General features: G+C 42.5%; 1 protein-coding gene across 1 annotated transcript; it reads right to left on the bottom strand.

Annotated features, from left to right (window-relative positions):
* Nucleotides 1-35,564: 35,564 nt before the first annotated feature.
* LOC147021205 (uncharacterized) lies at nt 35,565-69,609 on the bottom strand. The gene is given in 4 exon segments (XM_085893637.1): nt 35,565-36,969; nt 36,971-38,916; nt 62,507-65,407; nt 68,208-69,609. Coding segments are annotated over 3 exon segments (2,418 nt in total). The 5' UTR covers nt 62,928-65,407; nt 68,208-69,609; the 3' UTR covers nt 35,565-36,918.
* Nucleotides 69,610-72,089: the final 2,480 nt, after the last annotated feature.

Here is a 72,089-nt window from a genome sequence, read left to right as displayed (position 1 = left end):
AACATATATCTTTTTGTATAACCCTGTTATTTTTACTTTTAATATATGAAATATTTTTAGTGTTAGTTTTCTTTTTACATTTGAGACAATAACTCATTTATTTATGTGAAAACTTCCTGCAGAGTGCAAAAACCTTTTTAGTTTCCAACATGCACATTTGAATCTTAATTTTTAAAACATAAAGAATCCTTAGAAATGCCTTCACTCTCTCCTCCATTTATTTTAGAAAAAAAATAAAAATGAAAAACTTGAATTAAAATGAATATCTTGTCGATGTCAATATTCTTGTCGAAAATATTGCAAATAGACTTGTCAATTCTTTGTTTTCCTCCTCGGTGGGTTGAGTTATTTTCTGTAATACCCCCAATCTTTTTTTAATCTCACTGGTTTCCATATTTTGATATTTATTTTGTCTCGCTCTTTCCTCCCTCTCCTTCTCCCTCTCCTTCTCTCTCTCCTCCCTCTCCTTCTCTCTCTCCTCCTTCTCTTTCTTCTCCCTCTCCTCCTTCTCTCTCTTCTCCTTCTCCTCCTTCTCTCACTTCTCCTTTTCCTCCTCTTCCCTCTCTTCTTCAACTCCTTCCTCATCCCTTATTATCCTTGAATCGCTTACATCCCATAGAATATCATAGATATATTCATCAGGATTTCTTGTTATTCCTGTATCCAAAATAATTTTTTTTACAACAGGAAACCAATAAAATTTCTTTTGAATTTCTAAAAGAGCCTTACCTTTTCTTAACTTTATAATTTTTTCATTATTTAACATTCTAATTAAATCTAAAGTTGTCGGTTTATCAACATCAGCATAATGCCAATCTTTTATTGAAAATACCTCATTCTTATGTTGTAGAACATATTTATTAAAATACCGAATACCCTTTTCTTGAAGGTATGCTTGGACACAGAAATGATAATTTTCTTGAAGCCTTCTTGCTGTCATTTATGTATTATAAATATATGTTAGAATAATATTATGGCATGAAACACCTCCCCATCTTCCCATAGTTAAATCATTTTGTATTTCCTTACTTATTATATATAATCCTGTTTTTTCTGTTTTCATGAGATAAACAAGGGCAAAACCATTATTATATTTACCCTTATTAAATTCTTTTATTTGTTGTTTACTAATCGTGGCCCCACAAAACTCATTCTCGATACCAAGTGGATAATATTCTTCCTTACGAGACTGATTTAATTGTTCCAGGTCTTCGAGGTTAATTTTAAATGACCAATTATACCCTAAATCATTCATATCATACCCCCATTATTCTATTCTCATACAAACGATACGCCCTTCTTTATAAAAATTTATTTTAATTCGAACTGTGAATTCTGTATGACCTGGAGATAATATCAACACTTCTGTATCTTTGGAATACACGGCAGTTTTATTTAAGGATATATATTGTGATAAATCGCTTAATCTCACCAAGTCATTCGCGTCAGTCGGGCTTGGATAATTTTTTAATTTATAAGCATTTTTCATGTTAATATTTTTGGTTATATTATATTTATGTCGTTCAGCCTGTGCCTTTGTATAATAATTTGATAAATCAATATCCAGTTCTTGAGATACACCAAAGATAGAACCATCTTTACCAACATAAGTCATTTATATTAGATTAAAAATAACATCATAAAATTTTTTATTTTTGTTGAGTTGAAATAACACATATAGACATAATTGACCACAACACTTGGAATTTAATTCTTGGACTTGAAATGTTTGATAAACACCATTCTGTAAGAATTTTATGACTTCAACAGGTGGTGGAAGACCAAAACTATCAAAATAATATTTGTCTTGACTATTAAAAATACAAACCCAATGAGAACCGTTCCCATTATTATCTTCTAAGTTCATAATAATATTCTTTGTATGTTTCGGCACATTTGTTAATTCATCTCTCATATAAATAACCACATTATGAATTTTTAATTTCTTACAATATTTGACAAATTGTAAATTTGATGTTGTATTATTTCCAAATTCTTGAAACCACTCATCAATGCTCATTTATTTATTAGAAAGATATAATCCATTACCTCTTTTCGTTAATTTTACACCTGCTTGTGCTATAGAAGAAAGCATATCTCCAACTAACAATCTCACTTTATCAGGCAGACCTTCAAGTTTTTCAGCAAAATCTACAATTGCACCACTTCCACGAATTTATTTCTCCAACTCTTTGTTATGTCTTTCCAATTCTTTTTGAGCCTGGAGTTGAGCCTTCCTTTCGTTGGCAGTTTTCACCGCTGTAGAAATACCACCCGTCAATGCTCCAACCGCACTTAAACCAGCAAATAAAGGAATTAGAAATGGGAGAAATCCTCCACTCGTCTCTCTTATTGAATATTTTTTCAACATTGGTTTTGTCATTTTAATTTTAAGTGAGCCAGTGTCATTCAAGATTTTAACCTGTTCTCTTGTGAGCAAAACATAAATTCTTACTGCTCCTTTTCTCTGAATTGTATTAACGTTAATCGTACAAGGCTTTTGATTTTGAACACAAGATGATAGTTTATGAAGATTGATTTGATTAACATATACCCCAGTTGGTACTTTGCCACTCATTTATTTAACAAAAAATTATGTGAGACTAATCATCACACCATTATCTGTATTCATCTGCAATTCTGTTTCTTCCAAAAGCAAACAATATGTATCAACTTCTTCACTCTCTCCTCTTTTAATGTATAGGGAAGTATCCACTCGATTAGACTTTATAGTTTCCTTTTGAGCGCTCAGGTCAAACGCATAGATTGTATACAAACTTTTAAATGCTGTCATATCCAAAATAGGTTCTTTATTTCCATTACTTTCACACACCTTTTGGTAAGACTTGTATGCTTCAGCAAAATCATTTTTTTCCCAATTAATTTCCAATCTATCTCGTGGATAAAATGTTCCATCTAGAGAAACGCGAAGTTGTTTCACCTTAGCATTATCACTCAATGCATTATTCTTATCAGTCGCAGTAAAACCATCTGGCTTTTTAAAAATGATCCACAGATATCGTGGCTTTCCTTCCAGAACACCCAAATTCCACGTGTAAGTAGTTTGGTTGAGTTTGACGTGTTGACATCTTCTTTTGAGGTATGATACACTGAGTGGTTTCTTTGAGTTTGAAATCTTCGATTCAACATCTCTTCTGTTTTAAGATTAGGAGTATATTCACTGATATACCAACTCATCTCCTCAATTACAAATTTATTCTGTTCACCAAAAGCACTACCAACACCAAAAAGCAATCTATTTTCATTATCATTCCTTTGTAGTTGAAATCTAATTTTAAGACCATACAGAACTTTATCATGATCACAAAATCCAAATATACCTTTAAGAGGAACTGCCACAGTAAAACTATTGTCTGCTTTTGTATCATCATTATACATTCCTTTCCTTTGAGTATATCCAGGGTCTGTGTTTGTTCCCGTTGACATATCAGGAATAAAACCTTTGACAGACCCCTTTCCCATTCTATCACTGAATTTATATAAATAAATATCACTGAATGTATAGAGTGTAAATTTCATCATTTCAGATACAGCAGGGACATAATCAACCGCTTCAACTTCTTGTGTTCCAATATACAAACGCACACTATCAAACATTTTCCAGAAGAAATCATTTACAAGTGTAGCGTTTGTGTTATTCCCAGCTTTAGTGAATTTAAATTTACACAACAAGAAACTTCCGGAGAGATTCAAATAGGTTTGTTGATTATTTATTTCAAAACTTTTTGTACCATTCGTGTTCCAGTCTGTTCCAGTTATTGCATTTACCTTGAAGTAATCTTCTTTTTTAGTGGAGTTTGAGATAATAGTATCATCCAAATCATAGATACTATCAATTGCTTCCATACTTGTATTTATTTAGGAAAAAAAGATGTTAAAACTTTTGAAACCCTGATCCAAGTATTTGAATTATTTTCTGTCGTTCTTGGGGGGACAACTGAGTTTTGCCTTTCTTAATTTCTTTTATTGCTTGTAATTTATGAGATTCCTTCTGAGCATCTTTTATGCTCTTTACAGCACCTGCTACATTTCCCACAGCAGAAGCAGTTGAACCAATTCGATCTTTATGTTTTAGAATAGTTGAACCAATACCCATGAGAGTATCAATTATTCCATCTCCTCTAAATTGATGTCCAACACCCCTTTGTCTCTTAGGTTTATAGTATCCTCTACCAAGATACATACCTTCACCCTTGTAGTATGGGGAAAGGAACATCCCATCCCCTGTAATTATTTTATATTTTCCCAACTCGTGTTTCCTAACAATAACCATCGTATTTATTTATTGGAAAACTTCACGTTGGTGAATTCTGATGGATATAACTTCTCCATTAAAAGAAATCATACGATTATCTTGGTCGGTTATCCTAAAATTTACTCTGTGTATGGTTTTTCCTGACACAGGGAGATAAACCAAATTTTTGGGTTCCATATTGAATTTATAACCAATTGGGGTTGAGTATGCGCTGAATGAAAATATTGCATTTGTTTTTTTTCCATCATTATAAGCACCATCAATCAAATCACAGTGAATTAACACCGAATTTATTCCTGAGGATATTTGAATGACATTATAACTGTAAAACGTCCCATTCGTTTCAATCTTTTTTGAGGAGAAACCCAATAACTCTCTAAATGAATTATCAATTGTGAAATCAACCTTGTAGTTATTTTTAACTTTAATCGTTGATTTTGAAGTATGTTTTTGAATGTCTATAACAATATTTTTTGGTTCATCACCCTGTTCTTTCATTAAACGAGCAATTTCGGAAGATATTTGAGAAATCTCATATGCTCCGGGTGAGACTGTTATCGTTTTGTATCCACTTCCAGGATTATAACTAAACTTGTCATTTTTATCAGTTATATTAAATAAGGTATTATAAGTTTCCATGGACAATAAAGATGCCTCATATTCTTTTGTTGGGTCAAGTTGTAGTGGGTGTGGGAATGAAGATGTGTGGTCGCTTGTTGTGAAATTAAAACTCAGGATTGTGCTTCTCATCTTATTTAATATGAGATAAAATATCTTTATATTGAGATTTATTAATTATTTTCATGTTCATCAACTGGTCTAAAATGGCTGATGCTTCATTAAAACAATTGTTATTTCCAGCCTTCTTACTACCGAACAACAATAACAGTCTATTAACTAATTGCGATGGGTCATTTGGAAGAAAACTAATACCTGAACCAAGGATACTTAAAGCCTGAATAATGTGTTTCTCCTTCTCATTTTTCCTACTTTTACTAGAAATACTAACCCTATAATTTAGAGTGTTCAGCAGATCAATATATACTCTATCATCATTATTTTTCATATCCAATGGTTTCTCAATATACTTTGATTCATCCCTCACAGTTGAACCTTGTCTTCCATCTTTTGTGAGAAGAAACATTAATCTCGGAGTTAGTTTAACAGGGGGTTGAGCAGAACCCAAGAACCTTAATTCATCATTAAATATCAATACCTTTTCTTGAACAAGATGAAATATTGCTGATTGTTCTGTTGGAATGAGTCCTGCTTTGGTTTTTGAATCCGCTGAATATTCATTGTTTTGAAGAGCATTCACAATATAATCAGGGGGTCGATTAATCTCTTCCAGTTGTTGAAATAAACCTTCATCATCATATACCTTTAATTCTCCTAAATGCTCTAATTCTTCCTCTGTCATTTGATCGAAATCTTTTAACACTTGAAGTTTTTTAGGAGTATATTCTACTGTGGGAACTGTGGAAACATCTTTCATTTTTTTCTTGGGAAGTTTTTAAAAGTGGTTTAAAAAATTTCTCTTGTTTTCTTTCAAATGCTTCTTCGCCCGTTAGTTTCTGTCTGCGTTTCTTCTTTATGTCTTCCTGCTGTTTTACAACTTTTGAAACCAACTCTTCATGTTCCTTAAATCTTCTTGCTCTTTCTTTTGCATCCATTTATTTATTGCAAAATATCATTTAATGAATTGTAAAGATCAACAGGGAAATTTTCCTTTTCTTCATCATTCAAGTAGATGTGTTCAAATAAATCCTTTTCTTTAAATATTTCATCAAATTCTTTATTAACATTAATGCGAGTTGTAATTTCTTCTTCACTAATACTTGCATCTCTGCTTTTCATACGTTTGCGTTGAGTTTCTTCATCAACACCAAAACCGAATGATAAAATCTTCACTCCGCTCAGATGTTTAATAATTTGTCTCGTTCCTTCTGGATTAATTTCTAATATCCGAAGACCACCAGATTTTAGTTTCCTTAACTCACTCTTGCAATGTGAATATTTTGTTGTACCAAGAGAAACCTCCTCAAATATTTGACCTTCATTCCTCAATCGCATATGTTCCTCCACTGAAATATAGTGATAATCTTCACCTTTTACTTCTCCAGGTCTTATTGCTCTAGTTGTTGTTGATACAATGCGTATCACGGGGTGTTTTTTAAGTAAATTTACAATATTCTCATTTGTACTACACAAGAACCTTGATTTATGAAAGTTTTTTCCAGAAGCAGATTTACCCACAAGATTTACAATAACAGTTGTCATTTATATATGTAATTGTTTATAAAACAAAAAATATATCCCTTAATATCTCATCTTGTTTCACAACAATATATTTATATTTTTCAGTCGTGTGCTTCATGTAATCCTCAAATTTCTTTTTACTACATAATGTAGAACAATTATCTCTCCAAAAATTATTGATATCTATTGAATTTAACTTGAATAAAATAAAAGTATTAGCATTGTATCTGATGGAACGACGAGGAAGTTGAAAGTACGATTGACTAAGATAAATACAATTACAAGAAGAATGTCTCCCTCTTGTGTAGTAGCTGTCCATTACCATTTGGTTTCTCTCATCAACACAATCATCAAAGATAACGAGGTTCTTTTTTGATTTATCCAAATCTTGGGGAGACGGTATATCATCCGTAATATCACTAAGAATACAAGTTATAGGATTTGATTTCTTTTTACATCTCTGTGTATCACAAAATAGTTGAATTATATCTTCAATGTTATAATCATTTAGGTTTTTTTGACGTTTAAATAAACCGATTATATCTTCTTTTTGAAGACCAGCATTAAAACCTTGTGAGAGTAGTTGATACTCTGGTTGAAAACTCGACTTTATGAAAATTATCATAATCTAAAAAGTTGGGAGTGAGGAGCATCTTTAAAAGTAAGCAGGTTTTTCCACATCCACTTGAACCAACTAAGAGACATCTTAATGAATTTGGGAGATTTTTATGGTTGTTAAATTTTATCTTATTTTCCCAAATGGGTAAAAAATCATTCATTTATATATTTAGAAAACAGGTTATTTAATTTATTATTGGCTTTTTTAGAAACTCTATATTTTATCCTAAGTTCAGGTTTAATTTCAAGATAATCCATTATTTTATTTATACAATATCTTGTGTTGATATTTCCCTGAAAATTACATCCATGAATAATATATAACAACAATCCTTTGAACATTTCTCTTATACGTTCAGTTTCTTCCCTTGTAAGGAAAGGTGTGTTATCACCCTCATACTTTACATTCATTTCTCTAATCAATCTTGTAAAGTAATTCATTTTTGGTGGAAATCTAAAAGAATTATTTTCCTTTTTATATTTTTTATTATCATTAATTAGAAGATAATCACAGAATATACATTGTTTATAGGCTTTTGACTCTGTGTTTAATCCCCTTCTTTCAGACGCCGGACAATTCTCAAATTTGTCATATGGAGAATCAGGAAAGTCTAGCATATTTATAAAGTAAAACTTTACTTAAACTGAAATTCATCTATACTTTCAGTTGTATATTGACTCATATTTAATAATATTACCATCGATATCAATATACTTTTTTTCATTACCAGATTCAACGACAACATTTTTTACATTAAAGGTAATTTTAAAATGATCGTTAACTACTATTGAACGAAATGTCATTTCACCTGATATATTAACATCCTTTATTTCATCAGGATTTACATCTTAAGGGTTGTTGAAAAAAATACAAATTTCTCCTTGCATATTACAGATGGTCTTATCTTTTCTTTCGAAAGCTTCATCCATAAGGTTTTTGTTTTTTGATACTTTTTCTTGTTTCATTGCTTTTTCTAGTTTTGAATATATTACCAGAAGGAGAGGAGAAACTTTTTTTCGAGATACTTTAATTGATGTTCTACCAGGTATACTAAAAGCCCTTCCACTGAAGGAAATTGAAGAACTCATATTATTTACCATAATTGTTTTTATCCAATAGTTGTTATATTTATCTTTGTTCAATTTTACATCCTTGACATATTTCTCAGTATCTTTAACAAATGAAGAGATTGATTGAAACTTGTCTTTTTTGTCTTGAAACATTGTATTTATTAAGTGAAAAAGTTGGAGGATAAAATGGTTTTAAACACAGATTCACCTGTAAAATAAACGAAATTTTCATCAAGAAAATTTTAGTTTAAGCAAAGATTTATTATATAAATATGGTGAATACAACATACTGCGATGTTTGTAATCACAAATATAAACATTATAGAAAACACCTCCGAACCAACAAACACATTTAATCTATTTCATAAAATATCTCCTCTTGAGTTGGAAAGAAAACATTGTGATATCTGTTCAAAGGATGTTTTGAAGAGTAGTTATAATAGACATCTTCAATCACAAAAACACAAGAAAAATGAGTTTAAAGTAAAGGGAGACTATTATGTTGAAAACACTGATGGGGCATTTAAAGGGCATATAAAAATAAGGATTTTTCAATTTGGAGAACCCGGTCCATCATCAATAGCTGAATCAATTGAAATAGTGAAACCTGATGTTGAAAAAGTTATTAAAAAGACATTAAAAGAAATGAAAACTTTAAAGTTTTATATGGGAGTGAAAATGAATATGAAAAGACAAGATGAAGAACAAACTCCTTATATGAGAACAGATCTTCATTTTATAACATCATTTCAAGATTTTTTGAATAGTGGGGTTATGAAGAACTATCAAAACAAGAGGAGGATGTTGATAATACAGTGGTAGGAAGTGGATTCAATATTAAAAAAAATCATCTTTTTAGATATACACATTCTAAAATCAAACCCTCTTAAAGCTTCTTCTTGTATTGAATTACCAAAAGAAATAAAACTAAAGAAGGCAGTTGTTAATATTAAGAACAATGATAATAAATGTTTTCTCTGGTCTGTTCTTGCTCACTTTCATCCACCAAAATGTAATTCAGAAAGAGTAAAACAATATATGAAATATGAGAATACCTTGGACATTAAAGATTTTAAATTCCCAATGCCACTAACAGATATTCCTAAATTTGAGAAAAAGAATAATCTTTCTATTAATGTATATGTATTAACGGATACAAACAAAGTTCAAATATTAAAAATTTCAAACAACTATAAAAATGAAGAAACACACATTGATCTTTTATATTTTAGTGTTGGAAATAATTCACATTACACATACATCAATAATTTATCAAGATTAATCTCTTCTCAGGTATTCAGAACAGCAAACAAAATATATCCTTGTAAGCGATGTCTTAATTCATTTCATACAAAAGAACGATTAGAACAACATTCAAAATATTGTAGTAATCATAAATCAGCTGTAATTACAATGCCTAAACCTGGTGAAAAGATTTCTTTTGAAGATTATAATAAATCTATCATGCACCCATTTGTGATATACGCTGATTTTGAGTGTATCCTTAAAAAGATAAATACTGCTTCTCCAAATCCAAAAGAATCATATACAAATAAATATCAAAAACATATTAATTGTGGTTTCTGTTATTATATCAAATCATCTGTTGGAGAAAAGTATAACAAACTTGAACATTATAGTGGAAAAAAAGCTTCACAAGAGTTTGTAAAACGATTAGAAAAGGATTGTATAAGACTCACTAAATTAATAAAAGAAACAAATGAACCGATGAAATTAACTAAAGAAGAAAAATTAGAATTTAGAAAGAACAATATCTGTCATATTTGTGAGGGGGAAATGAAGGAGTCTAAAGTTAGGGATCATTGTCATCTTACTGGTAAATATAGAGGTCCCGCTCATTCCTGTTGTAATCTTAATTATAAATTACCTTCTTTTATTCCAGTCTTTCTTCACAACAGTGCCAACTATGATACACATCTATTTATAAATGAACTTTCAAAAACACCAGGGAATATTTCTGCCATAACAAACACAAGTCAAAAGTATATTTCATTTACAAAAAATGATATTCACAAAACCTTTAACTTGTATTAGGTTTCTAGATTCTTACAAGTTTATGGGAACACCACTAGCCTACCTCGCATCAAATCTAAGCTCCACGGACTCTTTTCCAAATCTTAATTCATTCTTTCCAAAAGAGGAAATTCTCACTAAAGAGGAAATTCAGATTAAAGAGAGAATTCAAAGTAAAGAGGAAACTCTAATTAATGAGGAAATTAATGAAGAAATTCTAACTGAAGATGAAATTCTAGTTATAAAGAAAATTCGAACAATGAATGAAATTCTAACTAAAGAGGAAATTCTGATTAAAGATGAAATTCTGAAATAAAGAAGGAATTCTCACGTGAGAGGAAATTCAAACAAGGAATGAAATTCAAAGTAAAGAGAAAATTCTTACAAGTAAGGGAATTTATCCTTATGATTACGTGGATTCATTTATGAGATTTAAAGAAACACAACTTCCTTCAAAAGAAAGTTTCTATAATAACCTTTATGAAGAAGAGATAAGTGATAAGGAATATAAACACGCACAAGAAATATGGAAAATATTTAAGATAAAGAACCTTGGAGAATATCATGATTTATATCTAAAAACAGATGTTTTATTGTTAGCTGATGTGTTTGAAGCTTTTAGATCACTCTGTCATAATAAAAATTGTTATGGATTAGATCCTGCCCACTATTTCACAGCTCCTGGTTTAGCTTGGAGTGCAATGTTGAAAATGACAAAACAAGATATAGATTTCATCAGTGATGTTGATATGCTTTTGATGATTGAGAAGTCCAAGAGAGGTGGAATATCACAAGTATGTTCAAAAAGATATGCTAAAGCAAATAATAAATATCTTCCAAATTATGATAGTGAAAAAGATAGTAATTATTTGATGTATTTTGATGCTATTAATTTGTATGGATGGGCAATGTCTCAATCTCTGCCTTATGGTAAATTAGAGAGGGTGGAAGAAAAGGATTATGAAAAGGCTTTGATGAATATTGTTATTTCTTCTCAAGAGGAATTGAATGACGAAGAAGAAGGTTATTATTTTGAAGTTGATTTGAGGTACCCGAGTGATCTTCATAATAAGCATAAAGACCTTCCTTTTGCATGTGAGAAAGAAACCCCAAAGAAAGAATGGTTCAGTGATTATCATAAAAGTTTTAATATTAAAAGCAAATCAACAGAAAAGTTATTAACAACATTCTATGATAAAGAGGGATATGTTTTGCATCAGAGAAGCTTAAAACAGTTTTTGAGAGAAGGATTGAGAGTAGCAAAAATTCATAGAGTTTTAAAATTTAAACAAAGTCCTTGGGTGAAAAAGTATATTCAATTCAATACAGATATGAGAGCAAATACAAAAGTAAAATTTGAAGGGGACTTTTATAAATTAATGAATAATGCTCTATTTGGAAAGACTATGGAAAATGTTAGAAACAGGCAAAACATTCGATTCGCAACATCTTGGAAAGAAGCTTCGAGATTGATAAATAAACCAAGTTTTGAGAGAGAGAAGAGGTTTTTTCAGAGAACTTTTCTGCAATTCATATGAAAAAGGAAAGTATTGTAATGGATAAACCAATTTATATTGGAACAGCAGTTCTTGATTTATCAAAGATATTGATGTGTGATTATTTGTATAATGACTTAAAGAAAGAGTATGGTGAAAATGTTTCATTGTTGTATATGGACACTGATAGTTTTATCCTAGATATAAAAACTGATGATGTTTATAAAGATATGAAGAAAAATATTGGAGTATATAATACAAGTAATTTCAGCAAGAAGAGCGAGTTATTTTCCAAAAAGAATGAAAAGGTTATTGGTAAGTTTAAGGATGAGTTGGGTGGAAAAGTAATGAGTGAGTTTATTGGATTGAGAGCAAAGGCATATGCTTATAAGTATGGTGATCAGATTGATAAGAGGTTAAAGGGAATAAAGAAATATGTAATAAAGAAATCAAGAACTTTTAGAAATTATTATAATTGTTTGATGAATAAGAAAGAAGAATATAGGAAAATGAATACAATAAGAAGTTATAAACATAACATATATAGTGAAGAAGTAAATAAAAAGGCATTAGGAGCCTTTGATGATAAGAGATTTATTTTAGATAATGGAATAGATTGTGTTCCATATGGATATTGTATGATAGAGTGAATAGAATAGATTGTGTTTTAACGATGGGAAGATGAGTTAGGGTTTTTTAAGGGCGACCGCGCGTTTTTTTTGCAATATATAAATGGTCAAACCAAGTATTAATCAAACTAAAGAGTGGAGAAAATCTCAGTCTTGGTATATAAATGGAAAACATAATGAATGTGAAAAATATCAAATAAGTCTGATTGAAAAAATAACTAAAACAAAGGTAAATAAAACAAATAAGCGAATCAATTTAAAAAGTATAAAGTTAGAGCAAGTAAGGAAAAAAATGAATATCCTTGAATGGACTGAAAACTTTGATGGTTATCAATTGAACAATGAAAAAACAATTTACTATAATCTCAAAATGATATGTGGCTCAGGAGCTGGTCAAAGAAGAGCATTAAGAGAAGTTTATCATTTCGTAATGGCACAAAAGGGGTATCTTAAAAAATATGAAGATTCAAATGTTTTGTTTTTCAATATTTTAGATGGGGATTATTGTGCAAAGAAAATTAAATTATTGAAGGAATTTGAGAATGAACAAATCTTTATTGGTTCAATGAGTGAGCTAAACAATATGCATTGGTTATTTGAAAAAAAAGTGTTCCCAGGTTAAAAGGGGAGACAAATAAATATACCTTGGGATAAAAAGGGGGTTTATTTTTAGGGAAAAAAAATATGAATCGCTGAAAATCCCCCAATCATTTACATTGGGAAAAGTGAGCCAGAACCAGTATATTCACCCTACTGAGGTGGGAGTGAGGGCAGGGAGTGTTGAGGGGGTAGTGATGGCAGGCTGTGGTGAGGAGGTAGTGATGGCAATTGTGTTGGCGATAGAGTCTTGTCAAGGGACAGTGTGTGGTTGATGTTGTATATTCTTCATCCAAAAAACAACCTCATTCCAGGTACGAATTTTTTTTTAATTTCTTTTATTCGAACACCCTCGGGATATCCCAGTCTGATGTGGGGGTGGGGGGGGCAGCGGGTGCAGTGCGACACGGAAATGGGGGGGGGGGACAGCATTTTCTCTCCGAGTTCTCCATTTCCGGAATAATTTCCCTGTGGATCTAATTGACCTGAGATGTAATGTCCGTGGAAGGTTATCGAGGATGTTACATTTTCGACTCACACGATGTTTATGAGTTTTTGGATTACGAGTACGGGCCCGTAGGTGCGTGCCCATAGGTGCGTGCCCGTAGGTGAGTGCCTGTATGTGCAGCCTCTCTCTCTCTCTCTCTCTCTCTCTCTCTCAAACCTCGAAAAGGCACATCCACGGGTCCCCGGCAATATTCCTGGCAAGTTTCAATCAGATCGGACCGTCGATCGTGCAAAAAAAAAAACATAAATAAACATTAATTGTGACGTCATTCTTGACGACATTGCACCGTGTCTCGTCATTGGTCGACAGATAAATGGCCTTAACTTGGGAACCGCTCGTCCGATCGATATCAAACCACGAAAAGGCACATCCGCAGATCCCCGGCAATATTCCTGGCAAGTTTCAATGAGATCGGACCGTCGATCGTCGAGAAACGGCGGTCGCAGACAGACAGACAGAGATTGCTGGAATTATAGATCGATGAATCAGGTTTTTCATCTCCATTCGGGTTCTGAACGTTAAATATCCCACGGAACAGGTAAAGTAGGTAATCGTACCTCGTCCCCTTGTTACACCTCCTCATGTGGATATCAAATTGGATTTACAAGTTAATTATAAAAGGTTTCCGGTAGTTTTGTAGTTAAAAGGAAGAATGAGGTTTAATCCTCGTTGTAGGAAGTTTAGTGACGATGTGATCTTTTACAATGTGGTTAATAAAACAAAACGAGTTAAAATCACCTTATGAAATCAACAATCAAACACCTCAACAAACATTCAATAAAAACTCCTTTAACTTTCCTTCATTTCCGTCATCAAGGAACAGAAAATTATTTTATATTTCAATTAACGGTTCACGGATCTTTCTCAATGTTCAATAAGAATTCCGAAAATACCTCTTCGATCAGTTCCTCCCCGACCACGTGGACCTGAGTTCGAGTTCCGGTTTAAGTTTTGCCGAAAATCGATGGTTTGGTTCCTTCCAAAGACGAGATTATAATTAGAAATTTATCATTTGTCTCCTCTTGAGCCTGAACTCCTTTACACACCTCCGACTCATCGCTGCTTTCTTCGTGCCCCACCTCCACGGAAGCTCAAACCACTTGCGGAGGACATGCCCAGTCGGAGGAAACGCCCAGTCGGAGGACACGTCCAGTCTGAGGACACGTCCAGTCTGAGGACACGTCCAGTCTGAGGACACGTCCAGTCTGAGGACACGTCCAGTCTGAGGACACGTCCAGTCTGAGGACACGTCCAGTCTGAGGACACGCCCAGTCTGAGGACACGCCCAGTCGAGGCCTCCCGCTCCACCCTCCATTTCGTCATTGTTGTGGAATCGAAACAAGCCGATTTCACAATCGAGGCTTAAATTCAGAGCCAGATTAACCATTATAGTGGGGAAACTTAGCATAACAATTGGGCATTTTGTGATGAAAGCACCAAATTTGGCACACTAGTAGCCTATCATATTATGAACAGATTTGGATATTGGGAAATCTCAAATTGGCCCAAGATTGGCTCAAATTGGCCCAAAAAGCTTCTGAAATAATATCCAAATTGGGACATTTGGATATTGGGCCATTGGGCCCAGGGACTGCAACCAGAAGATGAGCTGTGGCTCGCATTTTGGCACTGGGAAGAGTTTTCGGGACCTGGCAGCCCACGAAATAGCAGCTGGCCAAGGACCAGAGAAGGCACAGGCACTTAACTCCCAATGTTTCACGTTCTGACTGGGTGTGACACTGTATCTTGCTTTGCTGGACATGGTAAGAAGACTGCTTGGACAATCTGGACCGTTCTGCCAGAACTTACAGAAGCACTGCTGAAGCCATCCTCTACACCAAGTGGAATACCAGACGATGTCATGCACACCATTGAGAGGTTCGTCATATTGCTCTATGACAGAACCAGCACGTGCAACGACATTGACAAGGCCCGGAAGAAACTCTTCGCGAAGAAGAACAACGTGCAGTTGATCCGACCAACCAAGGCAGCTCTGGAGGAGCATGTGAAGAGGGCGGCCTACCAAGGAGGCCATGTGTGGGGTCAAACAATGCTACCAACGCCAGAGCTGCCTCCTCCATCCAGCTGGGGGCTGGGTCAAGAATGATGAGGAGGTGTACGAGCCACACTGGATGAAGCTACCCAAAGCAGCCCACACCTGCGATGAGCTAGTATCGCGCAAGTGCAAGAAGAGCTGTCTGAAGCGTTGCAAGTGCAAAAAGCCGCACTTGAATGCACAGCTTTGTGTGTGTGTGTGTGTGTGTGTGTGTGTGTGTGTGTGTGTGTGTGTGTGTGTGTGTGTGTGTGTGTGTGTGTGTGTGTGTGTGTGTGTGTGTGTGTGTGTGTGTGTGTGACGGAGAGTGCTCACAAAATTGAGAGAATATTAACAGAGCAGATTGTGTCACTGATTCAGAACATTTAAATCAGACATCTCTCAATCAATTTCTATGAGTGAGATGATGGTATTCATATGAATGAGACGCAGCCCATGATTCGTTTGCAACCATTCTCAACAACCACTGACTTTACATAAGCGATGTTGGTATTCATATCAATCAGACACAGCCCGCGATTCGTTTGCCACCATTCTCAACAACCAATTTCTATGAGTGAGATAGTCGTCCGGTACAACAAATAATTAGCAGCCATCATGCAAAATGGCGGCTATAGGTTATGTTTTTATTAATGCAGCTTTTAATAAATGTTCAAACCAATGTTAGAGTGAAATTATAGCAACGGCTTGCGGCAATTTTGGAAAATGGCTGCCACAGCCATCAGCGGCTGAATTTGAGATGGCCCAATATCCAAATCTGTTCATAATATGTTAGGCTACGATTGTGCCAAATTTGGTGCTTTCCTCACAAAATGCACAATTGTTATGCTAAGTTGCCCCACTCTTCGGCAGACATGGCATGTGCCTCAGGGCCAGCCAAAAATTCAGGCCACAAAATTTTAGGCAACTTTTTTTTTTACATTCAATTCTTATTGGTCTCGTAATATTGTTACGAATTTGGAAATCTATCGCATACAACATACAGGTTCCTTTAGCTCAGTTATCTCGGTAAGTACATGTTTTATAGATAGCTTCCTCCCCCTGGTCTAATCGGTGAATAAGTGTAAATGCTCTGCGATTTGTTCTTGGAATACCCCATCTCCCGCAACAACAACAACAACAACAATGCCATCTTCACGTCCATCCTGACGCCATGACGCTCGCGACATTCTACGTGGGCACGTCAGCCCGCAGGCGCGCGCATGGGCGGAGTCTCGCGGAGGCATGGCGTCCCTCCTTAGCCAATCGGCAGGGAGCGGGCATCCTCCCCGCCCCGCCTCAAACTCGGCACGGTCGCCACTAGACACGTGGTCGGAGGTGAGTGAAACACTGTATAGTGTTTAATGTGGTTTGTATTTTATAATAAAAGGTTTTAAAACTTGTACATCTGATGCTCTATTTGCAGATTCAATCCATCGTTCTGTCAGGACGTAAAGTTAGCTGGGAGCGAGCTCAGGAGTCGCAGAAAAAGAAGCATAAGGAGGATCAACGACTCAAGAAGACTCATAAATTGACATCGTTTTTCCATGTGGTGGAGAAAGATGCTGGTGTTGGTGGTGATGATGATATAGATTCAACGAAGGACTCCCCTTCAACATCCCCTGCAATTGATCCTGTTGAAGACAGGCCGGCCGACTATGGTGACACTCGGGGCGAAGGTGCTTCAGTATCGACTCCACCGATTCCCAACGATGTCGGGTTGTTTGGTAACATCACAGACAAACTGCGCCATGTGTGCATCAGCTTGGGTACTGACCATTTTCGGAACTTGGATGACAGTTATCCAGAAACGAAGCGCGAATACTCTGGGGTGAATCGCTTTCTTAATGCCAGTACCTTCAAACGGGTTTTGCCAAATAGGGAGGTAGCTGATCGTGATTGGTTGGTTTATTCTCCTGCCAAAGCTTGCGTTTTCTGTTTTCCATGCACTCTGTTTTCCTCTGACAGAGGTGCACAGCTTTCTGGCTCGGGATTTACTGATTGGAAGGATACGGTTCAGTACTTGAAGGCCCATGAAATCAGCCCAAGGCCCAACCATGAAATTCTATGAAGGCACATAGAATCAGTTCTAACATTTTGTCAGCGGAGTGCTGATGCCGGTCGAGTTGATAAGCAATTGCATCAAAACATGCTGGAGCAGCGCAGCTATTGGAAAAATGCGTTGACACGTTGTGACATTACTTTTCTTTGCGAGGGGGGTCAGTCGTTTCAAGGTAGGAACGAAATTGTTGGCTCCAGCAGCAATGGTAATTACTTGGGCATTTTGGAGTTGATTGGCCAGTTTGATCCGTTTTGTCCCAGCACATCCATTACCATGCGAATCAGGGTCGCGGTCGCACGTCTTATTTGTCAAAAGCAATCTGCGAAGAATTAATTGCTATGATGGGCAAGCAAGTACTTGGTCGCATCAAGGATGACATTTCGAAGTCACGGTATTTCTCCATTTGAGTGGACTCCACACCAGACATTGCCCATACGGACCAGCTCACTATCATCCTCCGCTACATCAACATGACAGATCACAAGCCTATCGAGCGTTTCCTCACGTTAATTAGTATCTCGAGTCATGCAGGTCAGAATCTTGCTGATACTCTTCTCCAATACTTGAAGGAACATGACATCGACTTTGATAATTGCCGCGGTCAGATGTATGACAATGCTCGGAATACGTTGGGCAAGTACAATGGTATGCAGCAAATGTTGAAGAACAAGAACAGTTTGGTTGATTACATTCCCTGTGTAGGTCACTCTTTGAACCTTGTTGGTCAGTCCGTGGTGGATTGTTGCATTGAAGTGGTTTCATTTTTGGGGTTTTTGCAGCACCTGTATGCGTTATTGTGGCATCCACGCACCGTTGGGGTGTCTTGCAGACCCATGTGGATCAGCAACCTGGGTGCCTTGTTCTGAAACACCCATCGGATACCCAGTGGTCTGCCCGAGCTGATGCCACTGAAGCTCTGTTCCGCAGTTACCGCCAGTTCCAGAGTGCCCTCGAAGAGATCTCGGCAGATGAAAATCAGAACAGGGAGACACGAAATGAGGCGGATTATTTGGCAGAAAAGATGGGCACCATTGAAGTTGCCCTGATGTGTGAACTTTGGAATGATATTTTGCATCGCTTCAATTGCTGCAGCAAGTTGTTCCAAAGTGCCACCATAGAATTAACACCGGCTGTTTGTCTGCTGAAGAGTTTGAAGAGTTTTAACATGCACGCAGAGAAAATTTTGATTTCTATGAGCAACAAGCATGTGATCGCTGCGGCAACAGCACTTACAAATCCGAAAGTCGGTGAATGCCCAAGCGTAAGAAGCGTGACAATGATGGAAATGCTACTGATGCCACAGAAGGGATGACGGGCCAACAAAAATTCAAAGTTAATACATTTTATGTCATCATTGACCAACTGCGAAGTGCATTGCAGAAACGCATAGAGGCGTATTCTGTTGTGCTGCAGCGGTTTGGCGTTCTGACAGAGTTTGACTCTATGACCGACGAGGATATCAACACTGCTATTACAGGGCTTGTCAGTGTGTATCACAAGGATCTGAATACTGATTTTGTGTTAGAGTTCCGTCAGTTCATTTGCTGGTATAAAAACAAACTGCCCTCAAGTTCCCCCTCAACAGGGTGTGCACAGCATATTGTTACGGGTTTCCACCGTGTTCGGCGTACCGACGACCGTTCTAGCCAAATCGCGGTCGCATGCCCACCGAAGGCTGCAATCCAGTCGTGACTTTCCGGACCAACCGCGAAATCCATTCCCGGATGCCTTAACGCATCATAAACTCGCCAATTATTCTATCCACGCGCTACAGGGTCGATCGCTGAATTATCAATGTCCCTAATTATTCGCGCGGACAGAAATACCGGGAGTTTATACCTCGACGAGACCTGTAGGAAAACGAGCCGCTTCAGCGGTATCGTAATAATCGTAATAAGACAGTAAATGGTAAAGGCGATACATTACTTTAACGATGTCAACTAACATCTCACCAAATCACATGATGAAGACAGGGGAAATGCCCGGATCTCCTCAAAGCTTCACACTCGATACGTAACGCGTAACGTTGCGTGACTCGTGACCTCACAGCTTACAACAACAACAAAGGCAACAGCAACAACAACAACACTTTAAAGATTCATCACATTCACCCCACCTTTAAAGTTCAAGCAAATACTTCCCAAGATATTCAGGATGGCGTCTGATCCGTTCAGTTCGCCACGATGGGGACCGTTTAACTGATGACAAGGGTTCAGCTGCACTCGTTTCCTCGGTTCAAGTCTGTTCCTCTGCCGAAGGAGAATTGCTCGGTCCATTTTCGAAACCAGCCTGCTGTTGCTCCACAGGTAGGGCATCACCCATCACGTTCCCAGGTGGATCATCACCAGGAGGTGCCAAATGTCGCAGTGATACAGTGGTCTCCAGGCCATCAGAAAGTCTGACGTCGTCATTCTCCGGATTTGCGTCAATGAGTTCGACTTCATCCACCAAGGGATCATACTTGCTCTGGCGTTCTTGTCCCCTCATCAGCACAGTACCAGGAGAAGTCAACCAGGTGGGTAGAGAATGTCCACTGGTGGATCGGCGATGGGAGCTAAACAGTCGTTCGTGTGGAGTGGCATTATTGGATGTGGAGAGTTGCGACAGAACAGAATGCAGAGCATCAGCGAGAACAGCCTCGCACTGCGCAGTCTTCAGTTGTCGCGACTTAAGCGCTGAGGTCCCAGCTTTCCAGATGATACCATTGTATCTTTCCACCAGTCCGTTTCCTTGTGGGTTCAAGCCAGTCGTTCGATTTGTGGCAATGCCGTGTCCATGCAGAAACCGTTTAAGTTCTTCGGACATAAAGGAAGATCCTCGGTCAGAGTGTATATAAGAAGGCATACCAAAGATTGCAAACAGTTGGCAGAGGCATTTTATGTTTATCTCTCATCAAAATCTCATCATTTATTTTCATGATTTTCTTCTTCTTTAGGTTTTTTGTTTCCTCTATGCTGTAATTTTGACAAATAACAAGTTCTCAGAAATACTTTCAGGAAATACTTTCTTGTAATACTTTTAGGAAAAAGAATTTGTTATATTTCATGAATGACTAAAACACTGCCATGCAATTTGTGTACATTTTATCGTCACAATACAGAGCTGGTGTACAAAAGCATTCGTTCGAATATTTATCAAGTCAGGCACTGAATGTTTTTTTTTCTTTGTATCATCCCTCCTTTCGTTAAAATATACAAACATAATCTGTCGTTTGTCTTGTAATTTTTCTTGCCCAGATGATATCTCATGAGTTCAGTTATTTTCTCGTCATAAACAATCTCATGAGTTCAGTCTCGGATTGGCGTTGCATCATCACACGTCATATTTTGCCTGAATCGATAAACAACATCAGTTCCTTAAAATTTACAGATATGACTGATCATCATTATCAGGTCTTATAATATCATTACATAAGTTATCTATCTTGATTTCACATAGCTTCCAAAACACATCGTCAAAATAATTGTTCTGGCCTATCACTGAGAGATGCATGAAACTCGTGTGACCATAGTTTTGGTAACAATCTTTTTCATGCAAACAGTTGGCAAATTGATGACACATTTTACAACAACCATATTAATACAGACAGTAAAGGTACGACAAGATCTTCACATTTTACAATCTTCTCTGCTTGACTGGCATTCATTTCCTTATGCAGAGTCCAGGTATTACAGTCTATTTCAAGGAACCCTCAACAAGGACTTGTGAACTGAACTGAACATTTAAAGATTTTATTTTATTTTTGGAACCTTTAAAGGTCATAAAACAATGTTGTGGACATTAAAATAAGGAAAAAGGATACGTGCTATCGCTTATTGGAGTTAGTTCGTTGATGAAGGTCGAGAACCCGGTTCGATTCCCACAACTTTGAAAATTTGACCTTCGTGGCCTTTAAAGGTCAAAGGTCAAGGATTATGACCTTTGGTGCAAAACTTCCTCTGGAACATTCCAGGAACAATATAACGTCATATGGGCTATATGGCAGTGTCACTCCTCGGATTATTATCCATACTTTGATGAAATCAGAGTAAAAACAAACTTGAAGGGGGCGCCACGAGCAAGGTGTTCGAGATGGAGCAAAATGGTTTCAAGACTTTAGGTGGGGAATGACCTCAAGATTATGCATAAAAAATATTGACATCTGAGCTCTCAAAGTTTGGGCGGTCGTTCGATTTTTATGTCAAAATTCACAATTTTCTAAGTTTTTGACCTTGGGACAAAAATGAAAAATTGGACAACGACAAGTTTTAGATAATTCATTTTGCTATTCAAATACCAAAGAACCCATTCCATTTAGTCAATTCCCAAGGAGAAGATAGATTTTTAATCCGACTACCCCCTAAAAATGGATATCTTTTGGGCGTGGCTCCGCCCACAGTGGGCGTAGCACAACCTCATCCAGGAAAACACAACTCGACATCGATATCGAACACAACCAAGTTTCATCAAGATCGCATCAAAGTCCACGGAGTTATGCTCTGGACAGACAGACACACAGACAGACAGACAGACACACAGACATAACGAATATGGTGGTCACTCTGGCTTGCACTCGTGAACCAATTTTCTGTATTACCTCCGATAACTCACCCACTCAGAAAAACTCGCTCAAGGGCGTTGAACACTGACAAACTCACGGTTCCACTTGTTTGTATGAAAAATAAATGCGACAAGTCTGAAGACGACAATGGTTCACGAGCGGTATTTGACGATGTACATTGCTTCAGAAGTCAAGGATAAGACAATGTGATAATTTTTGACCAAGTTATAAAAATGATCAACATGATGTGGTACGGGTGACAGGTTATTCGCCGCAAAATGTCGAAAACCCGGTTTCGTTCAACAACTTTCAAAATTTGATCTTTGCAAAACCTTTAAAGGTCACAAAACAATGTTGTGGACATTAAAATAAGGAAAAATGGTTTCGTGCTATAGCTTATTGGAGTTAGTTCGACGAAGAAGGTCGAAAACCCGGTTTGATTCCCACAACTTTGAAAATTTGACCTTTGTGTTAGGTCAAAGGCCTTTAAAGGTTAAAGGTCAAGGATTGTGACCTTTGGTGCAAAACTTCCTCTGGAACATTCCAGGAACAATATAACGTCATATAGGCTATGTGGCATTTCGCACTCCTCAGATTATACATACCTTGATGAAATCAGCGTAAAAACAAACTTGAAGGGGGCGCCATGGGCAAGGTGTTCTAGACAGAGCAAAATGGTCTCAACACTTTAGGTGGGGAATGACCTCAAGATTTTGCATTAAAAATATTGTCATCCTTGCTCTCAACGTTTGGGTGGTCGTATGATTTTTATGTCAAAATTCGCAATTTTCTAAGTTTTTGACCTTGTGACCTTGACGTTGGGATGAAAATGAAAAATCGGACAACGACAAGTTTTGGATAATTCATTTTGCTATTCACCCACCAAAGAATCCATTCCATGCAGTCAATTCCCAAGGAGAAGATAGATTTTTAAACTGACTACCCCCTAAAAATGGTTATTTTTGGGGCGTGGCTCCGTCCACAATGAGCGCAGCATGCCCTCATCCAGAAAAACACAACTAGACATTAATATCGAACAAAAACCAAGTTTCATTAAGATCAGATCAAATTCCATGGAGTTATGCTCTGGACAGACAGACAAGCCGGGAGGCGACATGGATGGTCGCTATATAATTGCATACTTGTCATAGTTTTTGACAGATCGGGCAGAAATTTTTTGACAAAGAGGTTCATTATAGTGCGCATCAAAGCGCGGAAGCCGATTTTTGATTTTCGAAAAAAAAATCGAAAATGTTTTTTCGGATTTTTTTCAAAAACTTCAAAGTCCCGTTGCTAGGCAACGGTGGCGTGCAAAGCAACGGTGCTCAAAAGCATACAACTGGATCCTGGTATGAACATACCAGTCAAGTTTCATCAAAATCAGTTGACTCCTCTGGCCTCCAGAGCTGTCCATTACATACAAACAAACAGACATACAGACAAGCCGGTAGGCGGACATGGGGAGTCGAATACCCAATAGAACCTGACGCGATGGGCCCCTTCGATGGAGAATGACCTGAGGATTAAGCACAAGAAAATTTATGATTCCAGCTTCAAGGGTTAATGCTGCAGATTGTTTTTTCGTTAAAATACCCCCACATTTAGAGGTTTTCGGCCATTGCTAAGCAACGGAGGGGTCCATGGCAACGGTTGTTTCTCACACATAACTCGGCCATACCATGAACCTACCATACCAGTTTCATGTATATCTAACTCGGTCTCTGAGATATAACGAACTTCATTTTTTTATTGTTTTCGACCAGGATTCATTCAAAGTCTATCTTCTCTGACAGTTTACATACGATTCGGCTGGAAATTTTTGACAATATGGCTGCATGGACTGCCCACAGTAGCTCGTGGCCTGATTTCTGATTTTCGAAAAAATAAATTTTTAAGATTTCTTTTGAAAATTTCAAAGGTCTGTTGCTAGGCAACGGATGGGTCCAGAGCAAGGGTTCTCATTTGCACACAACTAGTTCATGGTAATAACCTACCAACCAAGTTTCATCGAAATTGCCATTGTATCAACGGAGCACTGGACCGAACAGACATACATACACAGACAAGCCGGTAGGCGACATGGCTGCTCACTCTGATGGAAAGCTGGCCGACGTGACTAGCCAATATTCATGTACATGCAATCAATCAATTTAGCACAATAAATATGATTATCACAGCCCTGTTAGTTTGCGCCCAGAAACCCGCCTTGTGAAATTTTAGGCATGTTTCCAAAGAGACTCCAACAAATGGCAGCTGTGTTTATTCCATTTATCTATTCGCTAAAGATTTTATTTTTTATATGATGCTGTAAGACATTCTCCTTGGGCACAAAAAACAGGTCCCTCGGAGGTCCAGTTTCGGAGGGATTGATTTTTTTGTACAGTTGATACGATGTACGACAAAGTATTTTAGCTGTTGCTAAGCAACGGAGGTGTGCATAGCAACCATTCATTTTTGTGTTCATGCGAGCCACATTGTACACATTTCACCCAAGTTTCATCAAAATCAGACTCTTTCTCTAAGAGATATTCGCAATTAACCCTTTCTGAAATGTTCGACATGTACTCGCCCAAAACCTATCTCCTCCTACAAATATTTTTTGTTAGGGCTGCAAATTGGCATGAAGGGAGCAAGATAGATTGCGCACAGAACGCTAAGCTTCGATTTTTCGATTTTTTTCGATTCTTTGACCACTTTAAAGGGCCGTTGCTCTGCCGTTGCTAGGGCCCGGGGTCCCATATTCGAAAGCACACGATTCCCAGAAATATTGGTCCTACCTACCAAATTTAATTGGAATCGGTTGAGTGGTTTAGCCCCTAGGCTTGACCCTAGGCTCTCGCGGACAGACAGACAGATGGAAATGTCCAGAATAAGGGTGCTCGAAGAGCAGCCAATAGACACACAAACATATCGACGGAAACACTGATAATAAGGGAAAAAAATCTCAAAATTTTTTTTTTTTCGACTACATCGACGACCCAACAGACGGAAAACCTGACAATCACAGTAGTCTAGCGACCACCCAACAGACAGACACAGCGACATAACGAATATAGCCTGGTGTTGGCGCAGTGGTTAGGGCAGTGGCTTGGGACCCAAAAGGTCCTGAGTTCAAGCCCCGTTGGGACACTGAATTAATATATGTATATGTATGTATATGTGTATATACATGTATATATATACACACCAAGTCGAAAACACCAGGGGGTTGACTGAGCCTGCCATCCTTCCGAGGTCGGCGAAATGAGTACCAGTTGTACTGGGCCCGGTGTATGCCCCGGTTAGAATAGGTGTACCATATCCCTGTGTGTCGTAAGAGGCGACCAGGGTTGCGTCAGGAAGAGCATCCGGTGTAAAAACCTATGCCAAATCATTATGCGGACAACAAAACGAATTTCCATACCGGATCGGTCGAGGCCCAGGTTACCAACGACCGCCACCGGTACCGGTGGTCAGCAGGGTACCAGTGGAAATTGTGCTACTGCTGGGCGAAGGAGGAGAAGGAGACGGGGAAGGTGAGTCTGGAGGCAGTGGGAGAGGGGGAAGGGTAGAAGTGTGGAGGTGAGAGTTGGAACTCTGAATGTTGGGACGATGACTGGCAAATGATGACTATAGTCAGGTCAGGTTCGATCTGTGACCTGCTACAGGTACCATGTAAACCTGTACTAACCTGTTCCATGGTCGGGTTGTCGGCGACTAAACCGTCTCCCCCACCAGGTTTTCTGGTGAGGAGGGTGTTTGGATATGGACACCCAGCAGGATTAAAAACAAAACCTGTCAAAGGGCGGAGGAGCTCCTTGTGAGCCAACGGCCATCCATATCTAGTGCCCAACTGTGTCTGCGGACGTCCTCCTGCAGTTGGGCTACTTCTTATTAGGAGGTTGGTGGCAGGATTTGCACTCCGGCCACCGTAAAACGCTTCATTCCGCAAAACGCAAAAACGCAAAAAAATCTGAAAACCCACTCCGTGGGAGTACCTCCTGTGCAGCTTCCCTTCGCAGGGCAGCTCACCGGATGACGGGATTGGGGCAAAGCCTTCGGGACCCCCAATCTTTGATAGGAGGGAAACCACGGGGTAACATCCCTGGGTCAGATTGCGGGAGAGTGTGTCGGAGTGGTGCTGAGGTGTCGTCCACCAGACGGCGGTCTCCTTGGGTTAACCTGAGGCGGTCCCTTCGGGTGGGTGCCTGGAATGTCCTATCCCTAAGAGAGGATGATCACCTGTCTCTGTTATCATCTGAGCTCAAGTGTTTGGACATCGGGATTGCAGCTCTCTCTGAGGTTCGGAGACCGGATTGCGGCGAGATAATGGTGGGTGGTTACACCTACTATTGGTCTGGTCGCTCTGATGGTTACCATACCCAAGGAGTTGCTGTAGCTGTGTGACTGACAATAAGCTGACACCAATGATAATTGAGGTAACACCGGTCAACGAGCGTATTATGAGATTAAGGATTCGCCACTCCTTAGGTGTCATTTCCCTGGTCTCTATTTATGCTCCGACTGAGGCGAGTGATCTCACCGTGAAGGACACATTCTACGCCACACTCGAGTCTGTGGTTGATCAGTGCCCCAGACGAGATACACTTCTAGTCTTGGGGGATTTCAATGTATCGACTGGAACTGATAGGGATGGTTATGAGGTGTGTGTTGGTCGCCATGGGTCAGGAACTATGAACCAGAATAGCACTAAGTTCCTTGACTTTGCAAGAAGTCATGGACTTAGGGTGGCTGGTTCATGGTTTCAGCGCCCGCAAGCTCATCGCTGGACTTGGTATTCCAACACTGGCGGTGTGGCAAAGGAGATTGACCATGTCCTCATTGACGGTCGTTGGAGGATGATCCAGAACTGCAGGGTCTACCGGAGTGCTCAGTTCCTCAATACTGACCACAGGCTTGTTGTAGCAACTCTAAAGCTGCACCTTAAATCCTGGAGAATGGTACCATCCCAGCCTAGGCTGGATGTTGCCAAGCTCAGGGATGAGAGAGTAGCTGAGGAGTTTGCGAACAGGCTGAGTGGACACTTGGGGGGTCTGGGTGCTTTGGGGGGTCCTGAAGAGTTGTGGAGCACCTTCAAGACCACCGTCCTTGATGTTGCCGGTGGATGCCTTGGAGTTCACCGCAGGGCAAAGAAGAATTTTGTCTCTCAAGGGACACTGGATACCATTGACCAGAGTCGCAGGGCCAGGCTGAATGGCAGAGCTGAGCTGTTCAGGGAGCTGAGGCGTAAAACTGTACGTGCAATGAGGGTGGACAAGGAGGCCTATGTGCGAGGAATCTGTGAGGGGGTAGAGCATCACCTGTGGACAGGTGATTCTCGTCCCGCTTACAGGGGAATTCGCGCATTACGTTCATCCAAGCCCATCCCTCGGAGCACTGCAGTTCGAGCAGAGAGTGGTAGGCTCTTGACAGAGGAGTCTGAAGTGAAGGCCCGCTGGGCCGGTTACTTTGAGCGGTTGTACCAGGCTGATCCACCAGCTGTCGAGTTGGACGTCAAGGGTGTTACAATCCCTGTTGCTGACCCTCCAATCAACTGTGGTCCACCTTCGCTTGTGGAAACACAGGCTGCGGTGAACCGGTTGAAACGGGGTAAAGCTCGGGGGATCTATGGCCTCCATGCTGAACTTCTCAAGGCTGGTGGAAATGCTGCATTCGTGTCGTTGCATGCAGTTTTTTGCTCTGCCTGGAACACAGGCATCATCCCAATTGATTGGAAGAGGGGCCTTGTTGTCCCTCTCTGGAAAGGGAAGGGTGATCGCCAAGACTGCAACAACTACCGAGGGGTGACGCTGCTCTCAGTGCCGGGCAAGGTCTTTGCTCGGATAATTCTTGATAGGGTTTGCCACCATCTGCTTGAGCACCAGCGTCCAGAGTAGTCAGGCTTTACACCAAAGAGGTTAACGATTGACTGTATCCTTGCTCTTCGGGTCCTCATGGAACGCAGACGAGAGTTTCGGCAGGGGCTGCTTGCAGCCTATGTTGATCTCTGTAAAGCGTTCGATTCAGTGAATCGGGATGTCCTCTGGAGGATTCTTGGTCTTCGTGGGGTGCCACCGAAACTGATCGATCTGATGTCTGAACTCTACTCTGGTACTGAGAGTGCTGTGAAGTGTGGTGGTACCATCTCTGACTTATTTCCAGTTGTTACTGGAGTTCGTCAGGGATGTGTACTTGCCCCCACACTTTTCAGCACTTGTATGGACTGGATTTTTGGGAGGATGTCGGAGAGATCAAGTTGCGGTGCATCGTTTGGCAATGTCAAGATCTCGGACCTTGATTTTGCAGATGATGCAGTCATCTTTGCGGAGACTTTAGACATCCTCTTGGGGGCCCTCGAGGTGCTGAATGAGGAGTCGGAGCCGTTGGGATTACGGATTTCTTGGGTCAAAACTAAGATCCAGGCTTTCGGTGACATCTTGGATGCTGCTGTCCTGTCTGTGTCTGTTTGTGGTGAGGATGTTGAGGTCATGGATAGATTCACTTACCTTGGCAGTGATATTCATGTATCCGCAGGTTGTGAGTCGGAGGTCAATAGACGTCTGGGTCGGGCCTGGGGAGTCATGGATTCACTGGATCATGGGGTGTGGCGCTGCCGGTACCTGTGCGGGAGGACGAAAGTCCGAGTCTTCAGGTCCTTGGTACTTCCAGTCTTGCTCTATGGGTGCGAGACTTGGACTTTGACCAAGGATCTGAGACGGAGACTTAATTCCTTTGGTACCAGGTCTCTTCGAAGAATCCTTGGCTATCGCTGGTCGGATTTTGTGTCCAACGAGCGGTTGCTGAGAGAGACTCGGATGAGATTTGTTACCTGCATAGTCCATGAGCGTCAGCTGCGGCTGTATGGACATGTGGCTCGTTTTCCTGACGCTGATCCCGCTCACCAGATTCTCTCAGCGAGGGAGTCTCATGAGTGGAGGAGGCCAGTGGGCCGACCACGTGCCTCATGGTTGCAGCAGGTTGACCATCATCTCAAGGAGATGGGGATGGGCCTGGCATCTGCCTGGGGGATGGCCAGACGGAGGCCCCTGGAGTACCGGCGGAAAGTGGACGCAGCGACGCGCTGTTCTGGCACATGCTCCCATACCTGACCTGACTGGCAAAGGGCGAGAGTTGGCTGATATGATGGAGAGAAGAAAGGTGGACATACTGTGTGTACAAGAGACCAAGTGGATGGGGAGTAAGGCTCCGAGCATTGGAGGTGGTTTCAAACTGTTCTACCATGGTGTGGATGGGAGGGGAAATGGTGTCGGGGTAATCCTGCAGGAAGATTATGTCAAGAGGGTATTGGAGGTGAGGAGAGTGTCTGACCGAGTGATGAGTGTGAAGTTGGAAATTGAAGAGGTGATGATGAATGTCATCAGTGCATATGCCCCACGTATGGGGTGTGAGATGGAGTATAAAGAAGATTTCTGGAGTGAGTTAGATGAAGTGGTGGAGAGTGTATCCAAGGATGAAAGAGTGGTGATTGGAGCAGATTTCAATGGGCATGTTGGGGAAGGGAATAAAGAGGATGAGGAGGTGATGGGAAGCTACGTCTCAACAAGAGAAATGTGGAAGGGCAAATGGTGGTAGAGTTTGCAAAAAGAATGGAAATGGCAGTGGTAAATACGTATTTAAAGAAGAAGGAGGAACACAGGGTGACATACAAGAGTGGAGGAAAGTGCACACAGGTGGATTACATCTTAAGCAGGAGATGCAACCTGAAAGAGATTAGTGACTGTAAGGTGGTGGCAGGGGAGAGTGTAGCTCGACAGCATCGATTAGTGGTCTGTAGGATGATTTTAGAGGTGAGGTTGAGGAAGAGAGTGAGGGCTGAACCAAGGACCAGATGGTGGAAGCTGAAGGAGGAAGACTGTTGCGTGAAATTTAGGGAGGAGGTGAGACAGGCGTTGGATGGTGGCAAAGATGGGTGGGATGATTGGGCAACGACAGCAGAAGTTGTGAGGGAGATAGCGAGGAAGGTACCTGGTGTGACATCTGGACAGAGGAAGGAAGATAAGGAGACTTGGTGGTGGAATGAGGAACTACAGGAAAGTAAAACGAAGAAGGGGTTGGCGAAAAAGAAGTGGGATAGTCAGAGAGATGAAGAAAGTAGGCAGAAGTACAAGGAGTGGCGGCGAAAGGCAAAAAGAGAGGTGGCAAAGGCCAAGGAAAAGGCATATGACGAGCTGTATGAGAAGTTAGATACAAAAGAAGGGGAAAAGGATTTATACCAATTGGCAAGACAGAGGGACCGAGCTGGGAAGGATGTGCTGCAGGTTAGGGTGATAAAGGACGCAAATGGGAATGTGCTGACGAGCGAGGAGAGTGTGTTGAGAAGGTGGATGGAGTACTTTGAGGAGCTGATGAATGAAGAAAATGAGAGAGAGAGAAGGTTGGAAGAGGTGGAGAGAGTGAATCTGGAAGTGGGGTGGATCAGAAAGGATGAAGTGAGGACTGCTATGAAGAAGATGAAAAGTGGAAAGGCGGTTGGCCCAGATGGTATACCAGTGGAGGCATGGAAGTGCTTAGGAGAGATGGCAGTGGGGTTGTTTACCAGATTGTTTAATAAAGTCTTGGAAAGTGAGAGGATGCCGGAGGAGTGGAGATTAAGTGTACTGGTTCCGATTTTCAAGAATAAGGGTGATGTGCAGAGCTGTGGAAATTTCAGAGGGATAAAGTTGTTAAGCCACACCATGAAGTTGTGGGAGAGTCGTGGAAGCTTGGTTGAGAGGAGAGGTGACGATCTGTGAGCAGCAATATGGGTTTATGCCATGAAAGAGCACCACTGATGCAATGTTTGCTTTGAGAATGTTGATGGAGAAGTATAGGGAAGGCCAGAAGGAGTTACATTGTGTGTTTGTGGATTTAGAGAAAGCTTATGATAGGGTGCCAAGAGAGGAGTTGTGGCATTGTATGAGGAAGTCGGGAGTGGTTGAGAAGTATGTGAGGATCGTGCAGGACATGTATGAGGACAGTGTGACAGCGGTGAGGTGTGCGGTAGGAATGACGGACCGGTTTAAGGTAAAAGTGGGATTGCACCAAGGATCGACTCTGAGCCCTTTCCTGTTTGCAATGGTGATGGACAGGTTGACGGACGAGACCAGACTGGAGTCCCCATGGACTATGATGTTCGCGGATGACATCATGATCTGTAGGGAGAGTAGGGAGCAGGCTGAGGCGAGCCTCGAGCGGTGGAGGTACGCACTGGAGAGAAGGGGAATGATAGTAAGTCGGAGTAAGACGGAGTACATGTGCGTAAATGAGAGGGAGGGTGGTGGTATGGTGCGGTTGCAAGGAGTTGAGGTGGGAAAGTGGATTGGTTTAAATACTTGGGATCAACTGTCCAAAGTAACGGAGAGTGTGGGAGAGAAGTGAAAAAGAGAGTGCAGGCAGGATGGAGTGGGTGGAGAAGAGTTGCAGGAGTGATTTGTGACAGAAGGGTAGCTGCAAGAGTGAAGGGGAAAGTATATAAGACGGTAGTGAGACCAGCTATGTTGTATGGTTTGGAGGCGGTGGCACTAACAAAAAGACAGGAAGCGGAACTGGAGGTGGCAGAGTTAAAGATGCTGCGATTCTCGTTGGGAGTGACGAGGATGGATAGGATAAGAAATGAGTTTATTAGAGGGACAGCGCTGGTCGGACGGTTTGGAGACAAAGTGAGAGAGGCGAGATTAAGATGGTTTGGACATGTGCACAGGAGGGAAGCGGAGTATATCGGGAGAAGGATGTTGAAGATGGAGCCGCCAGGCAGGAGGAGAAGAGGAAGGCCAAAGAAGAGGTTCATGGATACGGTGAGGGCGGACATGCGGGTGGTTGGAGTGTCAATGGAAGATGTGGAGGATAGAGCGAAATGGAGACGGTTGATCTGCGGTGGCGACCCCTAACGGGAGCAAGCCGAAAGAGGAAGAAGGAGATCGACTACCCAACAGACGGAAAACCTGACAATCACAGTAGTCTCGCGACCACCCAACAGACAGACACAGCGACATAACGAATATAGTGGTCACTCTGGCTGGCACGTGTGAACCAATATATTAAATATTCCGAATTAACCTTTAAGCTGCTATCCACATTGATGAATCACCCTGCTTGTGAAATAACAGGACGACAATGCATTCAGGTCCATCCTAACGTCCATCCGAGGGACAGCACACACTCTGTTGTTAAACACTGTGATCTCAACAATTTGTGATCTCGCTTCATGCTCAAAGTGGAAAATATCAAAGGCATTTTATAACGAGTATGCAAATACTGATAGAAGCAAACCATTTGATTTTGTACCAAAGGTAATTAAATCATTTCTTCGTAACAAGAGCGAGTACTTAAATACCTTCCACTTCCAACGTCCTGTGACAACACCATATTCAGCCCTGATTGGAAACACAACACAGATTGGTGGATGAATGTGAAGGGTCCTTCTTATTTGGTGCAGACGAGGTAAATCTTCTTCCACTTAATTCACCGTCAGTTCGTTTCCGATTTATTTTTTCAACGATTTTCGATCACCTGACGTCACATTTGTTTTACGAATTTGTCCTTGGGCATCGACACGATACAGTTCACAATACAGTATACTCTATATGACGTCATATTTGCTGAGCCTTCGAGCATTATAAAGTGATAAATAATTTTCATGTCGTTTATTCAAAGTCCAGTTTCATACCTTTTGCACAGAAGAGCTGCAGTACTATCCCAGAATGGCATGCACACGATATTGGCTATATTTACCTGCCTGACAATAACAGCATCAATAACTCTCCAATCAATCTCAACGGAAGATTTTTCTCCCATTTGCCCCACCTGCCAGCCAACATGGCAGTCAAACAAAAACATCCGGATATCTTAACTACCAGTCACGAATGTATTATGTAGACATTTAAAATTAGATTTCAACATTTTTATCGGCATTTAAATCAGTGTGACAGCATCATCAATCTTTGCATTGCCATGGTGACCACATGACATTTGTTGACTTGCAATTTATGAAATGCAATGTGTGGTTGAAATTAAAAAAAATTTAAATGACATTCTTCACAGATTAAAGCTCCCTCACAACCGCTTGTATACGGTTGGAATCCCGAATGGAGGGTAAATTCTGCTCTGGGTTGGGTTTCCCCTGGGTTGGATTCCTGACCCAGTGTTTGACATGCAGGCAATTAGAGCTCCAAGCTGTCTCTGAGATTAAAATTAAACGTCAATGTATGTTCCATTTTATAACCCAGGAATGCTCTGTTCGTATAATACGTGATGTTTTTTTAAATATGTTACCTCTCAGCCCTATTTAATCTGTTAACCAGCGTCATCACACGAGCACACCAAACATTCTCTTGCTTCCCGTCTCCACTCACACAGCTCAAAACAATCACCCCTCTCAATTGATTGAACATTACAAGGACTGGCATTCTGGGAGGTTTTCCACAATTCTCTTTTAACACATTGAATCTGTTTATGCATTCCATTCATCTGTCATGCACAATAACCACAATGGTCATTTATGTAATTTTTATTGCCCCCCATTTTCCAGCGAAAATGTGAGACAGGCATTTCACATCTAATTATGTTCAATGCACATGGCATATGTCAAATGGAGATAAAAATATCTTTTAATAGTCTCACATGGAGGATTCACATTTAAATCCAAATGCCTTTTACCTTTCATCTTCCAGCAATGACAATACCATTGTATTTCCGGTCATTCAAAAAGTTCTTGTATTCTTTACAAATTTTCTGAGATCTCACCAAAGTTTTTTTTCCTCTGCAACCCCATCACACCAGGTATTGCTCCACGAAACACCGGTGGACACTCCAAGCTCGTGATTAATTACTCGCAATGCCTGCACGGATGTGCACCACTCGGGACTTTCGACGACAATTGCACAGAGTTTTAACAGTCAATTTTTAACCTCCGCCATCGAAGATCGGAGGTTATTGTTTTCACCCCTTTCTGTTTGTTATCTTGCCAAAACGAAGTTTTTGCAAGATATGTTAGTCAGCTTGTATGTTTGTTATAATTTTTTGTTTGTCTGTAATCACGTATCGATCACTCTGCAGAGCACAGTTATCATTGGAAATTTTTGTAACTTCGCATATCAGAGGCCTATAGAGGTCCCTTTCAATGCATACAATTTTCAAGGTCAAGGTCAAAGGTCAAGGTCACTTTGTCGCAAATTATGGGAGTCGACGAAACCCTTATTTTTTGAGTAACCTTAATCGAATAAATAAGTCACTCATGTTTACATTTTGGCAAGATACTGGTCACCCTGGGGGTGACATTGGTATTTTAATTTGTTTGTGAACAGGATTACGGAAAAACTCCTCGACGGATTTCAACTAAACTTGGTGGGGGGGGGGGTTAGGTCTGGTCCAAGGATCATGCCATTAGATTTTGGACTGGTCCAAAATCCAATATGGCCGCAATGGCGGCCAATATGAAATAATATTTTAATTTTTTTTGTTTTTGCATTTCTACATGTTTTAAGTGATTTCCAACCCCCCCCCCAAAAAAAAAATTGTTAGAGAAAAAAAATTTTTGCAACTTTTTTTTCAACAAAATTTGGATTTCTTTTTTGTTGCAATTCTAAATGTTTTAAGTGATTTCCAACCCCTACCCCCACACCCCCCCAAAAAAAAATTAGCAATTTTTTTTTCAACAAAATTTCGATTTTTTTTTTGCATTTCTACATGTTATAAGTGTTTTCCAACAAAAAAACATGCCAAAATTATAATTCCGGCTGATTTTGGAACTTCAGGTGCATATACTCACGTAAATTCAATTTCTGTCTCAAGGAATCTTGTTATGACGAATGAATTGAGTATGTAAAAGTTAAAAGTAAAAGGGAAAGTTGCAAACTATAACTCTGTGAGCACTGTTGATGTCAAATTGAATGAATAGGATATCAGGTTCACTTGAGTGACCTAGCAGTATTGGTGGCGGAGGTTTTGCACTCTACCGAGTGCGCCCCCTCGAGTTATTCTCATAGATTCACATTTACAAGAACCAAGAAGATAAAACCAGCCAACACCACCCTCATATCCACCTTAATATAATAATCTTCTTCTTCTTTCAGCTGCTCCCGTTAGGGGACGCCACAGCGGATCATCCATTATGATCCGCATACCGATTTGGCATAGGTTTTACGCCGGATGCCCTTCCTGACGCAGCCCTGGTTGCCTCTGACGACACAGGGATAAGGATTGGGTTTCGCCATGATTCCAGGCTGCCCTACACCCTCTCATAGCACGGCACAGCGCAGAGCTCCCGTCCTCAAGCGATCCTCCAACCCAAGCTTCTGAGTAGCCGGATTACAGGCGCCTGCCACTACGCCAAGTCCACCTTAATATAATGATAATAGACTTTTAGTACCTTTTGGCAAATGCCATGCTGAAAAATTGTCATGCCATCTTGGTCTCACATGAGCTCAAGATCAGATAAGGTTGAATAATATCTCAAGCTTCAACACTTTATATCTTTGAATCTTATTTTATTTATTTATTTTACATTTCACAAATGTTCTTGCAGGCCAAATGCTGATCATGTTGGTCAACTTGTATTCAAACCCATCTTGAATTCATGTAAATGAATTTCCCACAGGGATTAAAGTCCCTCACCTTATCTGATCTGTAAACCCGTGTCTTCCATCAGCCCACTCTGCAACCACGCTCCTCCAGGTCTTTATGCTCCTGCCTCTGGCTTGCTAAATTTTCGAAGATATTCTCAATTCCTCCTGTACATTTGAGTCATTTATTAAAACAATAAAACATATGCAAACAAAAACAAGCACAACATATCGATATGGAGAATTCAGAGGCGCTTCAATAAGCAACAGTCTTCCTCTGATTCTAAAGTACATCGGAATATTGCATTCTTAAATAGTATTCAGTGAGATGAAGTCTGTTTTTCTTTCCCAGTTGCTGATGCCACCCTGACATGTTCAGGGTTCAATATAGAGATCAATCACAGCTTTGTGGCAGCAGCCATCTGGAGGTCAGCTTAATTTTGAAGGGATAAGGAATATTTATGAACTGAAGGTTGATAGGAATTTTGTGTGATATTCAGAGATCAGATAGGTGAGTTCAACCTCGGCACAGAATAACATCATCCCATCTTGGTGCTTGGATGGATCACATATGGCTCCGTGGTCTGGATTGAGAGGGTCAGGGAAAGCTATATAATCTGAAGTTGACAAAAGAGGAAAAACCACATCTGGATATTTCTTTAAACCAGCATTCCATTGGCGCAAGAATAATACCTCTACCCAGACTTTCAGAAACCAATATAATTCCATTTTTCAAAATGCCATAATTAGCAAACTAAAATCAAACAATAGGAAATGCTCTTATGCTGAATAATGATTAAAGATGACTTAAAAGGTCAATCTGTTTTGGGCACCTTTACTGGGCAGATTGATCATCCTTCAACAAAGAAAGAGATAAGGTTGTTTAAAATGCAAATATATATTATGATAACAAAAACATGTTCAAGCATATAGTATTGAAATAATCAGGCCATATTTGTGTACATTTTTCATTGAAGGGTTACAATACATTTAATTTTCAATCAAGTTTAATTATCAAGCCGGTTTAATTGGCAATATTTTATGATCATTTTTATCACGCTTGAACCCATGATGCAAATTCTGGAGAAATTTGCAGACTACTCTTTGCTGATTATTTTTTGCAATATTGTGTGTTGTCACTGGGAGTCTTCTTCTCTTCCGAGGTATTTGAACAATGCTTCGATTTTCGGTCATGTATTGTCTGTTCTTTTTGCATGGATTTTTGGATGCTCTCCTGCGTGGATCCTCATATGCTTGTTCAAATTGCCATTGTGAGAGAAACCCTTATCACATATGGAGCATTTGTAAGGATGCTCTCCTGTGTGGATCCTCACATGCCGATTCCAAGAGTCTTTCCGGGAGAAACCTTTATCACATATGGAGCATTTGTAAGGACGCTCTCCTGTGTGAATCCTCATGTGTAATTTCAAATAGTCTTTTCGAGAGAAACCTTTATCACATATGGAGCATTTGTGAGGACGCTCTCCTGTGTGGATCCTCATATGCTTATTCAAATTGCAATTGTGAGTGAAACCCTTATCACAAATGAAGCATTTGTAAGGTCGCTCTCCTGTGTGGATACTCATATGCATGTTCAAATTGCCTTGATGAGAGAAACCCTTATCACATATGGAGCATTTGTAAGGATGCTCTACTGTATGGATCCTCATGTGTAATTTCAAATAGCCTTTTCGAGAGAAACCTTTATCACATATGGAGCATTTGTAAGGACGCTCTCCTGTGTGGATCCTCATATGCTTATTCAAATTGCAATTCTGAGAGAAACCCTTATGACATATGGAGCATTTGTAAGGTCGCTCTCCTGTGTGGATACTCATGTGTATTTTCAAATTGCCTTTTCGAGAGAAACCTTTATCACATATGGAGCATTTGGAAGGACGCTCTCCTGTGTGGATCCTCATATGCTTATTCAAATTGCAATTGTGAGAGAAAGCCTTATCACATATGGAGCATTTGTAAGGTCGCTCTCCTGTGTGGGTCCTCATATGTATTATCAAAATGCTTTTTTGAGAGAAACCTTCATCACAAATCGAACATTTGTAAGGACACTCTCCTGCGTGGATCCTCATATGCTTATTCAAACTGCCATTGTGAGAGAAACCCTGATCACATGTGGAGCATTTGTAAGGACACTCTCCTGCGTGGATCCTCATATGCTTATTCAAACTGCCATTGTGAGAGAAACCCTTATCACATATGGAGCATTTGTGAGGTCGCTCTCCTGTGTGGATTCTCGTGTGCATGTTCAAAATGCCTTTTCGAGAGAAACCCTTATCACAAATGGAGCATTTGTGAGGTCGCTCTCGTGTGTGGATTCTCATATGCATGTTCAAATTGCCTTTTCGAGAGAAACCCTTATCACATGTGGAGCATTTGTAAGGTCGCTCTCCTGTGTGGATTCTCATATGCATGTTCAAAATGCCTTTTCGAGAGAAACCCTTATCACATATGGAGCATTTGTGAGGACGCTCTACTGTATGGATTCTCATATGCATGTTCAAATTGCCTTTTCGAGAAAAACCTTTATCACATATGGAGCATTTGTAAGGTCGCTCTCCTGTGTGGATGCTCAGATGCATGTTCAAATTGCCTTTTCGAGAGAAACCCTTATCACAAATGGAGCATTTGTAAGGTCGATCTCCTGTATGGATCCTCATATGCTTATTCAAACTGCCATTGTGAGAGAAACCCTTATCACATATGGAGCATTTGTAAGGTCGCTCTACTGTGTGGATCCTCCTGTGTGTTTTAAAATTGTCTTTTCGAGAGAAACCTTTATCACAAATGGAGCATTTGAAAGGATGCTCTCCTGTGTGGATCCTCATATGTATTTTCAAATTGCTTTTTTGAGAGAAACCTTTATAACATATGGAGCATTTGTAAGGTCGCTCTCCTGTGTGGATCCTCATGTGCTGATCGAAACCGCCTTTTCGAGAGAAACCCTTATCACAAACAGAGCATTTGTGTGGGCATTCTCCTCTGTGGGTCCTCATGTGTATTTTGATGTTTCTTGGTGAAGTAAAATCTTCATTGCATACATTACACATTTGCCTTTCGATCACCTTTTTGGGTTTGTTTAATTTAATATTTATCTTTGTGCTGTTTTCACCAGATGTATACTTGTAGTTTGAAGGTCGTGAGTCTTGTTCTTGGGATTGTTTCTTCAAAATAGACATCTTCTTCACAATCAAGCTGCTCCTGGACCTTATCTGTCCAACTGGACTCCTTGATTGTTCTGCAAAAACAAAGAGCAAGAAGTTATGTTACCTTTTTTCTGTCAAACTCGAAATGCAAAAAATTTCACAATTTTGAAAATTTTATAAATCCTCAATTAAAAAGATTGAATGTTCCTTTTGGAGGTTTCTGCTCACCTGTTACAGAACAGACAGTACTGTCATATGTGAAACAAAGAACTGAATCTTCCTTTACAGAAGCATATCTTAAAGTTTCTGAGACAGATGAACAGTTGTGTCGTCTGGTTGCACATTTACAGGATATACTGTTGTGAGGCTGGGGTTTCGGCGGCGAGCACGACCGCTAGATGGAGCAGTGGAGTAGGATCCACCGAACACCCTGAATTTATAGGTCGTCACCCCGGATAACTCCGGAGCTGACGGGTCCCTCATCGGACCGAAGATCGCCAATGTGTCGATGGCGTGGGATAGGGTCGATTGCCAATTTCAATTTACCTAAATACCCACGTCGTCCAAACTACTGGGGAAATTCACCCTCGGCAGGACTCGAGCAGAACGAGCCATTAGCGTGCTCGAATCGTGCGTAACCCGAGCGGATGGGTACCGAGGTCCGTCGGTACAAATGCACAATTTGAGACTTCCCAATTTCCCAACAAGCACAGTGCTAAGCCAATGAAAGAAATACAGAAACGAGCTGAAACATTTAACAGGGAATTTATTTATAATGGGGGGGGGGGAGAAGGGAACACACAAATAGAAGAGTTATCACGACTGAGCAAGGAAAATAATGTGCACAAAAAAGCACTTTACAGTTTCTACTTAACAGACGGGCCCACACAAACACGCACGCACGCACGCACGCACGCACGCACGCACGCACGCACGCACACACACACACACACACACACACACACACACACACACACACACACACACACACACACACACACACACGCACGCACAAAAGAAATGGGCCTGCCGGCCTTTATTGATGCCACCAGCTCAGAGGGAAGGTGAGCCGAAGGGGAGAACCTGTCTCGCACCTCCCTGCCTCGTTTGGTTTTCGATGATCCGGTTCAGCAGGACTCGAACCCGCAACACAATGTGATGATGGATGCCAGCCGGCACGAAGGTGGATCAGACAGAACGCTGGCAGGCCAGACGAGAGGACCAGGCGACGCGACCTTAACTGGACCTCCGCTGGAGCTCAACACTACCAAACTCCACTCGATTCCAACTAAACTCCAGGCGGATCGTAACTTCACTCGAGCACAGTCGGGTCTCAACACTCTCGCCCAACAATTGCGCTGGACCGATCGCAACCTCACTCGCGCACCGTCGCGTCTCAGCACTCTCTCGCTCAGTCCGATCGCGCCAAAAACAATATCCCCTTTATGTCCGGGGAGGGGGGGGATGCCTCCTCGCGACCCGCTCTCCCTCACTGGATGGTGTTGGTACGCAAAATTGCTCGTCACCTCTGTCACTGGCCAAAACGGGCGCAAAGTCTGTTGATTGGTCCGGGGGCGTGGTGACATCACGTGGACAGCCCCTCACACAGTGGAGGAGGACGGCAACCTCGCACGCATCACCCCAATTGGGCAAGAACCGCCACAAGGTTCCGCCTTGAACTCCGCCCACCGCGGGCACGTTGACGTCGGTTTGAGGAAGCGAGGCGAAGCCGTGTTGTTGTTATCGTTGTTGTTGAAGATGTCAGAAAAAAAGATTTAAAGCCTGACTATGAGATACCTTTGCAGTGCACGAACACTTAATTCCCATTAGACGAGGGACGGGACCCAAAATAGAAACATGTACTTCCCGATATAACCGATCTATAGGACCTGGCTGTTGTGTGCGATGGGTTCCAGATTCGTAACAATACATCATTGAAAACAATGAAGGACATGAAGTTGAAAACACTACAAATATAAATCCGGTCAACAGGTAGTATGGAATAGACGTCACTTCTGCTGTTAGAACGAGGCTCCATAATGTTGCCGATGTTACAGGATAGGAATCAAGGTGTTTCTGAGATATATATATATATATATATATATATATATATATATATATATATATATATATATATATATATATATATATATATATATATATATATATATATATATAGAGCTGTTGAACAGCTCCCAAGATGAGAGCAGCCATTTGTAGTAGGATTACCTTTTCTTAAATTGAATGTAGCATTTAATTGAGGAAGCCAAAGCATTTAAAAAGCTCTCAGTAAGCTACAGTTTTTGATTGTTGGTAATCAAAGCCTGCCTGTCTGTCTGTCTGTCTGTCTGTCTGTCTGTCTGTCTGTCTGTCTGTCTCTCTCTCTCTCTCTGTCTGTCATGCAGCGAAACATCTGGCTTTCTTGCTGACCTTGTAACAACATTCTTTGAGCCTTTAGCTCGGAGAAGCCCGATCATAAATCAGCACTGTTTTGGTATAGGTCAAAATGGTACATCTTGCAATGGAATGAGAAGATAATATATATTGTGATAAAGATCTGCCTGACCAATAACAGATCTTCTTGCTCGGGAAAAGATCAATGCTTTGCCAGGCCGGGGGGGGGGGGGGGAACCAGTGCTGAGATGTTGTTGTCTTCAAAGAAAAACGATATCTAAGAAACGAAATATAAACCTGATGAAAGTTGGGGAAATCATGAAAACAGATGAGCAGGAAAAAGTATATAAAGTAAACAAAACTGCTTGCGAGCCAGAGTTTGACTGAGCTGGTATGCTGTAGGTATTCTGTGCTTTTCTACTCTCGTGTACACTTTTGGTGTGTATTAAAGTTCTCCACGACGATTGGTGTAGTCATTGCTTGATTTCAGTCAGCTGTGAAACCCTGATCTCGACATTTTGGCGGAGTTGGCAAGGGGTAAAAACAGAGCAAAAGAGGGGAACTTCTTGCTTGGTGAGACAAAAAGAGGACAGAAGCCGGCCGGCTTGAAGATAAGGTAAGAACTGCCTCTTTTTCTCGCACCGGGACATACAGGTTCGCTGCTCTTTGTGATCTGTACTTATCTTAAAAGAACGGGAAAAGAGGGAGCTTTATGCACATCAAAAAGAGGGGTACCCCAGGGGTTTAAGTGTCCGAAGGAGGGATTGAAGGTGACGCTAGCAGGCTCATCTAAGAAATCCCTGGAGGACAGTGTCTAAAGGGGAGATTGCAAGGTACAAACCCTGGGAGGGTAACCTGAGAAATCTCCAAGAGACAAGGTATTTCTGTGGGAGATTGAGGACGTGGAAGGTGTGCAAGGGAGTGTGAGGGTTCGTGGAAAGGTGTGAAAGACACTCAACCCAATCCGAGACCACCCCGGGCAAAAATACTGACCAGTCCAAGAATACTCCAGAAATTATCAAAGAAAATGGGAAATAAAACATCAAAACTAAGATTGAATGCCCCACCCACGAATACCGTGGCAGAAATGATGTATGGGAAATATGGAGTTAAGTCATGTACCCAATTGGCATTATGGCATAAATGGACAAAGGAAGACCAATGCCCATTCCCGAGATGGGGCTCTTTAAAAGCAGAAATTATAAATAACTTGTCATGTCGATTAGAACAATGGACAAGTGATAAGTTGAAACCAGAGCCAGATCTTGAAGCGTGGAAATTGTGGGAAGAGGAGGCCTTACAAATAAGTGAAGAAGCTAGAAATTTGGTGAAACAGAAACTATTAAAATTAGAAACACAGGTAAAAGAAATGCAACAACCAGTGATTGGAATTGCTTCTGCCTCGGTAAAAAGCCTCTGTGATTGAAGTACAAGGACGGGAAGCTCAGGTAAATAATGGAGGTGATTCATCTGCATATGTTAATAACACACCAAGATTGTATCCGAACTTTGAGAGTATGGGGCTGATGGCCACAGCCTCTGCTTTTCCGGTTCAGGAAATAACACCGGCGGGACCAGGGGTGCAGGCTCAGTCAGTGTACCGACCATTTAAAGAGATCGAATTAAGATCAATGAAGTCGAGAGTATTAGATCTGAGGGGAAATGAAGGAGCAGTAAGGGACTTAATAACGCAGTGGGTTGCAGCACATCGATGCACCGACAGTGACATTGGGGTGCTATGTCAAGCAGTGTTGTCTCCATATGTATGGAAGAGAGCTCGAGAAGGTGCTGAATGGACAGCGGACGAACCAGCAGTTTGCACCGAAGCAGATCGGCAAGATAAGCGAGGGCGCCTGCATGAGGAGATTGAGAAGGCTTTGCGACCAGCAGCATTAGATTGGGATAAAATCGATGAAACAAAGCAACATCAAGGGGAACGGGCATTCGAGTTTATGGACAGATTAATGGAGACACTCTTACAATATGGGGGTTTTCAGGTTGAAGCAGACATACCGGAGCGAACGGTCACTAACTTCGTAATGGAAGGGCTCAGCCCTCAAATTAAAAAAAACAATTGAAGTATGTACTGTTAGGTTGGCAGGGCAAGAAAGCAAGTCAGATTTGTATAGCAGCTGATCAATGTACGGACCGAGCAGAAGAACGGGAGAACGCAAAGGCAAAAATGAAAGACGAAGTGTTGCAGATGGTGTTGCTTGACAAAGTAACAGACCAAAGAAAGAATAAGGATTGGAGAAAGTGGGGACTGGAGGAAGATGATACAGATTCGGAAGAAGAAGAAGCGTCCAGGAGATGGGGATGGCGAATGAGAGGTCCGCAAAGACCCCCACCAGCAGCACAGGATGGGCAGCCCAAGAAATGGAGTGGAAAAAACAAAGGTTGGATGCGAACGCCACCACAGACCCGCTCGAGGACTGCAGCAACACAAGAGCAGGAACAACCAAGTCAATCACAGGGATGTTTCCAGTGCGGGCAATTGGGACATTGAAAAAGACATTGCCCCCAAAGAGGACGATCGGAGATCCAACAGGAGGGAGGATCGAGACAACCGCAAAATCGTAAGTCATATTGACAGACTGCGGGTGGATCCGTGTTACAAGGGGCAATGTTGACATAAACACCAAAAGAGGAGCCGACCTACTCTTTAGATGTTTCAGGTAAGACACTATCTTTTCTAGTTGACACGGGAGCCACCTACTCCACTATCGCAGCTAAACAGCTGCCACATGTTGAAAAATCCAATGCGGAAGTCCAAGTAGTAGGGTTGGGTGGTAGCATACAAACATTAAAGACAACAACGCAATTACCAGTAAGATGTGGACCTTTACAGGAAAAACATGCATTTCTTCTCACAACCACCACACTGGTGAATTTGTTAGGTAGAGATTTGTTGTGTAAGTTGGGATGTAAAATAGCATGTACAAACAAAGGGTTTTTTTGTGGATATTCCCCAGGATAAAGCACAGTCAGCAATGATGCTATTAATGACACCGCACCCAGTTGCCTATTGGTGGAGGCTGCAAAGACAGCTGATTAATGAGGCTTTGATATGTTTAAAGGAAGTCTTAGCCAAAAGTGAGGAAATGCAAATGTGGCTAGACAATGCACAAGTAATGACACACATCTCCGACGACCATCCACATTGTACAATCTATTATGATGCGAATGGAGATGCTGTTGAATTTGCGGAGAAAATTGCTCTGTATTTGGGAACATACAATGATCTTTTGATTTCCCGTTTGATGATTGGTAAGGAAGGTGTTGCAATGGAGGTAAAGCTCACAGAACAGCAAAGGCATTTGACAAAGTATCCGCCGGGAGTAACTTCGCATGTGACAATAACCACAGCAAAAGATTATCACCCGAAGGATTTGGGCTTTATGGTTTATCGCCTACAGGGGGCAGTCGTGACCCGCACAACAACGAGGCTGCATTGGCAGGTGCACAAGCAAGCGAACGATGAAGGGTGGATTTGTGATTTTGAGGAACAGGTGTTATTGGGGACAATTGAAGAGGTTGATTTACCACCTAAACATGAGAGGGTGACGGAAACGGTAAATGAAGGAGGAAACGCAGAAGGTTTGACAGAAAAAGAGTTCCACAAGAATTGTGGACCCGACATGACAATGATGTGGGCCGTATCATTGGGGCAACGCCCCTCGTGGTTAAACTCAAACCGGGAATGCCTTGGCCGAATGTGCGCCAATACCCCCTGCGAAAAGAGGCGGAGGCCGGGATAGCACCAGTAATTGAATCTTTGAAGGAGCAAGGGATAATTGTAGAAACTTCAAGCCCATGTAACACACCTAGACTTCCAGTGAAAAAGCCACAGAAAAATAAGTGGAGATTTGTTCAGGATTTACGGGAAGTAAATGAGGTGATTCAAAGTATCCACCCCGTGGTACCGAGTGCAGAGGGGTTGATGACGTCTATACCTGCAAGTTCTACTCATTTTACTGTAATCGATTTATGTTCTGCGTTTTTTTCCGTACCCATTGATAAAAAATCCCAGTTTTTGTTTGCCTTCACGTATAAAGGCCGTCAATACACATAGACTGTCTTGCCTCAGGGGTTCGCGGATAGTCCGACATTATTTTCGCGTACCTTACATAAGGACTGAGAAGATGTTGTCTTCAAGGGTAAATCAGTGCTGCTACAATATGTGGACGATTTTCTCATTTGCTCACCAAACAAAGCAGCGTGTGAAACAGATACGCTGCAGCTGCTCCAGGCATTGGCAAGAAAAGGCCACAAGGTGAATAAAGAGAAGTTGCAATTAGTGAAGGAAAGGGTTAAGTATTTGGGACACCACATTTCACACGGAAAGAGGGAATTGGATAAGGGGAGGATAACTTCAATTGCGGAAGTGCCTTGCCCTCGCACAAAGAAAGATATGATGCGATTCCTGGGTATGGCAACCTACTGCAGACAGTGGATTGTTGATTATGCAATTCTGACGAAGGAACTGTATGTTGTAGTGGGCAAAAACCAGCCCAATGTCATTGAGTGGACTGAGAAGATGGGGGAATATTTTACCAAATTAAAAGCGGCCCTCTCGATGGCTCCAGCGTTGGGGCTGCCAGATTATGAGAAACCATTCTTCCTTTACTCTCACGAAACTAGAGGGTTTGCGCAGGCTGTGCTGACACAATCTCACGGCGATCGCCAGCGACCAATTGCATATTTTAGCCGAAGGCTGGACCCGGTCGAACGTGGTTTGCCTCTGCTTGCAAGCAGTGGCCGCAGCAAGCTACGCAGTAAAGCGCACGGCAGAGATCGTAATGGGTCACCCCCTCACGCTAAGGGTACCTCACTGTGTCGCGGCTTTATTAACCCAAAAGCAAACACAACATTTAACCAACACGCGCCTGATGCAGTATGAGACGACTCTCCTACACCAGCTGAATTTGCAGATTGAGAGATGTAATGTTCTTAATCCTACTTCCTTGTTGCCAACGAAAGACGACGGCGATGCTCACGACTGCACAGAGGCAATACAAGAAGTATCCACCGTGCGCCCGGATCTAAAGGATCAACCCTTGGAACACCCAGACCTCACCTTGTTCATTGATGGTTCGGCCTATCGAGGCCGAGACGGCTCGGGGCACGCAGGATACGCCGTGTGCACCCATAGTGAAGTTATTGAAGCGAGACGCCTGCCTGGACATTTTTCTGCCCAGCAGGCGGAGCTGTGTGCCCTGATAAGGGCATGTGAATTATCTGCCAACATCGCGGTAAATATATACACTGATTCTAATTATGCTTTTGGTGTAGTTCATGACAAAGGGGCGATATGGAAAATGCGAGGATTTCTCACCTCGGCAGGACCACCCATAAAAAATGGTGATTTAGTTTCTGAGCTGTTACAGAATATCTCAGCGCCAGAGGACGTTGCGGTAATTAAATGCCACGCACATCAGAAACTCACGACGGATATAGACAAAGGAAATGACAAGGCGGATAAAACTGCAAAAGAGGCGGCTTGTCTACCTATTCCTTTGATAATGCCAGCACGACTACCGAAGGAACAAGTTAAGCTGCATCAGTATAGCTTGTCAGATATTATTGCAATTCAAGCTGCAGCATCGCTGGATGATCGTGACAAATGGAAAGCTGCAGGAGGGACAATGGATGCAGATGGACTATGGTCTAATAGGGGAAAGGTCATAGCACCTACTGAAATCCTACTGTGGCTTGCACGCATGGCCCATTTAAATGGGCATGTGTGCAAGAGGGGGACGGTGAGACAGGTGCAAGAATCCTGGTATGCACCAGGAATTGGGGGAGTAGCATAAGGGGTTTGTAAGAGCTGTCAGATATGTCAACAGCACAACCAGCAGAAAGAGGGAAAAACAAGAGTGCTGGGAGATCACCCAGCCCCTTGGGGACCGTTCACGTACCTACAAATAGATTTTATAAAAATGCCTCCATCAGGCAGTTTCAGCAATGTTTTGGTAGTGGTAGACATTTTTACTAAGTGGGTAGAGGCGTACCCATGTGCAAAGGCTGATGCCGCTACTGTGGTAAAGCACCTGTTAAAAAGTTTTTTCTGCCGATTTGGCATTCCTTATAAAGTGTCTCACGATCAAGGAGGACATTTTACGGGGGAAATAACACGGGCAGCGTGTAAAGCACTGGGAAGTAAACAAACATTTCATTGTGTTTATCACCCAGTCAGCAGGTGCTGTGGAACGGCAAAACGGAATACTGAAGAAAAAAATTGGCTAAAATAACAATGGAGACGGGGTTAAAATGGCCAGAGGCATTACCCTTAAAACTAATGAGCATGCGATCGACATTAAACCGGAAAACAGGGTTATCCCCCCATGAAATACTAATGGGAAGGCCAATGCGGCTGCCTGTGACCGCCCCCACAAACATGAATAAGTTGGATATTACAATGATGGACGAGAACTTGCTGACATTTTGTAAACAGCTTTGCAGGATCGCAAGGGCGATACACACAAGGGTAAAAGAGGCCCTACCCGAACCAGTGGAAAAGCCGTACCACACCTTCCAGCCGGGAGACTACATGCTGATAAAACACTTCACGAGGAAAACAGCCTTGGAACCTCGGTGGAAAGGACCATTTCAGGTACTGCTGACTACTCCGACTGCAGTAAAGTGCGAGGATAAGACGGCTTGGATACATGCTACACATTGTAAACTGGCAATACCAGCAGAGACAGGGACAACATGAACAACACCTATCTTACCATGACTGTAATTTTTTGTGCACTTGGATGCACGTGGGCATTTTACAATACGAGCTGCATGCGTGATAATGAAGGAAAAACTGATGATGGGAGAACTATGGGTAAAAGGAAGAGACGAGAATTAATCCTACATAAAGAATTGACTGATCATCCACTGAACACTTACCTGTCATTATCTCTACAGTACGCTAGGACAATGAACAAAAGGGAATGTTGGATGTGTTCACACCTTCCACACTCCTCAAAACACGGATTACCCTTGTTTTCAGTTCCACTCCAGGGGGAGGACATGTGTGGGTCCATAGTCCGTAGACAAGATAGACCAGTTTTAACTAAAGTAGAGAAGGCATCAGTGGAAGGTAGAATAGTAGAAATAAAAAGTAATTGGGAGAAGGGGGGTTATAATTGCACGAACTATGAGTATTGGTATTACCCTAAGTACAGAACTATTAAGCAAAAGGCTGTGGGACAGGGCCCGGCAAGAGCAATAAAAGTAACGAATTATGATGGATTGAAGAAGGGGGAGGGATTAGAAAAGTACCCCCCACATTTTCAGCTCATGCACAAACAAATTGGATTGATTTGTCGAGTTAGAGGACGGGGGGGGGGGACCCCAATTAGGAGAATCAACATGCCAGAACTATGCTAGACATGGTGATGAGATGGTGACCATAAAAGGGCGAATTAATGGAACAACCATACCTGTAAAAATCGAAGTAAATAACCTCCTTGAACCTCAGGCACCCCTGAATGGTACATATTTTGTGTGCGGGTAAAAGGCATACTCATGGCTACCAGTGGGATGGAGGGGATCATGTTTTTTGGGATTTATACTACCCAGGATTCGGATCACTGACCAATCACCCTTTATACCACAGGTCAGATCGAAAAGAGCCATTTCAGAAGTTGAGAGGTTTTTCATGATTGCATTCCCCTTTTACGGAGCGGGCAAAAGTGCAAGGGAAATTATCAATTTGGCAGCATCTTTGGAAAAGCTTGCTAATACCACCAGCGAAGGATTTCACAAAACGAGTGCCGAGCTGGTAGCTATACGAACAACCGTTATGCAAAACCGCATCGCTCTGGATATGCTTTTAGCAGAAAAAGGAGGGACGTCTGCGGTTATAGGTGTGGAATGCTGCACATGCATTCCAGATAATTCAGAAGAAATTGATAATTTGGGTGAAAAAATTAAAGCTGAAGGTGCAAAATATCATGATTTTAACAAGGGATGGTTGATGGGATCTTGGTTGAAGGAAATATTGGGGAGTTGGGGAGCCTGGATAATCAATCTGTTGTTTATGGGGCTCATGATCTTCATAGCAGTGATTGTTGTCATCACTTGTATTAAAATCTAATCAGGGAGTGCGTGAGACGATGTTCTTCCGCAGCAAAGAAAACAACAAAAACGGAGACGGTCTTGGGGAAGCCTGCTGTGATTGCTGTGGTCAAACCGCTGCCAACACCTCCGCCGTCTCTACCCTCCCCGATAATTCACTCTGCTTTTTCTCCCCAACCCATAGACCCTGAAATGTACTGTGAACTTAATGGGACTGTTGACCCACTGCTTAAACTCACATTGGATGAGTGTCTCGAATTGCTTACACCGATGACGGAGATGGAAAGAAATGTTATCTAAACATTGCCTTGTTGGAAAATATTGGGATTTTTCTTTAAATTTTTTCTTTCACTCTGGCTTGCAGTTTATAAAAATTATATTCTTTTTGTTTGTTCACAAAGAACACGATAAATAGCAAAAAACATATTCTTACTTGTTGTTTTAAAAAAATTATGTTCTTGTTTGCTGATTCTTACTTGCTGTTTTTAAAAATTATATTCTTGTTTGCTGTTCATAAAGAACCATAGTTAGTTGAAAATATATGTATCTTTTGTGTGTGAAATAATTTTTGTGTGAGTTGTTTTTGAAAGGTAATTTTTGCTTCCTCATGACCTATATTCAAGTTATAATTGTTGAAATGTATCCACTATTCTACAGAGGGGTGGGGTATTGGTGGGCCGGTCGGGATGGTGGAGGGGGGGGCTTTTCGATGAGGCTAGAAAGTGCGGGCGGAGTTTTCGTGACGTTATGGCCCACTTGGAGCTACTCATAAAAGTGTGCCACCTATGGAAGAGACTCCCGTCTACCACCTTGCCGATCCATCAATATTCCATCTCTAAAAATTATGATGATTGTGGTGTTCCTTTTCCACTATGTTTCTAAGTAACAGAGGGGCAAATGTGGAGCTGTTGAACAGCTCCCAAGATGAGAGCAGCCATTTGTAGTAGGATTACCTTTTCTTAAATTGAATGTAGCATTTAATTGAGGAAGCCAAAGCATTTAAAAAGCTCTCAGTAAGCTACAGTTTTTGATTGTTGGTAATCAAAGCCTGCCTGCCTGTGTCTGTCTGTCTGTCTGTCTGTCTGTCTGTCTCTCTCTGTCACGCAGCGAAACATCTGGCTTTCTTGCTGACCTTGTAACAACATTCTTTGAGCCTTTAGCTCGGAGAAGCCCGATCATAAATCAGCACTGTTTTGGTATAGGTAAAAATGGTACATCTTGCAATAGAATGAGAAGATAATATATATTGTGATAAAGACCTGCCTGACCAATAACAGATCTTCTTGCTTGTGAAAAGATCAATGCTTTGCCAGGCCGGGGGGGAACCAGTGCTGGGATGTTGTTGTCTTCAAAGAAAACGATATCGAAGAAAGGAAATATAAATCTGATGAAAGTTGGGGAAATCATAAAAAACAGATGAGCAGGAAAAAGTATATAAAGTAAACAAAACTGCTTGCGAGCCAGAGTTTGACTGAGCTGGTATACTGTAGGTATTCTGTGCTTTTCTACTCTCGTGTACACCTTTGGTGCGTATTAAAGCTCTTCTCTAGGACGATTGGTGTAGTCATTGCTTGATTTCAGTCAGCTGTGAAACCCTGATCTCGACATATATATATATATATATATATATATATATATATATATATATATATATATATATATATATATATATATATATATATATATATATATATATATATATATATATATATATATATATATATATATCTATATATACATATATACACACATACACACATATAAGCCTGGTGTTGGCGCAGTGGTTAGGGCAGCGGCTTGGGATCCAAAAGGTCCTGAGTTCAAGCCCCGTTCGGCCACTGAATTAATACACCAGGGGGTTGACTCAGCCTGTCATCCTTCCGAGGTAGGTGAAGTGAGTACCAGTGTACTGGGCCGGTGTATACCCTGGTTAAAATAGGTGTACCATATCCCTGTGTCGTAAGAGGTGACCAGGGTTGCGTCAGGAAGGGCATCCGGCGTAAAACATGTGCCAAATCACTATGCGGATCATACGGATGATCCGCTGTGGCGACCCCTTACGGGAGCAGCCGAAGGAAGAAGAAGATATATATATATATATATATATATATATATATATATATATATATATATATGTATGTAATATATATATGTATGTAATATATATATATGTATATATATATATGTATGTTATATATATATATATATATATATATATATATATATATATATGTATATATATATATATATATGTATGTAATATATATATATATATGTATGTAAATATATATATATATTTATATTTATATTTATATATATATATATATATATATACACACACACATACACATCAAGCCTGGTGTTGGCGCAGTGGTTAGGGCAGTGGCTTGCGACCCAAAAGGTCCTGAGTTCAAGCCCCGTCGGGACACTGAATTAATATGTGTATATATATATATATATATATATATATATACACACCAAGTCGAAAACACCAGGGGGTTGACTCAGCCTGCCATCCTTCCGAGGTCGGCGAAATGAATACCAGTTGTACTGGGCCCGGTGTATGCCCCGGTTAGAATAGGCGTACCATATCCCTGTGTGTCGTAAGAGGCGACCAGGGTTGCGTCAGGAAGGGCATCCGGTGTAAAAACCTATGCCAAATCATTATGCGGACAACAAAACGAATTTCCATACCGGATCGGTCGAGGCCCGGTTTACCAACGACCGCCACCGGTACCGGTGGTCAGCAGGGTACCAGTGGAAATTGTGCTACTGCTGGGCGAAGGAGGAGAAGGAGACGGTGAAGGCGAGTCCGGAGGCAGTGGGAGAGGGGGAAGGGTAGAAGTGTGGAGGTGAGAGTTGGAACTCTGAATGTTGGGACGATGACTGGCAAAGGGCGAGAGTTGGCTGATATGATGGAGAGAAGAAAGGTGGACATACTGTGTGTATAAGAGACCAAGTGGATGGGGAGTAAGGCTAGGAGCATTGGAGGCGGTTTCAAACTGTTCTACCATGGTGTGGATGGGAGGAGAAATGGTGTCGGGGTAATCCTGAAGGAAGATTATGCCAAGAGGGTATTGGAGGTGAAGAGAGTGTCTGACCGAGTGATGAGTGTGAAGTTGGAAATTGAAGAGGTGATGATGAATGTCATCAGTGCATATGCCTCACATATGGGGTGTGAGATGGAGTATAAAGAAGATTTCTGGAGTGAGTTCGATGAAGTGGTGGAGTGTGTATCCAAGGATGAAAGAGTGGTGATTGGAGCAGATTTCAATGGACATGTTGGGGAAGGGAATAAAGAGGATGAGGAGGTGATGGGGAGGTACGGTCTCAACAAGAGAAATGTGGAAGGGCAAATGGTGGTAGAGTTTGCAAAAAGAATGGAAATGGCAGTGGTAAATACGTATTTCAAGAAGAAGGAGGAACACAGGGTGACATACAAGAGTGGAGGAAAGTGCACACAAGTGGATTACATCTTAAGTAGGAGATGCAACCTGAAAGAGATTAGTGACTGTAAGGTTGTGGCAGGGGAGAGTGTAGCTCGACAGCATCGATTGGTGGTCTGTAGGATGACTTTAGAGGTGAGGTTGAGGAAGAGAGTGAGGGCTGAACCAAGGACCAGATGGTGGAAGCTGAAGGAGGAAGACTGTTGCATGAAATTTAGGGAGGAGGTGAGACAGGCGTTGGATGGTGGTAAAGATGGGTGGGATGATTGGGCAACGACAGCAGAAGTTGTGAGGGAGATAGCTAGGAAGGTACTTGGTGTGACACCTGGACAGAGGAAGGAAGATAAGGAGAGTTGGTGGTGGAATGAGGAAGTACAGGAAAGTATAAGGAATAAGGGGTTGGCGAAAAAGAAGTGGGATAGTCAGAGAGATGAGGAAAGTAGGCAGGAGTTCAAGGAGTGGCGGCGAAAGGCAAAAAGAGAGGTGGCAAAGGCCAAGGAAAAGGCATATGACGAGCTGTATGAGAAGTTGGATACAAAAGAAGGGGAAAAGGAGTTATACCGATTGGCAAGACAGAGGGACCGAGCTGGGAAGGATGTGCTGCAGGTTAGGGTGATAAAGGACGCAAATGGGAATTAGATGGAGTACTTTGAGGAGCTGATGAATGAAGGAAATGAGAGAGAGAGAAGGTTGGAAGAGGCGGAGATAGTGAATCTGGAAGTGGAGTGGATCAGGAAGGATGAAGTGAGGACTGCAATGAAGAAGATGAAAAGTGGAAAGGCGGTTGGCCCAGATGGTATACCAGTGGAGGCATGGAAGTGCTTCGGAGAGATGGGAGTGGGGTTGTTAACCAGATTGTTTAATAAAGTCTTGGAAAGTGAGTGGATGCCGGAGGAGTGGAGATTAAGTGTACTGGTTCCGATTTTCAAGAATAAGGGTGATATGCAGAGCTGTGGAAATTACAGAGGGATAAAGTTGTTAAGCCACACCATGAAGTTGGGGGAAAGAGTAGTGGAAGCTAGGTTGAGATGAGAGGTGATGATCTGTGAGCAGCAATATGGGTTTATGCCAGGAAAGCGCACCACTGATGCAATGTTTGCTTTGAGAATGTTGATGGAGAAGTATAGGGAAGGCCAGAAGGAGTTACATTGTGTGTTTGTGGATTTAGAGAAAGCTTATGATAGGGTGCCAAGAGAGGAGTTGTGGTATTGTATGAGGAAGTCGGGAGTGGTGGAGAAGTATGTGAGGATCGCGCAGGATATGTATGAGGACAGTGTGACAGCGGTGAGGTGTGCGGTAGGAATGACGGACCGGTTTAAGGTTAAAGTGGGATTGCACCAAGGATCGACTCTGAGCCCTTTCCTGTTTGCAATGGTGATGGACAGGTTGACGGACGAGATCAGACTGGGGTCTCCATGGACTATGATGTTCGCGGATAACATCATGATCTGTAGGGAGAGTAGGGAGCAGGCTGAGGCGAGCCTTGAGAGGTGGAGGTACGCACTGGAGAGAAGGGGAATGATAGTCAGTAGGAGTAAGATGGAGTACATGTGCGTAAATGAGAAGGAGGGTGGTGGTATGGTGCGGTTGCAAGGAGTTGAGGTGGGGAAGGTGGATTGGTTTAAATACTTGGGATCAACTGTCCAAAGTAACGGAGAGTGTGGGAGAGAAGTGAAAAAGAGAGTGCAGGCAGGATGGAGTGGGTGGAGAAGAGTTGCAGGAGTGATTTGTGATAGAAGGGTAGCTGCAAGAGTGAAGGGGAAAGTATAGAAGACGGAAGTGAGACCAGCTATGTTGTATGGTTTGGAGGCAGTGGCACTCCAGGCAGACAGTTTGGAGGCAGGCAGTTTGGCAGGCAGTTTGGCAGTTTGGAGGGAGACAGGAAGCGGAGCTAGAGGTGGCAGAGTTAAAGATGCTGCGATTCTCGTTGGGAGTGACGAGGATGGATAGGATAAGAAATGAGTATATTCGAGGGACAGCGCAGGTAGGACGGTTTGGAGACAAAGTGAGAGAGGCAAGATTGAGATGGTTTAGACATGTGCACAGGAGGGAAACGGAGTATATCGGGAGAAGGATGTTGAAGATGGAGCCGCCAGGCAGGAGAAGAGGAAGGCCAAAGAAGAGGTTCATGGATGCGGTGAGGGCGGACATGCGGGTGGTTGGAGTGTCAATGGAAGATGTGGAGGATAGAGCGAAATGGAGACGGTTGATCCGCTGTGGAGACCCCTAACGGGAGCAAGCCGAAAGAGGAAGAAGATATATATATATATATATATATATATATATATATATATATATATACACACATGCATACATATATATATATATACACACATGCATACATATATATATATATATATATATATATATATATATATATATATATATATATATATATATATATACATATATATACATATATATACACACACACAGTAAAACCCCGCTTTCTGAACACCCCGATTATCTGAACGCGTTTTTGGCCAGTCCCGAATATTTTGATAGGAAATCCTGTACATCGTGCCCCCGATAATCTGAACACCCTGCATATGAACATACTTTTTACCAGTCCCAAACCAGTTTTTACCCCGAACTGTGAACGCTACTCCAACCTTTGAAGGCATCAGTGCGAAACATGGCCATTGTTCAGCCGTGGCTGAATGGCAAACGTCATACAAACAAACGCCGTTGCTAATTCCCACCCATCGTGCAGTTCGTTTTACTGGACGCAATGGTGTGGATAGAAAATGCAGCGGGGTGTGAAGAGATACAGTGACTTAATTAGAACCTGCTTCTAAATTAATCAATGGTAATCAACCAATAAGCGTGAAGAATTACAATTTCGTCCAATCAGCAGAGGCCTCCCCCTGAGGGAAGGGCACAAGAAGGCCCTGCACACTTCCCTTTCCATCAATCTTCACTTGCTATTGAAGTTCACGCAGTACGATACACCAAAATGCCGAAAACGCGTCACGATCTGCCGTTGGAAGATAAAGCCCGTCTGGTAAAGGAAGCGGAATCCAAGTCGCAATGCAAACTCGTTGCCGATTTCGGAATTTCGCTGGGCGCAGTGAACGGTATTTTACGTCGTAAAGAGTCGATATTGAAGGAATTCGAAGACGTGGCCCTATCTTCGCGAAGTCGACGAAAAGGAGACAGTTTCGTAGACATTGACAACCACGTGCACACATGGTTCCATGCTACTCGTTCAAAGAGGATCCCTGTCAGCGGACCTATGGTAAAAGCGAAGGCCTTAGAAATCGCGACTGCCATTGGTGAGGTGGATTTCAAGGCATCCAACGGCTGGCTTGCCCGATTTCAAGCTCGAAACAAGATCTCGGCATGTGCAGTTAGCGGCGAGAGTGGTGGCGTTGATCAGACGACAGTCGAGGAGTGGAAAACGCATCTGCCACAGCTATGCGACGGTTTCAAGCCACAAGACACTTTTAACGCCGACGAGGCTGGCCCCTTCTTCCGCGCGCTACCCAAAAGGTCGCTGGTGGGAAAAGGAGACTCCTGTCTTGGTATAAAGTCACCAAAGGATCGAATAACGCTGCTGTTGTGTGCTAGTATGACTGGCTAGAAACTTAAACCACTCGCCATCGGCAACGCAGTGAAACCACATTGCTTCTGTAACATCAAAGTCGATTCCCTCCCTGTGTCGTGGACAGCAAACAAACGAGCGTGGATGACCTTGGCGTTGTTCGTTGAATGGTTGAAAGCGCTGGACAAGAAGATGCCAAACCAACGGCGGAGGATTATCTTCCGAGACAATGTGCCATCTCATCCAATGGGTGTGACGCTGACGAACGTGACCATAAAGTTCCTGCCTCCGAACGTTACGTCGGTCTTGCAGCCCCTTGACCAAGGCGTGATAAGCAACCTGAAGCGTCTTTTCAAACAACGGCTGCTCCGGCACGTGCTGTCGAAGATCGATACCACTTCAAACGTAAACAAAATCTTGAAGAGCGTCAACGTTCTCCATGCTGTTCAGTGGAGCAGCAATGCATGGGATCAAGTCCAGCCGACGACGATTACCAAGTGCTTCGTCAAGTGCAGCTTCCCTTCTGAGTCACCCGATAGTGACTGGGACGCTGACGATAACCTCAGCCTGCGCGAGCTCATTTCGCGCGGTGCAGAGATTGGCGTATGCGACGACGTGACCCCCGAGGAATACGGTCGGTGCGACGATACGGTGCGCGTTCATGACTGCGAGGACGACGACTGGGAGAACGATTTAATGCGGAAAGACAATGACGAAGAGAATGTGGACAAAGAGAATGGGGAAGAAGAAGAAGTGGAAGACATGCAGGTGACGGTACAAGATGGACTCAGATGTGTGCAAAAGTTTAAAACTCTCTTTCTGAATCAAGGATGGGCAGAGTTGCTTGCTCCTTTGGAAAGAATCGAACATTCAGTTCAAGTTCATGTCCTGGAGAATGCCAAATCGAAACCACAGAGTTTTATAACATCTTGGCTTAGAGACAAGTAATTGTATAAATTTCAAATTTTGATTCTCGTGCTGTCAATTTTGCATTGCATTTTTGATCTTATCAATTTTTTATCTTTCCGTGGCAAATAATTCGAATAATTGTATTATTACAACTGAATGCCAATAATTGCGTGCTCATTTTGTCTGTGGAATGTGTATTTAGATGTGTATGTATTGATTAAACGACTTTTGTGATTTATCGAATACAGATGACGCGTTCATGGTCAGTTGATACCCTAATCCCTGATAATGTGAACACCCCGCATATGAACGCATTTTCGTCCAGTCCCAGAAGTGTTCAGAATAGCGGGGCTTTACTGTATGTATGTATATGTATGTATATGTATGTATATGTATGTATATGTATGTATATATATATATATATATATATATATATATATATATATATATATATATATATATATATATATATATATATATATACACACATGTATGCGTGTTCACACAAACACGTGCGTGTCGTAAAAATTTCAGAGATTGGTCTTTCTCTATGTTTGACTCGTTATTACCATAAGTTGGTGAATATAAGCCACACAAAAATTTTGCGATCTCTCGTGTTGCCTTCCGGTTCGGCGATTTTTACACTTGTTTATTGAACTTGTCACTGCCAGATACTGCATCTAACTTATGAAAGCCAAGCTTTCCAAAGCAGATTGTTTGTGTTTTTCTGATGCATCATTCATCCATGTGCTGCTGTCATATCCCTTCAAAAACACAATAATTATGAAATGATGTATGAATGCTGAAGAGGCTTTTTGTGCATGCCCTGTGTGTGTTTTTCAATGACTCGGTTCTACTCAAGACACTTTTAACCTGCCGTTGCTCGTGCTAAAGTGCAATTCAAATATACTTTTATTCCATGAGTCTCGACTATGTGCATAAAAAAACAAACAAACAATTTTCAGTGTTTCCAAGAGAGAGTGGCAATTGCAAAAGGGTTAACCACAAATGTTGTGTTTCTGAATTCAAATCGGACTCACAAATACAGGAATATAAGAAATATCAATGGATGAGAGGTCCCGTGTTCATACCATTTGCTGTTAATACAATCAGCGAGCGGCGGCAGTGGGCACACCACACACAGACGCTTCTCCTCGCACCAACAGATGCAAAATCTCATACAATTACCTCTGCCACCAAAAGTGGAAGGGTATGGTTTCACCCCTTTCTGTCTGTCTATGCCTGGTGTTGGCTTAATGGTTGGGGTGGCAGGCTTTGGATCCTCGGGTCCTGAGTTCAAATCCCGCTCAGCTGGTGAATTAATACCAGGTGGGGTTAACTCAGCCTGTCATCCTTCCGAGGTCGGAAAAATGAGTGCCAGCATGCTGGTATACTGTGTCGGAGTGGCGACCCGTCCAGGATTGTGCCCAATAGCCAAGGAGACTGCTTGAGCAGCACCAAGGCTCTGGACAGAGTGTGGTCCCAATCTCCTCCTCTTCCTCTCTGTCTGGCTGTTTGTGTGCAGGATATCCCAAAAAGTGTGGACGGATTCAGACGAAGCTTTGTCTTCGGACCTCAAGCTTGGTATTCAAATGGACCTCAAGCAACCAAGGTCTCTGCTCTCATTCGATAGATCGCTCACTGCAAGCTGCTGTCAATGAAACAGACATCATCCATTTCACAGAATCCTCCCTCCCACGGTATGTCCCCGACTCATTCGTGTCTCCCTGGCTATTGTTTCCTCTCACTTGATGGCCTCAACTCCACCACTGCAGTGGAGTTGCAATTTACATAAATAACTCAATCTCTCAATACCCTAACACTGATTGCTCGGGGTATTCGACAGTACTTTATTTGGCATCGGAAAGTTGAAAAGGTCTGTCGACCTCGAATTAGGCTTTGGTGTTTTTCATATCCAGGATGAGTGGTTATAAACACTGTGATAAAATTTAATTCAAAAATTTTAAGCTTCACCACACACTGAACGATCAATTCATTTACGCATTGTGATTTTGAGAAAGCTTTATAAAAGTAGGCTCATTATGATGCCACCTGGAACACAATTGTTGCGTGGACTCTTGGAACCACTTCATGTGAGAGTTTAATCAGACTCGGGCAATGGTGAAAGTCGCCAGGCAAACAGATGGTACGCTTACCACCTGCAGATCCTGTCCGACCTCAGGAAGAAGTCGCATGGGGTTCGGCACCTCTTCACAAACCCCAGGAGCAGGTGATAATCCTGTCTGAGAAGTCCGTTTGAGGCATCTTGGACAAACTCACAGTGTTCTCGTTTTCCATTTTCTCTCCCTCACATTGTGTGGTATGATATCGACTTCACCACTTGGACACATGACTGAATGAAACTTACAGCCCTGCATATCTGAGCAGATAATTCCTGCCACTTATTGATCGAATCTTGGTCGGTCAGAATAGTTTGATTGCAGCTTCACAGCAGGTCTGTACAGTCGCATTTATTTATGTATTTTTATGGAGAGTACGCCCATCACAAGGTCGAAAACCCAACTCCAAGGTGAGGTCTAAAAATAAATTGTGGGAAGGGGAAATCACACCGATTCACATCTCTCTAAAACTGGGAAAGGTTTATGTTGCTGGGAAACAGGATGCAGGCAAGGAATTCCAGAGTTTGGCAGTGCACGGGGAAAAAAGTGGAGGAATTTCAAACTGTGTTGACCTGAGAAACAGACAGTGTGGGGGTGTGCAGAGGCTGCCAAACAGATAGAGCATGTGAAAGAATGCAAGGGTGATACAAGTGGTGAAGGCACTCTGAGGATCTTCCATTATTGTACCTGCAGAAGACCAACAGAATCCACAAAACGTCAAACCAAGAGAGGTTGCAGAGATGATACCAGTTCAAGACCTAGCAGATTTGCAATTCATTTATTTCTGTCAAGAAGGGACAGAAGACAAATCAAAAGCATCTTCCCAGATGTGACTGCAGCATCCTGTGACTGAACATATGGTGGTCTTGTACAAGTGGAGCGAGGCCTCGAGACGGAAATATCAGAGGTCGACACAAGCAGCTAAGTCATGAGGCGACTCTTTTGGCATTGCAGGAATGGTCCTTATCCCAAACAAAGTAAGAAGGATGTCCAGAACAAAAAGATAAATGCCAGAGTTATTAGGCCCCTACAAGTTTCAAGGGAGTGGGAATGTAGGGTTGTGTTCATCCATCACATCTGTGGTTTTTCAGATTTTATCTTTCCATACCCTTTAAAATATTCAACTGAAACTTGGTACACAGCTTTATTTTGATAAGTTACAAAACTATTTCGAGTTTCAGGGTATTTCAGAAATTATTCACAGTGTTATGCTCTTTTTGGACTTTTATGTAATCTTTGAGAAATTGTTTTTGGATCACCTGACGTGTTCAAGAAAGGCTGTGGAAAGGTACATATTCGTGAAAGGATGATGTATCTTCGGCACGTGTCAAGAAAGGCTAATGTACACTTGTGTTCAAGAAAGTGTTAAAGATTTGTATTTTTATATTTACCTCCACCACCGAATGTGGACAGAGGTTATATTTTCACTCATGTTTTTGCAAACGGATTCAGGTGAAACTTAGTCGACAGGTTTGGTGCACGTGTTCAAGAAAGGGTGGCTGAGAGGAGTTCAGGTGTGCCAATGAAGGACTTTGTATGACAAAGGATACAGTCAGCAGCTGGCTTTTGAGGACAACTTTGAAATGTGGTCTGCCCAAGAAAGATCATGGCTGACAGTGAGACCGAGGATTTTAAGTGACTGAACTTCAGCAAGATTGTTAGAAAAGTAGATGGGGTGGGGAAGAGAGGGGGGCGGGGGGGGTTACCAGATAAACCTTAAGGAGAGGGATCGTGAGAGTATAATACTTGTCTGGATTGAAAGACATATTCCAAGTGTTTTGCCTTCTTGCGATTTTGTCATGGTCTGGAGAGGGGGAAGATGTTGCAGGCTTCCTGTCTGAAGAAAGAGGGATGTCACAGCATAGGGTGAGGTGATCAACAAATACACAAAAGAGGATTTTCCAGTCAGAGATCATCCATGAAGATTAGGAATAGGACTGGACCTCAAAAACTGCTTTGGGACACTCCAGCCTTCAGAGGGAGAGGAGATGTTGTTTCGTATGCAGCCTGTGGCTGCTGGTTACATCATTTTTCTTTTAGCGTGGCTGTGCCGCTGATGCTGTGCCCGTTTTATCAGTCATCTGGTACTCATTTTGCCGACCTCAGAAGGATGACCGGCTGAATCAACCCACTTGGTGTGATTTCAACGGAAACTCGCTTGTCATCAATCTTGTCATTGAAGAAAACGCTTCTTTTGTTGAAAACGTATTGAAATGCTTATCTTCTCTTCTTGATCTGGCATCAGCACTCCACGTATTTTTCTTCATGATGATTTATTTTTCCTCTTCTTCAACACGGGCATATTTTGTCTCATGGAAATGCTGGTTCTGTCATCCGTCCTCAGGTAGTATAGCTCCACCTTTCTCCGTGCTTTGAACAAAAATGCCATCCACCCATCCCATGATGCTCGTCTCAGAAAGTGAACTATAGGAATCATGGGAAGGTGTGTGCAGAGGTTGTCTGCACACAACAATCAAATCCCATTCACAATATTTTGCAATCAAACCCTCCGTGTCAGTGCTCTCTCAAACATTGACTCCAAGCCCACGTCCTTCCACGTGTCCCAATCTTCAGCATCCCTCCACTTCATGTCCCCTCTAGCCATCCTCTCCAAGCTCCCCCCTACCCAACTCACCCCCTCTCATCTCATCTCTCCACACGTCCTGCCCCTCGCAGTTTACCTTTCATCTCACCCCCTCCCACATCTTCTCAGCCTACGCCCACCCAAAAACCTTCTCCGCTGTCCCTCAATGTGTGTACCTCAAACATCTGAGGCCTACGCTCCATCCAGACAGATCTCTCAATCCAGGCTGCAACTCACAACCCAGATGTTGCGCATTTCACAGAATCCTTTCTCCCATGGGATGCCCCTCATATTGTTGATGCCGAAACGAGTGGTAAACAAACCACTTCATGCATGTGCGTCACTTAAATGTGCTGTGACAAGGACATTTTTTTTGCAAGGAAATGTTGCACAGGAGGAGGCCATTTGGCCCATCACGCCTGCACCAATTCAACATGGATCACTTTGGAATTTAATGCGAGTTTGAAGAAAAACATTCACTTTGCATATCAAGAATGTAAATGTCTTTGACAACAAAAAATTGTTCCAAAAAACAATTCCATAAGTTAAAAGAAAATAGTTGAACATCAAGGTATTTTTTGACATGCGAGGGTGTATAAAATAGTGACATACCAGACTTGGGTGTGAATCCATCATCCTGATCGTGGAGGTTGCAGACATCACTGAAACCGATTCCCCGGAAACCAGGAACATTTTCCAGCTGTACATTTTGGAATCCATTAAACTTTTGGCAGAAACTGGAAAGTTCTCGAATAACATTCTCCAAGTTGAAGAATAGACTTCCCAATAGAGAAGAACCTGCAAGCTGGACAACCTGTGGCTTCAAAAAAGATTTCACAAATTTACAGAAGTCAGCATACATTGCAAATTTAAATTTCTCTTTGGCGAGAGAGAGGAGCTCTGTTCGCAATGAATCGGAGTCTGTACAAGCTCGAAGAACCTTCCGATTCTCAATTCCAAGTACACTGATCACTGATTGGGCTGTTTTTGCTCTCAGACCTTGTGATTGGAGCCATTCCAGGAAGTTGTGCATTTCACCGATGACCTGCCAGGGACACAAATCATATGTCAACAAAGGAAAGGTTATTCGTGTTGTTTTCTTTCCTCTGGATTTTATCCAACCAATGCGAGATTTTGCAGACAGTTTGTTCACCCCATGTGGGCTGGCAGGGCGGCCTTGAAGAAGACACAATTTCCCCTGAGTTGTCTGGTATGGGTTTGAATCCCGACACGGCTATAAACTGTCGCCGTGGTGTTTAGTTTCACAGACAGGAAAAGGGATCAATGTGCTTCCCATCGTTCGGGTGAATGTTTAACTGGGAATCCCCTCTCACAGCATTAGTTGGTCGACATTAAAGATCCCATGGCAACTTTCTCGAAGAGTAGGCAAGCTGTCACTGGCATGCTGTCCAAATTCCAAATTTCTTCTCAAATTTACGGGGGGCTCTGCATCAGTGGCACAACAGTGATGCAACCAGCAGCCACTGCAATCAAAATGAAAGAACCAAAAATCATCAAAATGAAAGAACTAAAAGAATAAATATTGAAAGAAACCCTCACCTCAATTCCCCTGCCTTGCTCTCTCATTATTGTTTCATTAATAAGCAAACAAGCCGGGAAGGCGACATGGCTGCTCGCTCGAGATGGAAAGCTGGCCGACGCGACAAGCAGATATTCATGTACATGCTATCAATCAATTTCATTCTTTGACAATCGAATGGCCACGGCACGATAGATTTTATTTTTTTATATGATGCTGGAAGACATTCTCCTTGGGCACAAAAAAAAAAAACAGGTCCCTCGGAGGTCCAGTTTCGGAGGTATTGATTATTTTGTACAGTCCACAATAAGTGTACAATGTACGATAAAGTATTTTAGCTGTTGCGAAGCAACGGAGGTGTGCATAGCAACCATTCATTTTTGTGTACATGCCAGCCAAATTGTACACATTTCACCCAAGTTTCATCAAAATCAGACTCTTTCTCTTAGAGATATTTACAATTAACCGTTTCTGAAATGTTCGACATGTACTCGCCCAAAACCTATCTCCTCCTGCAAATATTTTTTGTTAGGGCTGCAAATTGGCATGAAGGGAGCGAGAGAGATTGCGCACAGAATTCTAAGTTTCGATTTTTTTCGATTTTTTGACCACTTTAAAGGGCCGTTGCTATGCCGTTGCTCGGGCCCAGGGTCCCATATTCGAAAGCACATGATTCCCAGAAATAGTGGTCCTACCTTCCAAATTTCATTGGAATCGGTTGAGTGGTTTAGCCCCGAGGCTTAACCAAAGTTTCGCGGACAGACAGACAGATGGAAATGTCCAGAATATGGGTGGTCTTGAGAGCAGCCAAAAATCAATGTCCATGAGCAAAATGGTAATGAATCAACAGTAACACCATGGTTGAACAAAACAAGGACAAAACTAGAGGGGGAGCACTCGGTCGAGTGCAAAACCTCCGCCGCAAATACTGCGAGGTCACTCAAGTGAACCTGATATCCTATTCATTCAATTTGACGTCAACAGTGCTCAAAAGAGTTATAGTTTGCAACTTTCCCTTTTACTTTTAACTTTTACATACTCAATTCATTCGTCATAACGAGATTCCTTGAGACAGAAATTGATTTAACGTGGGTATATCCACCTGAAGTTCCAAAATCAGCCGCAATTATAATTTTGGCACGTTTTTTTTGTTGGAAATCACTTATAACATGTAGAAATGCAAAAAAAAAAGAAATGGAAATTGTTGAAAAAAAAGTTGCAAATTTTTTTTTTTCTCTAACAATTTTTTTTGGGGGAGGGGGGTGGAAATCACTTAAAACATGCAGAAATGCAAAAAAAAAAATTCAAATATTTTTTCAAATTGGCCACCATAGCGGCCAGATAGAAATGCAAAAAAAAAAAAAATTCAAATATTTTTCAAATAAAATCGAAATTTTTTTGAAAAAAAATTTTTTTGGGACCAAGTCCAAAATCTAATGGCATGATCCTTGGAGCAGACCTAACCCCCCACCAAGTTTCGTCGAAATCTGTTGACGAGTTTTTCCGTAATACTGTTCACAAACAAACAAACAAACAGAAAGGGGTGAAAACAGTAACCTCCATCCATCTTTGATGGCAGAGGTTAACAAGCAGAAAAGCCATGATTGAGAAGAACCTCTTATACCTTTTCTTCTTCCTCATTTCCCTTTCATGGACACCCAGCAGGATTAAATACAACACCTGCCAAAGGGTGGAGGAGCTCCTTGTGAGCCAATAGCCATCCATATCTGGTGCCAACCACATCTGTAGATGTCCTCCTTCAGTTGATTACCTTGCCTTGGAGTTTGGTGGCAGTATTTGCACTCCGGCCACTGTAGTCTGTGGTAGATGACACATCAGCACCACCACAACAGTCGAATCTCTTTGGGGTAACTTGAGGCGTCACTTTTAGTGGGTGTCTGTCTGCAATGTCCTTTCCCGAAGTGATGGGGATGAGCCAGGCATTTGCCTGCGGGATGGCCAGATGGAGGCTCCTGGAGTACCAGTGGAAAGTGGACGCAGTGACACACTGTGGCGCATGTTTCCAATGAATGAATTAACGAATTTCTCCACATAAAGGGTGACATCTAATGCTTCTACTATGCAAATGCCTCTACCCATGGCAGGTAAGAGATGAAATGATGTCCCATGCAAAAGTCGTCTTCAAAGCCCCTATTCCGTTTGTTCAACATGTGAATACCTTTTGAGGGGATAATGAGTGCAGGGAGTGGTGAGAGCAAGCAGTGGTGAGGGGGGCAGTGAGAGTAGGCAGTGGTGAGTGGCAGTGAGAGCAGGAAGTGGTGAGAGGCAGTGAAGCCAGGCAGTGGTGAGGGGGAGTGATAGAAGGCAGTGGTGAGAGGGAAGTGAAGGCAGGCAGTGGTGAGGGGTAGTGATGGCAGGCAATGGTGAGGAGCAGTGAAGGCAGGCAGTGGAGAGGTGGCAGTGAGGACAGGCAGTTGTGAGGCGGAAGTGAGGGCAGGCAGTGGTGAGGAGGCAGTGACGGCAGGCAGTGGTGAGGAGGCAGTGATGGCAGGCAGTGGTGAGGAGGCAGTGATGGCAGGCAGTGGTGAGGAGGCAGTGATGGCAGGCAGTGGTGAGGAGGCAGTGATGGCAGGCAGTGGTGAGGAGGTAGTGAGAGCAGGCAGTGGTGAGGGGCAGTGAGGGTAGGCAGTGATGAGGAGCAGTGAGGGCAGGCAGTGATGAGGGGCAGTGATGGCAGGCAGTGGTGAGGGGGTCGTGATGGCAGGCAGTGGTGAGGGGGTCGTGATGGCAGGCAGTGGTGAGGGGGTGGTGATGGCAGGCAGCGCTGAGGAGGCAGTGAGGGCAGGCAGTGGTGAGGAGGGAGTGAGAGCAGGCAGTGGTGAGGAGGCAGTGAGGCCAGGCAGTGGTGAGGAGGTAGTGAGAGCAGGCAATGGTGAGGAGGTAGTGAGAGCAGGCAATGGTGAGGAGGTAGTGAGGGCAGGCAGTGGTGAGGGGGCAGTGAGAGCAGGCAATGGTGAGGAGGCAGTGATGGCAGGCAGTGGTGAGGAGGCAGTGAGGCCAGGCAGTGGTGAGGGGGTCGTGATGGCAGGCAGTGGTGAGGAGGTAGTGATGGCAGGCAGTGGTGAGGGGGTAATGATGGCAGGCAGTGGTGAGGGGATAGTGATGGCAGGCAGTGGTGAGGGCAGTGAGAGCAGGCAGTGGTGAGGTGGCAGTGAGGACAGGCAGTGGTGAGGGGAAATGAGGACAGGCAGTGGTGAGGTGGCAATGAGGGAAGGCAGTGGTGAGGGGCAGTGAGGACAGGCAGTGAAGACAGGCAGTGGTGAAGAGGCAGTGGTGAAGAGGTAGTGGTGAAGAGGCAGTGGTGAAGAGGCAGTGGTGAAGAGGCAGTGGTGAAGACGCAGTGGTGAAGACGCAGTGGTGAAGACGCAGTGGTGAAGACGCAGTGGTGAAGACGCAGTGGTGAAGACGCAGTGGTGAAGACGCAGTGGTGGCAGGCAGTGATGAGGACGTAGAGAGAGCAGGCAGTGGTGAGGAGGCAATGAGAGCAGGCAGTGGTGAGGAGGCAGTGAGAGCAGACAGTGGTGAGGAGGCAGTGAGAGCAGGCAGTGGTGAGGGGGTAGTGAGAGCAGGCAGTGGTGAGGGGGTAGTCGTGACGGCAAGCAGTGGTGAGGAGGTAGTAGTAATGGCAGGCAGTGGTGAGGAGGGAGTGAGGACAGGCAGTTGTGACGAGGAAGCGAGTGCAGGCAGTGGTGAGGAGGTAGTGGTGATGGCAGGCAGTTGTGAGGAGATAGTGATGGCAGGCAGTGGTGAGAGGGAAGTGATGGCAGTGGTGAGGGGTAGTGATGGCAGGCAGTGGTGAGGGGAAGTGATGGCAGGCAGTGGTGAGGGGGTAGTGATGGCAGGCAGTGGTGAGGGGGTAGTGATGGCAGTCAGTGGTGAGGGGTAGTGATGGCAGGCAGTGGTGAGGGGGCAGTGAGGGCAGGCAGTGGTGAGGGGCAGTGAGGACAGGCAGTGAAGACAGGCAGTGGTGAGGACGTAGCGAGAGCAGGCAGTGGTGAGGAGAAAGAGAGCAGGCAGTGGTGAGGAGGCAGTGAGAGCAGGCAGTGGTGAGGAGGCAGTGAGAGCAGGCAGTGGTGAGGAGGTAGTAGTAATGGCAGGCAGTGGTCAGGAGGGAGTGAGGGCAGGCAGTGGTGAGTGGGTAGTGACGGCAGGTAGGGGTGAGGTCAGGTCAGCGGGTGCAGTGCGACACGGAAATGGGGGGGACAGCACTTTCCCTCCGAGTTCGAGATTTCCGGAATGATTTCCCTGTGGATCCAATTTACCTGAGATGGAATGTCCGTGGAAGGTTAACGAGGATGTTACATTTTAGACCCACACGATGTTTATGAGTTTTTGAATTATGAATCAGGTTTTTCATCTCCATTCGGGTTCTGAACGTTAAATATCCCACGGAACAGGTAAAGTAGGTAATCGTACCTCGTCCCCTTGTTACACCTCCTCATGTGGATATCAAATTGGATTTACAAGTTAACTATTAAAGGTTTCCGGTAGTTTTGCAGTTAAAAGGAAGAATGAGGTTTAATCCTCGTTGTGGGAAGTTTAGTGACGATGTGATATAAAACAATGTGGTGAATCAAACAAAACGAGTTAAAATCACCTCATGAAATCAACAATCAAACACCTCAACAAACATTCAATAAAAACACCATTAACTTTCCTTCATTTCCGTCATCAAGGAACAGAAAATTATTTTATTTTTAAATTAACGGTTCACGGATCTTTCTCAGTGTTAAATAAGAATTCCGAAAATACCTCTTCGATCAGTTCCTCCCCGAGCACGAGGACCTGAGTTCGAGTTCCGGTTCAAGTTTTGCCGAAAATCGATGGTTTGGTTCCTTCCAAAGACGGGATTATAATTAGAAATTTATCATTTGTCTCCTCTTGAGCCTGAACTCCTTCACACACCTCCGACTCAGCGCTGATTTCTTCCACAGGCCTCTCTCTCTTCGTGCCCCACCTCCCCGGAAGCTCAAACGACTTGCGGAGGACACGCCCAGTCTGAGGACACGCCCAGTCAGAGGACACGCCCAGTCTGAGGACACGCCCAGTCGTCATCTCCCGCTCCACCCTCCATTTCGTCATTGTTGTGGAATCGAAACAAGCCGATTTGACAATCGAGGCTTAAATTCAGAGCCGGATTAACCATTATAGTGGGGAAACTTGGCATAACAATTGGGCATTTTGTGAGGAAAGCACCAAATTTGGCACACTCGTAGCCTATCATATTATGAACTGATTTGGATATTGGCCACTTCAAATTGGCCCAATTTGAGATTGGCACAAAATTGGCTCAAATTGGCCCAAAAAGCTTCTCAATCAATATCCAAATTGGGCCATTTGGATATTGGGCCATTGGGCCCAGGGACTGCAACCAGAAGATGAACTGTGGCTCACATTTGGCACTGGGAAGAGTTTTCGGTACCTGGCAGCCCACGAAATCGCAGCTGGCCAAGGACCAGAGAAGGCAAAGGCACTCCCAATGTTTCACGCTCTGACTGGGTGTGACACTGTATCTTGCTTTGCTGGACATGGTAAGAAGACTGCTTGGACAATCTGGACCGTTCTGCCAGAACTTCCAGACGCACTGCTGAAGCTTTCCTCTGCACCAAGTGGCATAATAGATGATGTCATGCACACCATCGAGAGGTTCATCATATTGCTCTATGACAGAACCAGCACGTGCAACGACATTGACAAGGCCCGGAAGAAACTCTTCACGAAGAAGAACAACGTGCAGCTGATCCTGCCAACCAAGGCAGCTCTGGAGGAGCATGTGAAGAGGGCGGCCTACCAAGGAGGCCATGTGTGGGGTCAAGCACTGCCACCAACGCCAGAGCTGCCTCCTCCATACAGCTGGGGCTGGGTCAAGAATGACGAGGGGGTGTACGAGCCACACTGGACGAAGCTACCCAAAGCAGCCCACACCTGCTATGAGCTATGAGCTATATAAGCGATGTTGGTATTCATATCAATCAGACGCAGCCATTGATTGGTTTGCCACCATTCTCAACAACCAATTTATATGAGTGAGATAGTCGTCGGGTACAACAAATAATTAGCAGCCATCATGCAAAATGGCGGCATTCTTTAAACTTGAGGTGGCTTCAGGTTATGTTTTTCTTCATTCAGCTTTTAATAAATGTTCAAACCAATGTTGGAGTGAAATTGGAGTAACTGCAAGCGGCCATTTTGGAAAATGGCTGCCATAGCCATTAGCAGCTGAATTTGAGATGGCCAACATCCAAATCTGTTCATAATATGTTTGGCTACTGGTGTGCCAAATTTGGTGCTTTCCTCACGAAATGCACAATTGTTCTGCTCAGTTGCCCCACTCTTAGGCAGACATGACATGTGCCTCAGAGCCAGCCAGAAATTCGGGCCACCAAAATTTAGGCAACTTTTTATTTTTTTTACATGCAATTCTTATTGGTCTCGTTATATTGTTACGAATTTGGAAATCTATCGCATACAACATACAGGTTCCTTTCGCTCAGTTATCTCGGTAAGTACGTGTTTTATAGATGGCTTCCTCCCCCTGGTCTAATGGGTGAATAAGTGTAAATGCTCTGCGATTTGTTATTGGAATACCCCATCTCCCGCAACAACAACGACAACAACGCCATCTTCACGTCCATCCTGACGCCATGACGCTCGCGACATTCTACGTGGGCACGTTAGTCAGCAGGCACGCGCATGGGTGGAGTCTCGCGGAGGAATGGCGTCCCTCCTTCGCCAATCGGCAGGGAGCGGGCGTCCTCCCCGCCCCGCCTCAGACTCGACACGGTCGCCATTAAACACGTGGTCAGAGGTGAGTGAAACACTGTATAGTGTTTAATGTGGTTTGTATTTTATAATAAAAGGTTTTAAAACTTGTACATCTGATGCTCTATTTGCAGATTCAATCCATCGTTCTGTCAGGACGTAAAGTTGGCTGGGAGCGAGCTCAGGAGTCGCAGAAAAAGAAGCATAAGGAGGATCAACGACTCAAGAAGACTCATAAATAGACATCGTTTTTCCATGTGGTGGAGAAAGATGCTGATGTTGGTGGTAATGATGATATGGATTCAACGAAGGACTCCCCTTCAACATCCCCCGCAGTTGATCCTGTCGAAGACAGGCCGGCCGACGATGGTGACACTCGGGGCGAAGGTGCTTCAGTATCGACTCCACTGATTCCCAACGATGTCGGGTTGTTTGGTAACATCACAGACAAACTGCGCCATGTGTGCATCAGCTTGGGCACTGACCATTTTCAGAACTCGGATGACAGTTATCCAGAAACGAAGCCCGAATTCTCTGTGGTGAATCGCTTTCTTAATGCCAGTACCTTCAAACAGGTTTTGCGAAATGGGGAGGTAGCTGATCGTGATTGGTTGGTTTATTCTCCTGCCAAAGCTTGCGTTTTCTGTTTTCCGTGCACTCTGTTTTCCTCTGACAGAGGTGCACAGCTTTCTGGCTCGGGATTTACTGATTGGAAGGATACGGCTCAGTACTTGAAGGCCCATCCATGAAATTCTATGAAAGCACATAGAATCAGTTCTAACATTTTGTCAGCGGAGTGCTGATGCCGGTCGAGTTGATAAGCAATTGCATCAAAACATGCTGGAGCAGCACAGCTATTGGAAAAATGTGTTGACACGTTGTGTTGCTCCAATTACTTTTCTTTGTGAGAGGGGTCAGTCGTTTCGAGGTAGTAATGAAATTGTTGGCTCCAGCAGCAATGGTAATTATTTGGGCATTTTGGAGTTGATTGGCCAGTTTGATCCGTTTTTGTCCCAGCACATCCATTACCATTCAAATCGGGGTCGCATGTCTTATTTGTCAAAAGCAATCTGCGAATAATTAATTGCTATGATGGGCAAGCAAGTACTTGGTCGCATCAAGGATGAGATTTCGAAGTCGCGTTATTTCTCCGTTTCAGTGGACACCACACCAGACATTGCCCATACGGACCAGCTCACTATCATCCTCCGCTATGTCAACATGACAGATCACAAGGCTGTCGAGCGTTTCCTCACGTTCATTAGTATCTCGAGTCATACAGGTCATAATCTTGCTGATACTCTTCTCCAATACTTGAAGGACCATGACATCGACTTTGATAATTGACGCGGTCAGATGTATGATAATGCTCGTAATATGTCGGGCAAGTACAATGGTATGCAGCAAATTTTGAAGAACAAGAACAGTTTGGTTGATTACATTCCCTGTGTAGGTCACTCTTTGAACCTTGTTGGTCAGTCCGTGGTGGATTGTTGCATTGAAGCGGTTTCATTTTTGGGGTTTTTGCAGCACCTGTATGCTTTATTGTGGCATCCACGCACCGTTGGGTGTCATGCAGACCCATGTGGAACAGCAACCTGGGTGCCTTGTTCCGAAAAACCCATCGGATACCCGGTGATCTGCCCGAGCTGATGCCACTGAAGCTCTGTTCCGCAGTTACCGCCAGTTCCAGAATGCTCTCGAAGAGATCTCTGCAGATGAAAATCAGAACAGGGAGACACGAAATGACGCGGATTATTTAGCAGAAAAGATGGGCACCATTGAAGTTGCCCTGATGTGTGAACTTTGGAATGATATTTTGCAGCACTTGAACTGCTGCAGCAAGTTGTTCCAAAGTGCCACCATAGAATT

The sequence above is a fragment of the Eptatretus burgeri genome, chromosome 8 (genome assembly GCF_056783735.1).
Source record: "Eptatretus burgeri isolate ZD-2024b chromosome 8, Ebu_testis_v1, whole genome shotgun sequence".
Lineage (NCBI taxonomy): Eukaryota > Metazoa > Chordata > Myxini > Myxiniformes > Myxinidae > Eptatretus > Eptatretus burgeri.
The sequence above is the reverse complement of the archived record's forward strand: the minus strand, read 5'-3'. Positions and strand labels throughout refer to the sequence as shown.